At 45.6% G+C, this 71,876-nt stretch overlaps 2 protein-coding genes and 1 pseudogene across 2 annotated transcripts; 1 reads left to right on the top strand and 2 right to left on the bottom strand.

Annotated features, from left to right (window-relative positions):
* Nucleotides 1-4,975: 4,975 nt before the first annotated feature.
* BTG2 (BTG anti-proliferation factor 2) lies at nt 4,976-9,111 on the bottom strand. The gene is made up of 2 exons (XM_065938186.1): nt 8,862-9,111; nt 4,976-7,446 (listed from the first exon to the last, which is right to left on the bottom strand). The coding sequence occupies exons 1-2, from the start codon at nt 8,977-8,979 to the stop codon at nt 7,112-7,114; spliced, it is 453 nt and encodes a 150-aa protein (XP_065794258.1). The 5' UTR covers nt 8,980-9,111; the 3' UTR covers nt 4,976-7,111.
* Nucleotides 9,112-14,595: 5,484 nt separating this feature from the next.
* On the bottom strand, nt 14,596-15,233 carry LOC136169326 (large ribosomal subunit protein uL16-like; annotated as a pseudogene).
* Nucleotides 15,234-23,682: 8,449 nt separating this feature from the next.
* On the top strand, nt 23,683-71,015 carry CHIT1 (chitinase 1). The gene is given in 9 exon segments (XM_065937110.1): nt 23,683-23,921; nt 60,110-60,310; nt 60,889-60,945; nt 62,620-62,782; nt 62,983-63,003; nt 63,006-63,121; nt 63,765-63,860; nt 70,104-70,237; nt 70,738-71,015. Coding segments are annotated over 9 exon segments (1,305 nt in total).
* The last annotated feature ends 861 nt before the right edge of the window (nt 71,016-71,876 follow it).

Here is a 71,876-nt window from a genome sequence, read left to right as displayed (position 1 = left end):
TCACTGAAAGACATGAAGATTTTTCTTCTACTCCTGATCTATTAATAAATCCCTTTCATCTATTAGCCTCTGCTCTTGGCTGCTCTTGGGCTTCCTAGTAAAGCATTCGCCTGCAATGCAGTAGATCCGGGTTCAATCCCTGGGTTGGAAAGATCCCCTGGAGCTAGTCCATTGGGTCACAACGAGTTGGAGACAACTGAGTGACTAACACACATACTCCTTGGCTACTCTGACGTTCATTCAACCAATATTCAGTAACACCTACTAGGCATCAAACAGACACTCCTCAGGTAAGGCCCTGGCCTACACTCTAGCTGTAAACTCAGGTTACAAGGACTAAGACAGTGGAAAAAACCGAGTATCCTGGGAACACAGGTCCCAGGTCTACATCTTGAGAGATAAGAGTTAACCAGATCAAGTGAGGGGTTAGGAGCGGGCAGAGCAGGCTTGAGAAGAGGCCTGGAGACCACAGTCCCAGGCACAGGTTAATGGTCACCAGTTGAGGGAAGGGAGAGCTGCTTCTAGCTGAATCCTTGAAAGGGGAAGAGGCCCCGATGTGCCCTTGTTTCTGTCAGGGGTGTTCTTTTCTGAAGACCATGGTCATTGTGGTAGTTCACACTGGTGCCCTTAGTGCAGAGCCTCACTGGGGGGGCGGGGGTCAGAACCCCCACATCCTAGAGGCATCATAGGTCACAAACTGGCAGCCGGGGCAGATGTAGTCTTCATGATTAGAATTTAGGGAGATGTCAAATAGAAATCTACATTTCAGGTTTCTCTAGAAAAATGACAATAACTGGTATTACTGGTCTTCCAGGATAACTAGAGCTAATAAATGGGGTCCTTTTCAGACAAGAATTGAGCTAGCTCTGCAAGCTCACTGCGTCCTCTGTCCAGCTATCCTCATCCATTGACTGTCTGGTCTTTCCCTCACCTCCCTGCTACCCACCAAACTTTAAAGGGTCCCTCCCTGCTGGTAAATCAAGTAGCTCTTGCTCCAGCCTGCCCAGTCATAACCTCCTGATGGGTGCTCTGAGCAACCCATCAGGTTTACTAGGCTAGGTCTGAATTAAGACCCATCCTTGTTTATGGGAATGAGGGTGGGCAGTGGAATAGCCAGGGTTCTGGTGGGAACAAAATGACCTGGAGCTGATGGGAGGTCAGAGAATTGGGCTTCCCTCAGTGCCAGGGGATGGACTGGCTGCATGTGTGGGGTCCATTTGTTTGTGTAAGATTACTATTATCCAGTGCTCTGGAAATCTTTTAGACTAAGCTCAAACATTTTCTTGCTAGCTCTGCAAACAAATGGTGCAGAAAGAAAGGCAGAACTCTCCAGAACTCATCACCCTTGCCCTTCTCAACTTCCCCATTTCTCTGTCTTCTGGGAAGGGAGAGCAGGTAAGTGTGATTCCATAAGTAGGCAGGTTGGAGGTAAGCAAAGTTGTTATTGGAAAATTTCTTTCTCCACTCACTTGGTGTGTGAATGAGCATATAGCCACTTTGGTATAAATCCACAGCAGAGCCGGAAGCCAACAGGTCAAAACTGTTTAGGGGCCAATGAGATCAGCTGTCTGAAAAGAACACTGTCCATTTCAGCAACAATGACAAAGGTCAGACACCGGTTCATTCCTTCATTCATCAGGTACTTATAGAGACTGCTTGAATGGTGTTCTCTGTAGCTGCTCTTGGAGGCCCTCATAGGAACTATTACTTTTATAATGGTTTCCTTCCAGTTATCAGAATGTCAGAGTCCTTACTCATCTCAGGACCAATTCAGAGCCCTTGAAGAGATGAGGTCAATTTCTATTTAAAACTACAATTCTCATTCATTTAGTAATTAATAGAATAGTGCAAAGCACTATTCAAGAATATGAATAGAATATAGATCACATTTAATCCTCACAACATTTTGAGATGGATTCTATTCCTAATCCTATTTTACAAATGGGGAAATGAAGGCCTGGTGAAGTAATCTGCCCCAGGTTTCACAGCCAGTAGGTAGGTGGTGGTGTTGTTCAGTTGCTAACTTGTGTCCTATTCTTTGTGATCCCATGGACTGTAGCATGACAGTGCTGTCCTTCACCATCTCCTGGAGCTTGCTCAAACTCATGCTATTGAGTTGGTGATGCCATCCAACCGTCTCATCCTTTGTCTCCCCCTTCTCCTCCTGCCCTCAATCTTTCCCAGCATTAGGGTCTTCCAATGAGTTGGCTCTTCACATCAGGTGGGCCAAAGTATTGGAGTTTCAGCTTCAGCATCAGCCTTCCAGTTCAGGACTGATTTCCTTTAGGATGGACTGGTTTGATCTCCTTGAAGTCCAAGGAGATCTTTACAGTCCATCTCTTACATCCATACAAGATTACTGGAAAAACAGTAGCTTTGACTGTATCACTTTGTTGGCAAAGTGATGTCTCTGCTTTCTAATACACTGTCTAGGTAGGTGGTGGAGCTGAGATTAGATTAGATGAGGTTTCTAGGCAGTCTGACACTAGCGTCTGAGCTCCTGACCTCTTGGCAGCACTGCCTCACTAGACCTGGGAATTGAGACCTTATCAGGCAGCAATCTGATCCAAACAAGGGAAGGTTATTACTGATTCCACTTCCTAGCCCAAATGAACTTTCAGTTCAACTAACTGAAAATAATGATAAGAAATGTGCCAATTTGCTTTCCAGCGATTGCCAGGATAAAGAAGATGATTTAGAATCAAAAGCTGAAGAAAGGGACAGAGGTCATTCAATCCACCTTCTAATTTCTGAGATAGGAAAACTTAGGGACTTATCCAAACTCACACAGTTAGTTGGGAAGAAGAACCTGGACCACAACCCAGAGATTCTCCCTCCCAGCCCAGAACCCACTATCCCACCACTCTTTGCTGACCAGGAGCAGTACTCTCCTGGAAGCCAGGCTTTCCCACGATCCTTCCTGACCACAGGCTGGTAAAGGAGCAGACGTCAGCCTCACAGAAGTGGGTTTCTTTCCACCGGGGCTCATTTGCTGCAGCATCAAGGACTCTCCCACCCAAACCTTCTTATCAGGAGCCAGGATGGGCTGTTAATCTGCAGCTCCTAGAGCCCTGTCTACACTCTCTGGGGTGGTGCCTATCATCCAGAAACAGCTGACTGAGCACAGGTCTCTCAGGCTAGCACTGTTTACCAAGTAGAGAAGCTAGGAGCAGAATGGACCAACCAATGCTTGGACCCTGAACACAAAAAATCCACCTTGCAACTCCTCAAGCAATTCCTGTTCATAGCCCCTGTTTCCTCACCTGGCTAAGGGGAGCTCTCCACTCTTATTGACAGTCAGATCTAAAGTAAATAACACACTGCTTGAACACAGAACCCTCTTATGTAAATTGAGGGACTACTAGTCTATCTAGAACCAAGAGCAACCCCAATACCAACAGGCCATTCTACGGTTTCCCTGGCTTGGAAACAGAAGTGGTTGACGGTATCCTCTTAACTTCCAGACAACCCTCACTGAATTTCAGGACTTTGACTAAACAATGAAATATCCTTCATGAGAGGAGTCTGTTGGGAAACAAGAACATAGATGCTGATTTTGTACCTAACAAGAGAACAAAAATTCAACCCTAACCTCATTTGTAAGGACCTACCAAAAAAGTAGGTCCTTGACAAATGAATGCCTAGGACATTTGTGTTAGAAGGTAGCCATGGAAATGGGGCCATTCCTTTTAAACAACTCAACACAAATGGGTCTCTAACCAATTCTATTTGTGATACAGAATAGCTAGCTTCCCTGACTGCCATCTCCTGGCTCACCTACCCTCCCAGTATATCACACATGGCTTCCCAGGCCTACTTCCCATCAAGGACACCTAGGTCAAACTGCATGTTTGTTGATGAAGGTCACGGAGGTATGAAGTGTGCGTATGGTGGGGGTATGCCACTGTTCATGAGTCGACATGTTTAAAATTAAGTTTAAGTACAGTTCACTTATGCTTCCCAGGTGGTAGTGGTCAAGAATCCACCTGCCAATGCAGGAGACGCAAGAGACTCAGGATCAGGAAGATCCACTGGAGCAGGAAACAGCAACCCACTCCAGTATTCTTGCCTAGAAAATTCCATAGACAGAGGAGACTGACAGGCTACAGTCTGTGAGGGTTGCAGAGAGTCACATGACTGAGTGACTAAGCATGCATGCATAGCCCACTTATGGCCAACAAAAAGATAGCCCAGGTCAAAAATTCACTTGTGACCTCAGTGTGAACTGCAGAGCTAGCAAGTGAAGTGGGCATGGAGAAGCCTGTGTCAAAACCTCACGGGTAGAACCCAAAAGTCAGGGACAAGGAAGGCTGCTCATATGTCCTTACACAGATCCCATCCATATAGTCAGAGAGTCATAAATGGGTAACAAACCTTTGCTCTTGGTGTTTGATGTCAGAAGTAGCCACATTTTAATTAACTGGTAACATTAACCTTCTGTCACATGTTCAGCACCAATGCCTGTATCCTGAGGCTCAATTGCTCTCACATAATAAGAATAGTCAGTGTCATGTGGGAGCCTCAAAAGATCACAAGGAAACAGGACAAGAATTTTTAAAATTCTGCCCCAAACTGGAAAGGGGTTCAGTGTCCTCTGTTCACCATCCCAGTCTGTGAACAGACTGTGTCTTAATCATTTTTAATATTTTTAGTACCTAGCACATATAATAAATGCTTGCTGAATGAACTAATGAGTATGGCTGAGCAAGGATGGATAAGATGAGCCCGGGCTAGGAAAGTTCAGACTAGATCATGGGCGCATCTAGCATTTTCACATGGAAGTTAGAATATGCATTAAAGGAAGGAAGTAAGCTATTTCCCAAGAAAGACGAAATACTTGGAAATGTCCCTACCACCCATGCCACAGGACTTCTGAATCCAGCTAAAGAGAAACACTATGAGACACAAAGGATTTGGATTTGAGGGAAATGCAAATTAGCGATGTGGGAATTTAATCTTCTCTACACCACACGACTTCATCTGCTACATTTTTATTAAAGTAACCCAAAAAAGTGTACATGTGTCCATAAAGCTGTACATTCTTCTATATAACAACACTATTATACAATTAGTAACCTTTGTCTTTTCTGTCAGAATAGCTTAAAAATGTATTTATTTTTACTTAATAGGAGAGACAGGCCTGATCAACAGTCCAGCTCTGGGTGTTTATTGTTTTTAAAGTGAATGTCAAAAAGAAGAGAGAAAAGATTAAGTATGAAACCATGAGGATGCTTATAAAAAGGCAGGAACCTGTTTGCAGACAAGATGTAACAACAATCTGCAGGGATTCACAGCTTTGTTTCAACCCATATGCCAGAAAATGAGCACTTGGGTCTACGGGCCTGAAGTCAACTTTAAAGCAATAAGGACTGGAAACAGGGCCTGGGAAGGTAGCTTGGGATTTGGAAAGTTCAAGAGGCAGAACTGGCAGGAATGGGTAGGGATGTTTGGTAAATAGCACCTCTGAGTCAGAATTGAGTAGTTAAGAAATCCAGGACAGGGGACTGGCAGTGGAGAGAAAAACTCCTCATTAAGGGCAACAGCCGGAGAGCAGTCAGGTTCACCAGACGTCCCAGCTGCGGCCTTCTCAAGGTGACTAGGGTTTGGGAAACTCAAGGCCTTGAGGACCCCTCACCAATGTCACTGAGAAACTGAAGCAATGGGATTTCTTCCCTGTGAAATTTTCCATTTTCTTCAGACCCAGAACAGTAAATATTGCACAAGTCTGTAGACAAACTCGGATTGTACGGAGAGAGATGCCAGCCTCTCCCACGGGTGCTCTGAGCACCAAGGAGAAAAAAACAATGCCCAAGGCTTGGCTGTTAGAGTCAGTTCTACAAGAATACCAAGTAGTAACTTGGGGCATTCTCTCATTCAGCCAAGAAACATCTGCAAGGCTAAGCATAAAGCCATAGTCCTGAGGACAAAGGGAGAGATAGTTTCCTAAGCTCACCAGGGCGCCAGGAGGTTGTGACAGCCAGTTCTCCTCCAGCTCCTCCTGGGACCCAGGAGGCTATATTGCACAGTGACTGAGAACTCTTATCCTAGAAAATAGCATAGTTCCATGACCCAACCAGAAGGGGAGGGGGGTGGGGTGCGATTGGTGGTGGTGGGGGTAGTTGGAGAGGGGTGTGTGCTTTTAAAAAGAAGGCAGTAATCAAGGACCTGAAGTTCCCTGTAGCTTTTGAGCTACCTCCCAAAGAGATAATGGTAGCATCATTAGGACTTCCATCTGGTTGCAAAAAGAAGAGTTTTGGCCAAAAAAACATCCCAGTGGATACTCTTTGGATTCTAAAATTCCATTACAAGTCACCCCCAAGTTAATCGCCACACAGAGCAGCACTACACCAAGGCAAGGGTTGGCAGAGAATAACCTTCTGTCCCGACTCCAGTAACCTCCAACCCTGCCTCGCTCCCCTGACCTCCAGAACAAAAGCTTTACATTCTTGGTGGGAAGCAACATCTACAGGTCTCTGAGAATGGAATTAGAAACCAGTCACGATTTCAAGAAAAGCTACTCAGGACAGAAGGAATTAGGAAAGGCCTTTTCATTCTGTGCCTAGGATCTCATAAAAAATAAAAATAAAAGAGAAGATTAGGCAATATAGTATGACTTAAGTCCAGGTTTGCATGCCCTTGAGTAAGAGAGGGGCCAGGGGTGCAGGTGTCCTGGTTGGGAGAGTGAGAAGTTTGAACTCAGCCTCTTTTCTCTCCCAGGACAGATTCTGACCTCCCTTGTTCACAGCCACTAATCTTGTTTGCTCCCTCTCACACCTTCCTGGGTTGTTAGCCAAACTTCTCTCACCTCACTTTGGCCAGAACACCATTCCTCCCTCCCATAGGCAGACACTGGCTCCCAGACTCAAGCACACAATTCTCTCCAAAGGCACCTGCGGAGGCCACTTCCAAGCAGCGTCCATTAAGGATTTTTTTCTTTAAAAAATCTTTTGGTTTTTTCCTCCCCTTTTCTTAAAAAAAAAAAAAATATATATATATATATATATATAAATAGCTCTTCATTTAAAATACAGTTCCCCAGGTTGAGATGCAGTGGCCTGCTGCCACAGCAGAGCTGAGTACAGTAGAGTGCCAGGTGGGGCTGGCGAGGGATCTAACTGGAGACTGCCATGATGTAGTTCTTTGAAGGACTGCTCCTGCCCAGTATCATTTGGTTCTTGCAGGTGAGAAGCCCATAGGATGTGGCCACTGGAGCCTCCTGGTACAGGACGCAGATGGAGCCATCCTCCCCAATGCGGTAGGACACCTCGTAGGGGTCCACCCACAAGGTCAGCTCACTGGGCAGCAACCGGTGCAGCTGAGGCTGGCTGAGTCCAATCTGGCTAGCCACTTTACTGATGATGGGGTCCATCTTGTGGTTGATGCGGATGCAGCGGTAGCCAGAGCCCTTGGATGGTTTTTCAGGAAACCAATGGTGTTTGTAATGCTCTGTGGAGACAGGACAAGGGGGAGATGCACTGGTTAGCTCAGCTGGGCCATGGATGCGACCACAAGGGGTGGGGGGTAATGGGATGTGTGCTAAGTCACTTCAGTTGTGTTCATGCAACCCCATGGACTGTAGCCCACCAGGCTCCTCTGTCCATGGGATTCTCCAGGCAAGAATACTGGAGTGGGTTGCCATTCCCTTCTCCCGGGGATCTTCCTGACCCAGAGATAGAACCCACATCTCTGTTCCCTGCACTGGCAAGTACGCCACTCGGGGTAACGGTGATGACAGGAGGAGAGGAAACGGCCTAGTTATTTTAAGTAAGCAACATGGTTTCTCATGAGTTTTATGACCCTCCTGAAACCCTCCTGACATTGTAGCAAAAGAAAAAAAAAAATTATGGAATCTGGAAAGACCTCTCCTTCTAAGACATGGGTGTATGTGTATTGAGAGGGTGTCCCAGAGCTCTGGAGCAATCCTCTGTGGCCAGTATATTGCCTTTGGCACATTCCCGGTTTAAGGAGGAGGATATGCCTGGGGCTGACATGTCCAGGCAGGGCCTCTGGGAACCTCTGAGCCAAAATTCAAGGCCAAGAAGGCTGCCCTCACTGTCGGACCCACAGCAAGACATCATGTCTCCCACCCAGTGCCTCGGTGGTTCCCTCTGCCTTGAAAAGTCAAAGACCTGTCACAGTGGCTAAAGGAGGCAGAACTGGGATGGTTTAATGAAACATATGTTGTCCTTCAGAAGGCGGGACTGTGTGGACACGCTTAAAGATGGCTATTGCTGCCCAAGCCCGCCAGCCAACAACAGCTAGGAGACAGGTCTCTCCCGGCCAGTGGCTGCTTATCTCTTGCCCACCTCCTCATCTCACGCCGCACCGCCCCCAAGCCCAACACACGCCCGCGGAGCACAGTTACTGCATACAAGCCTCTCTCGGTACCAGAAAGGGTGGCAGATGGCTAAGGGAGGCCGGAAGATAGAAAGGGGGCCTGGGTTCCAACTGGCACCAAAGAGGTGCCAGCCACTGCTCCAGGCGCGGCCTGTGCGGCCGGAAGAGCCTCGGCTGGGAGCTCGAGTTGTTTGGAAGCTTCCACTGCGCCTTCTCGTTCCATAAGGACCCTCGGCTGGTCGGGCTGTCGCCTGCAGGGTGTCGGGTCCAGTGAGGGAAAAAAGCCCGCACGCAGACCCACAGGCACCCCACTTCCGCGGCACCCAGCGGCGACCCGGGGTCACGACCCGGGGACCGCGACAGCGCAGAGCGCAGTACCCAGCCGGAACCACGGCGCACCCGGCCCCAAGACAGGGCCGAGGACCACGACCCGAGGGAGCGAACGGGCCGGGGCCGCTCGGCGGGGAGCCCGCCCTCGTTGGGGACTGAGCCTTAGGGCGCCGGGCCCTCCGCCCCGTGCTCACCCGTCAGCGCCGCCTGGAGAGCCCCGCGGAACACCTGCAGTCGCTGCTCGTTCACGCAGCCCCGAGTCCTCAGAAGGCTGGAGAGGAAGCCCACAGCGGCAGCGATCTCCGGGAGCATGTCTGCTCTCCTCTCGGCCCAGGGCGTCTGGCTTCTGTCGCGGGCCTGAGCGGTCTCCGACTGGACGCGCTGCCCGGGTAGTCTTCTGTCGCTCCGCCGCCGCTCGGCTCTGCCCGGACTCGCCCGGAGACGCGCTTTTCAGACAGCGGCCAGAGGCCGGGGGCCCACCGGCGGAGGCCATTGGCCGGCGGCGCGGGGGGCGGGGCCTGACGTCCGCCCCCCCCCCCCGTCCCCCTCCCGAACTCTCGCCCCCGCCCCACCCCCGCCGCCCCCTTCGCCCTGAGGTCATCGCCCGCTGACGTCAGTGCTGGTAACAAGAGCTGCGCTTTTCAGGCCGCGGCGAGAGGCGGGGGTACTGGCGGCGGAGGCCATTGGCCGGCGGTTCGGGGGGCGGGGTCTGTAGCAGCCCCGCCCCGCGCGTTCGCCCCGCCCCCGCGCGCTCGTCCCCGCCCCGCCCCCTTCGCCCGGAGGTCGTCGTCCGTGACGTCAGTGCTGGTAACTCGAGCTGCGCTAGCCGGTGGGGGAAGCAGGGGAAAGGGAGACCGGGAGCGACTGGGGTCTCTGGGAAGGACAGCAGCGCGTCAGGCTGGGCGTGGTCTGACCTCCCCTCTCCTCCCATCCTTCCACACAGCTTAAGGAACACCTCCAAGAAGAAGCCTTCCTTGATGCCACCTCTCCCAGGCGGTCCCCTTTTCTGACTCCCACATCTTCAGCCGCACCCTGTCATAGCCACTCACCCGTTTTACCACTTTCCCACCAGTCAGAGTGGCTTCTTGACTCTCCGGAAACGGAGACTAAGCCTTCTGTTTACTTCTACGATAATGCCAAGTTCCCCAAGTTCTGCTCTTCCTCTCCAGAAATGCCTGTCCTCTTGCCTAGAACCGTGGCCTAGTCTCACCTATGCTGCTGGGTGGGGGTGGCGGCAGGGATGCAAGACTCACCGGGTCTTGCTCTTCCGCATGGGGACCATCCTCAGAACCTGGCGCCATCACAGGCTTTCCTTGAGGTCTGCTAAATGAGGATAAAGCCTAACCAAAATCCCAGGGTTCAGAATACATAGGTGCCCCGTACATATATATTAATCGAGTCAAACCCGATGGCCTCTGTAAATCCTTATTTTCCTTGACTCTGGGGGCAGTCTCCTCTTTTCTTTCCTGACCCCAGATTCCTCTGCCTCCTTCCTCCCTGGCTGCTCCCCTTCTGGCTGTTCTGGATCCCTTCCTGTTCCCCTTTCCTCATTATATCCATTCATTCCTCTTCCTTTTCTCTCCACTTTTTTTCCTGACAGAGATCTGATTCATGTTGTCCACTTTGATATTTACTTTGTTTTTACCACTGACTTTCCTATGTGCAAGTCTGTTCACATGTCCTTTCATCCCACTCCTATCTGCTCTGTCTCTCCTCTTGGATGTCCAGCCACTACATCAATGTCAGTCTAAAGTCCACTGATTTCTCCAAAGCCAGCCTCCTTCTTGACCTCCATTTCTATCAAATACCACCGGTCCCCCAGTCACTCTACTCAGAAAACTCAGACTCACTTTTGGCTTGTTACTTTTTCATTAGATCCAGTCTCAAGACCTATTGCTTCTTCATGTCTAGATGACTGCAGTAGACACTATCAAATCCAGTCCCCAAACCACACTTCTCACTGTTAGTAGATTTACTTTCCTAAAGTTCTGCACTCACATGCTCTTCTTTTGCTCAGATCACTGAGATATCCTCCATTTGTCGACTGCATTAAGTATGGACCCCTTTGTGTAATAGTTAAGAATTTTCATAACTTGGCTGCATCTACCTTTTTAGGTTTCTGCCACTTCGTGCTCCCAGACGACTCTCCTCACTGTTCTCTAAGCTTCAGAGCAGTTCTGCATCCCAGAGCCCTCAACATTTGCCCATGATCCCTATCCCTACCCTGTAATATGGTCCCCATTCCATGTACGTATGAATGTGCCTGGCCTTGCTACACTGTGACTCATGTCATTATCTCTTGGATACCTTGCTGCCTCCTTGCCATCTTTCCCAATCCCTCACACTCCTGAAGGCACAGCTTAAGCTGGGTCCTCTACTTTGGAAACCTGTGCTGGCCATTATTTCACTATAGAATTAAGATTATCCATACTATTCATTTGGCATTTATAATCTGTTGTTTGATAAGATTAGTGATCTTTTTAGAAGCTGACATCTTGTTTGCAGACTACTGGAAAACAGGTTACTATGCTCATATGTTCTATGTTTCCAGGACAGTTCAGGTTTCAAATATTCTGCTCCATTGCTTTATAGAGCCCATTAAAATGGCCTGGAATTCTAGTGTTTGGGCATTGAACACGTCTCTTAGATGAGCTCTTCACTGACTCCTTCCCAAAGCTGGATCAGACTGGATTAGACTCCTACCTCTGCTCATTGAGGGGGAGACAATGTGTTTTTAGAAACAGGGCTGGAACTGGAAACAAGATAACCTAGAGAACATCAAACAAAAAGACCAGCTGTCAGCAAGGCCAGGGAGACAGGTCAAGGTATAAACGTGTGCAGAGTGATTTAGCACCAACATCTGAAAATAGCATCTTCCTGGGTATGCTGTTGACAGGGGTCTGGTGTTCTGGGCCTTGCTCTAGTCCATAATTGATGGGGGAAAAGTTTTGTGACAGAGCATCACCTGCTTTTTGCCTTAGGAAATAGAATTCTGTCCTTATGTAGGTTTTTTATATCACTCGCCAGGTCACACAGCTAGTTCTCAATAGTGTCGGGACTAGCAGATCTGTTGACTTCAAATATCATGCCCTTTTCATTAGACCGTGGAGCCCTTGTACTACTACAGTGGCCCCTAGTCCCACCACATCCCACAGAGCTGTTATTCTAGATGATGATGAAATGAATTGGAGGGGAACATTCTTCATTTTGAAAAAGGAGCAAGGTCTTATCCCACAGATTCCCCCATTACCCAGGGAGTGTCTTGCTCTCATTTAGTTCCTGAACTTTGTTAGAGGGCATTGATAATAACCAGAAAGCACTTTATGTACTTTCTCATCCTCTCTTCTTTCTATACACAAGCCTGGGGAGAGGAAGTTTAATGTATCTAACATGCAAAGTTTCTAAGTCACTTTACAGAATTTGGATTCTCAATCAATTTCTTTTAAAGGCAAATACATTATAATAATACAAATTACTTTTGGAATTTTCTGAAACTTCCCTTAAACTGCTAGGACCAGGGTCCTGAGAAACTCTGAAGTCCAGATTTCACTTCTGTTGCCTGCTGCCTCCCATTTCTTGGCATAGCCAAGGTATAGTTCTAGCATCTGGATAAGAGCCATGGGTCCCTCCCTCTCTCTTCTCTTCTTCCTGCTCCTCTTCCTCCTTACTCATCTCTTCCCCTCTCCCTAAATGCCTTGAGTTGAATTTTGAACATTAGACGTCCTAACACTCTGCTGAACTGTGACTCTACCTACTGCCATGTTGGGCAGGTAGTGTGGAGGTGGAGGTGATGCCAGTGTATGACTCAACTGGACCAGAAATTTTTCTGTGTATGTGACCCCAACCCACTGTCTCCCTGGATGCCCATTTTACCCACTTGTGCAGCTTACCTGTGTGGCCTCTCTAGAGTGATCCACAGCTTCCCAAACAGCCCTCCTCAGATCAAATCCCTACCCAGAACTGGGTTCCTCTCCTCAGTTCTCAGCTCTGGCTTTGTCTGTGGGGTCATTACGCATGCTCTGCTTTCCACTCCCCAACGCGGCACAATCAGATCATTGTATGTGACCATCTCTCCCAGCATCCTGCTGACCCTGCAGGGCCTTAGCTCAGTTTTCAAGACTACCTCCCAGTTTCCTGACCACATGTTGAAACCTGAGGTTAAGTAAAGTTGATTTGCAGGCTGAGGCTGGGCTGCGATCTTCTAGGAAGATTATATCAGCTCATTCTAACACTGTGCAGTGCATAGTTTTAGTAAGTCAGTGTGTGAGTGTGTGTGTGTATGTGTGTATATATGTGTGTATCAGTGTGGGTAGGTAGGCAGTATATATGAATGTACATACTTAAATGTGTATGATATTTGTGGATAGAAGGGGCTGTGGATATGTTTGTAGATATTAGCATGTACATAGTATATATTGAAGGACATCATTTTGTGAAGTGTTTATGTTTTGGTGGAGTGTATATTTTGGCAGGTGTGTCTGAGTGTGGCTGGTATAGATGTTAATTTGATCTTTCCTCTCTTTAGGCCTCATCGGTGATAACCTTGCTTTGCTGCCCAGAGCTGATAAGAAACATCACTCAGGGAGGACGAATGCCTCTTCTTCTAATCAGAGTGAAAATGTTGCTAAATATATTCATTATTCTTTGCAAACATCACTGGATAATGTTCAGGACATGTTTTTGAGTTCCCTATTACTGTCTCACAAAGTTGTACCCTTCAAGATCAGCTCTAGACCAGTCAGTCTGAGAGTTACTCTTAGAATCAGGAACAGAAATCAAGGACACAAAGAAGATAACAGTGTTCCTATAACTTGTTAAAGAAGACTAAGAAATTGGGGACGTTAGTTATTTTTAAGTATCTGTCTTTAATTCCCTTTCCTTACCCCAAAGTGAACTGAGAACAGGGACAGAAACATGTAATGCAAAGATGATTAGGGTTAAGTGAAAAACTACCCATCTGGACTGAAGGAAGGCTCGGTAAAATATAAATATGAAAAGGACTTCCTAATTCCCTGGTCACAACAATTTTCAAGTCTGTAAGGATCATTTCTGAGAAACTATTGAGGGTTGGAGAAGAGTCAGAAAGCTAAAGAGTAACCCATTTCTCCACTGGCTCTGAAGGAAGATGCAAAAAGAAGATGCCATTGCACAAAAAAACACCTAAATTTGGCAAGAGAACTTCTTTATAGGAAAGTGAGCAAGTAGGATCTGCTAAACAAGATATCTGCTTCAGGACTCAGATGCTCTGAAATACAAAAAATACACAAAATGCTCTGTGGCTGAAGATAGCCACAGAGGGTGCTATGGTGCAGGCTGCTGGCGGAACCTGCAATGAATCACCCTCAGCAGTTTCCCACACAGTTTCCAAGTGATCAGTAGAAACAGCCATGGCAGATGCAGCCTGCCACCCAACCTGGGAGCCCATCGGACACATAGTGGCCAAAATAACAGGCCTGCCTAAGCTTTAGCAGGCTTACCTACAGGTAAACTTGGGAGCTGGGGAGGGTCACGGTTCTCCATGGTACACAGTCTCTGGATTTCCTCTCTCTGCCAATTACTGTCCATATAGCTCAGAAGTCACATGGAAGCCTGTGAAACAGACTCAATCACAATATACATTGTTTGGTCTGTATGGTGCTTAAGCATTTAAAATATTAGCTGTCAATTTTTAACTTTTAGGTAGCATTGTATCAAAATAAAACCCTGGAATTATAATTTCTCTTTAAAAATTAGCATATTTGTTTACACTGATTTCACATTCTTATTTACCAATGACTGGTACCTAAGACAGGGAATGCGTCCTTCAATTTGTCCAGTCCCCACCCACTCGTTATAGCATCTTTGCTGAGACCAAGTCGTGATTATCACTTACCATGGCTGGATGCTGGGGTTTATTATTATTATTATTACTTGATAGGAAAGTAGGATTTATTGGTGGGCATGAGTAAGGAGGGGATAACACCGAGGATCTCGTGAGTACAGGGCCCGCCATTTGTCCAGAGGCCACAACTAGGGATGTATTTGAGCCTACAGCCATCCAGGATGAGCAGCTTTTCTGCTACACTGTCTTCAAATTTATCCACATTAAACTTAATGAAGCCCCACTCCTTGGAGAGGTGAATCTTCTGGCAGCCAGGGAACTTGAACCTGGCCCTGCAGAGTTCAATCATATGCTCCTTGTTCTGCAACTTGGTGTGGATGGACATTATGACTTGGCCAATGTGGACTCTGGCCACTGTGCCCTGGGCCTTTCCAAAGCCACTGCACATACCTGTCCGGAGCCTGTCAGCTCCAACACAGGACAACATCTTGTTGATGCAGGTGACAGGGAAGGGTTGGAGCCACACTCAGATGTGGAAGCCACCTTTGCCATAGCTTTTCACCAGGTATTTGTTGGCACAAATGCAGGCAGCCTCCAGGGCTTTGGAGGAGAGCTGCTCATACTCATCTGACACCATGTGGCCACAGAGTGGGAACTCATCCACTTTTGCCTTCTTCCACTGTGGCTTGTTCGTACAATGTCTGTAACACCGGGCGACGGCGGGGGGCGGAGGGCAGTGGCCCATGGTGACACCAGGATTTGCAGTGGTGAGCCAAAGGGAAAAGGCTGGGATTTATTATGATTTTTATATACTGAATCTTCATTTGCATTATCTACCTTGATCCTGGAAGTGTTAGAATTAGCATCTCCCGATACAGAGCAAATGTCAAACTATCAGCTCTAACCCTAACTTTCATACTGAGCTGCCAACTGCTTTTTATTTCAGTTGAGAACTGGACATTTTGAAATATTTTTTTCTGGTGTTTTAATCTCAGTCTGTAACAAGCCTGTAACAAGAACGTTAATGCTATTTTGAGAGAGAATGAAATCAGAAATTGAGCATAAGGGAAAAAATTACCTTGCTCAGTTCAGTTCAGTCGCTCAATCGTGTCAGACTGAACAAGTCAAGATACATTTTTCCTTTATACACAACTTCTGATTTCATTCTCTCTCAAAATAGCATTACTGTTCTTTGTCTAAACACCAGGCTGAGTTTGGCAGACATCTTTAACCCTACCCCTCCTGATCAGTTTCCAAGGCCTAGAGTTGGACCATAAAGAAGGCTGAACATCGAATAACTGATGCTTTCAAGGTGTGGTGCTGGAGAAGATTCTTGAGAGTCCTGTGGACAGCAAGAAGATAAAACCAGTCAATCCTAAAGAAAAATCAACCCTGAATATTCACTGGAAGGACAGATGCTGAAGCTGAAGTTCCAATACTTTGGTCACCTGATGCAAAGAGCTGACTCACTGGAAAATACCCTGGTGCTGGGAAAGATTGAAGGTAAAAGGAGAAGAGGGTGGCAGAAGATGAGATGGTTAGATAGCATCACCGACTGAATGGACATGAATTTGAGCAAACTCTAGGAGACAGGGAAGGACAGGAAAGGACTGGTGTGCTGCAGTCAATGGGGTCACAAAGAGTTGGACATGACTTTGCGACTGACCAACACAACAACACAACTACATTTGCAACATCGTTCCTGCTTTTGCCTCTTACCGTGGGCAAAATTCTCCCTCCCCAGTCCTTCTGTTCCATCTAGACTATTGCCATAGCCTACTGGTTACTTTATGGCAGAAAGTGAAGAAGAACTAAAGAGCCTCTTGATGAAAGTAAAAGAGGAGAGTGAAGAAACAGGCTTAAAGCTCAAAATTTAGAAAACTAAGATCATGGCATCCGGTCCCATCACTTCATGGCAAATAGATGGGGAAACAGTAGAAACTGGCTGATTTTATTTTGGGGGGCTCCAAAATCACTGCAGATGGTGATTGCAGCCATGAAATTAAAAGACGCTTACTCCTTGGAAGGAAAGTTATGACCAACCTAGACAACATATTAAAAAGTAGAAACATTACTTTGTCAACAAAGGTCCATCTAGTCAAGGCTATGGTTTTTCCAGTGGTCATGTATGGATGTGAGAGTTGAACTATAAAGAAAGCTGGAAAAAGAAAAGAAAGCTGAGCACCGAAGAACTGATGCTTTTGAACTGTGGTGTTGGAGAAGACTCTTGAGAGTCCCTTGGACTGCAAGGAGATTCAATCAGTCCATCCTAAAGGAGATCAGTCCTGGGTGTTCTTTGGAAGGACTGATGTTGAAGCTGAAACTCCAGTACTTTGGTACCTGATGTGAAGAGCTGACTCATTGGAAAAGACCCTGATGCTGGGAAAGATTGAGGGCAGGAGGAGAAGGGGACGACAGAGGATGAGATGGCTGGATGGCATCACTGACTCAATGGACATGAGTTTGGGTAAACTCCGGGAGCTGGTGATGGACAGGGAGGCCTGGCATGCTGCGGTTCATGGGGTTGCAAAGAGTCGGACATGACTGAGTGACTGAACTGACTGACTGTCCTGCCCTCCAGTCTCTCTTCTCTTCAATCCACACTGAAGATTTGCCAGAGTAATTTTCTTTGAACAATACCCTAAACATGTCACTTTTCAACTTTTAAAAGACTTCAAAGGCTTCCCATTGCCTACAGCATTAATCAAGTATCCCTTATCTGGCATTCAAATCCCTGCACCCTAGGATTTCTTAGTAGAGCAACTCAGATCACTAGAAAGTTTGGTAAAAATTCAGATTAAACAGCCTCTTTCTTCCTTGAGGTTCTGATTCTGTAGTTTGAGATGGGATATAGGCCTATTTGTCATAAGAACCCAGGCCATTCTGATGCAATGGTCCATGAACCTCACTCAAAACAGCCTGTCTCAGAGGCGCTCTTAGGCACCGAGACACCTGTCACATCTGCCCAGACAGCGTGATCTGCGTCAGCCCCTCCGTTGCTGCAGCACCGGGCTCATGACTGTTGGCTGAACTGGTGGGGATCAGGCCTATGCAAAAGGTGGTCTGTACCCCCAGACAGCATTCTGAAGGCAGTCCCTAGCTACCTCAGAGACACCTTGTTTATCCTTTCTTTATTTATATTATTTATTATTGCTGTTATTTTGGCTGCATCACTCAGCATACAGGATCTTAGCTTCCCTGACCAGGGATCGAACCTGTGCCCCCTTCAGCGGACTGCCAGGGAAAGCTCCTTCAGAAGCCTAGTTTAGAAGCGCAAATAGCAGTCTCTTTAAACAGAAGGCCTCTTTCATCTCGATACTTGAGACACTTTCAGACAACTTGTCTTTGTTGACCAACCTGGATTCTAATTCTGAATCTGCCACCAACTATCTATGACAAGGCAAATCTTTAATTTCTCTTATCCTTAATTGTTCTCATGTTTATAATGAGGACAATAAGTTCTTCCCAGAGTTACTGGGTGAAGTGAAGTGAAGTCACTCAGTCGTATCCGACTCTTTGCGACCCTGTGGACTTGTAGCCCACCAGGCTCCTCCCTCCATGGGATACTCCAGGCAAGAATACTGGAGTGGATTGCCATTTCCTTCTCCAGGGGATCTTCCCGACCCAGGGATCGAACCCAGGTCTCCCGCATTGCAAGCAGATGCTTTAACCTCTGAGCCACCAGGGAAGCCTCAAGTTATTGGGTAGATGAATAGTAATATATAGAAAGTGCTTAGTGTAATACCTAAATGCCATAGAAAAGTATGTATACTTATTTATGACATAAATATCATAAATCCATAGCCTGGTATTGCTAACAGTCATAGCAGGGTTTTCAGAAATCATCTACACAAAATTTTTAATTTTTCAGATTAAGAAAAGGAGGCCATGAGATGGTAAAAGATGCCCAATGTCACACAGCTATTTAGTGGCAGGATTAGGACTAGAACCTCTGTCTTGCACCTCTAGAAAGCTCTTCCCATTTTTCCACATCCCTTCTTGTGACACATGCTTCATTCATCCCCTCATTCATTTGTTCTCTTACTTACGGAATATTTATTGAGTAGCCTTGGTGCCAGGAACAGTGGTGGGTTTTGGAGTGGCAGCTGTTGGAGGTTGAAAGCAGGATACAGTCAGGTGGAGTGGGAGGTGGAGCCCAAGGGGCAGAAAAATGCAGCTGTGCATACACATGGTGATGTTTCCTCAGGTAGAGGCAGAAATTTGGGATAGAGAGAAAGCCTGGGAGCCTTGCAGGGGCAAGACACGAGGTCAGTGAGAAAGAGTGACTAGGAGGGTCAAAGACGATGGTACAGCAGGACAAAATGACCTTCAGGGAAAGTGATGAGCGATGGTTGGAATAGGGAATGCAGAGCTGGAAGATGCTGCCTCACCAAGTGGGCCTGAAGGGGTGTGGGCTGTGACAGAGCAACAAGCTCCCCTCGAGAGGGTCCCGTTTCAGGTAAGGTCAGGAGTTACAGAAAACGCTTGGATGAGGTTGAGGTTACCAGGGACTTTGCTGGCCGTGAGGGTTTGGGAGGGAGGTGGGGGGAGTCACATTGGTGGAGAGCACTTACACAAGGTGTGGGAGTGACTGTGTTTGCCCTTTGCACAGTGACCACTGTGGGAAGGAGTGAAGGTTCTGTCCTGCCTGTGCCTCAGGAGACAACTGAACCTAGAGGCTCAGCCACAAAGACACGAGACCCAGGGTCAGTCAGGGGACTGCAGGTGACCTCTGTGGCTTGGAAGATTGAGGCCTCCAAGTTCCTGGAACTGGGCTTTCAGGGCCTGCTTTGTGCTTCCCAAAGTCACTTTTCACACCTTCACATCATCCTTTACCACACTGCCTCATACAGACTCTGTCTCCTTCTGCTGGGAGGGAGTAATGGAAAGTGTTATTAACTCATCAGACTTGTGACACAGGCTGACGGTATGAAGGGAATCTGCTCCCCCAAAGACAGCGATGCCCTTGAGGGTCGCTTCTCAGCTGGTGTCCCCTGCTGACCCATGAGGGGAGTGCTCCAGTTCCTGATCTCCTTCACCAGCACGGGCCTGCAGCAGGGGCAGAGCAAAAGCAGGCAGAACCACTGAGTGTGCGTGACAGAGAGTGAAAAAGTGATGGGGTGGGAGCTTGAGCAGGGGAGATGTGGACAGATGGTCAGACCAGGGTTTGGTTGGAAAGATCCCCAAAGATGTTTTTTCGCTTCTGTAATTCCCTAGGTGCATCATAGGAGCAAAAGGATAGAAACTATCTGTTAAAAAGTCTGGTATCCTGGAGGCCCCTCCCCCCAAGAGTGTGACCTCCACACCTTCACCCTCAGGGCCTTCTCCAACAGTCCTAGAAGGTGTGACTGCAAGTGCCGGAAACTAAACAGCTGAACACATGGACTTGGGGACAGCAGTAGATCTGAAGCTGAATTTATTGCCTCTTTCCCAAACTGAGAGGACAGACACATTGTAAATACTCCTCATCCTCACTCCTTGACGCCCAGGACAAACACCCCTCATCTCCAGACAGAAAACAAGAGAAGAGCTGCCGCAGATGTTGTTTTGGCAAAACCTTAATGGGCTGGGCCTCCTGTGGCTGGGTGTCTGGGGTAGGCAGGAAGCTGGCATCACAGTTGTGATGGCCAGAAACTCCCCAGGTAGGGGGCTAATGTGTGGAGAAGAAGACAGACTCAAGAAATGGGGACATGAGGGAGAATCTAAAGAAGAGGTACTGTAGTGTCCAGCTCTGGCTTCAGGGACCCAGGTGTTTCTCAACCCAACCCCAGGGAGGCTGAGCGCTTCATCCGTGTGGTTCACAGAAGGGAGTCTGGTGGGCAGACTGGGAGTCACCTCCCTGAGCTACACTCTGCGCATCTATAATAAGAGAGTGTGGGCCAGGAGACCCAACTTGTCGCTTCCATAACCTGTGTGAATCCCTAATATGGGAACATGGGATCTGAGGAATCTGAAGTTATTCTCAGTAGCATTTAGTGTCATCCTCAATTGAGCTTTGATGAGAGCCCATATGACGAGAGTAGTCAGGTCAGGATAATAGCTGGGAAAATAATAATCAACATCCTTTCCCATGTTTCCTTCTGTGTTCAGCTCAAGGCTTCCTTCATGGCTCAGGAAACTCCCCTGAAGTCAGGGGTTGAGTCCCACTAAGTCAGACAGTCAGGTGGAAATTGGCATTTTCAGCTGCTTTTCAGCATTAGAGATGTGGTCCCATGGTGAAAGCTCCTTAGGAGGTGGAGAGAGGGATATTAAGAGATATGTCTAATAGGGCTTCAAGAAGGTTGAGCCCCCAAAATTGGGCAGAATGAATTATGTTCTTAGTGGGGATGGGTAAGCTCCTAGAAAGAGAACAACACCCTGGCCCTCAGGTTTTGAATTCAAAGAAGAATTTAAGTTGTTCAGTCATGTCCAACTCTTTGCGACCCTATGGACTGCAGCATACCAAGCTTCACTGCCCTTCACTATCTCCCTGAGTTTGCTCAAACTCATGTCCACTGAGTCAATGATGCATCCAACCACCTCATTCTCTGCCCCCCACCTTCTCCTTCTGCCCTCAATCTTTTCCAGCATCGGGGTCTTTTCCAAGCATCCTTATTTAAAAATGCATGTAAGTTCAGGAAGACACCAACCACCCTCTTCTAGCCAGATTCCAGGAGGAGGGAATCTGCCTAAGAACTTAAACAGATAGAAGCTTTGGGCCCATCTCACTGAATTTGTAGAGAGCCACAGAAGTGTGGGTAGGGATTAGAAAGAGCTGAATTACCGTGCAAAAGAAAACAGGAAGAATCTGTAAGGAAAGGGCCTGAAATCCAGCTCATATAGCAAAAACACTCATAGATCAGCAACACAATTCCTAAACTTATTTGACTTAAGAGAACGAGGAACTCAAAACTAGAGCCAACCTTGCTCCCAGAGGAATCTGGAATATTTTGAGGAGGAACAATGGATTTGCTATAGGCCTTAGAATGAAGTTCTGAACCAATCTTAGCTAGCACCTAAGGAGCAGTGGACCTCAGCTGACAATTCACCCATTGGGAATATGGCCTTAGGTGTCACACTCAAGCGCCTGAACTTTAATGAGGACAACCACCTCCAAAAGGAGGGTAACTGCCAGTCCACTGTGCAATCTACTTCTCAGCAACTCAGCACAGTTCTCCCTGGCAGGGAAGGGGTTCTGTGGGGATCACTGAGCCAGGAAGTGGAGAAAGAGGCCGAGGTGAGTACTGCAGAGATTCATCTTGTCTGACCCTCCCATGCCTCGGTTCCATTTATAGATGAGTAATAAATCAATCACTTGACCCCAGGATCTGAACACCTTTTCTCCTCCTTGTTTTAAAGTGATCAGAAGGAAGGGGGCTTGGTCCCCATCCTCAAGAATGGAAGGTGGAAGCTCTTCAGTCCACTTTGAAAGAAATGATTCCTGACCTCAAGAAACTCCAAGCTGGGGACAAGGAGGAGGCATGCATACAGAGGGAATACATGCAACGCTGCCAGCAAACATAGTCTGAAGTTAACGAAGGGGGTTGGAATGGAAGCAGCGGTAGATAGTTGGTGTCCAGTATGAAATAGCTTGCTGGCCCTGGAAGTTCTGAGCCAGATTTGTAGGTCTTATTAGTAGAGGCAGAAGACAATCCAGTACTATACAAGCATTCACACGACTGCTCACCCACTGGCTTTTGACAATTCTGGTTTCCTTCCCGGGTTTAACTGGAAAGGTCATCTCAAGCATGCTCACCACACTTGTTTACTAGTGGGGACCCAAAACAGCCCATCACCACCATGGCAGCACAGACAGCAGACACCAGGTGATTTTGTTTATAAAGCTTAAGCTTTTCCACAGGGTCAAAGAGCATCCCAGAGTGGCTGGGTGAGGCCCCAGAGAGGCAGGTTCTGGAAGCCAAATCAGCATCTGGGCCTCTGTTGCTCCCTTCCTTAGAAGGGGCACCTGAATAGGCTCTTCCAGGGTACATGTCATCCTGCTTATTAAACTTATATGCAGAGTATATCATGAGAAACGCTGGGCTGGATGAAGCACAAACCGGAATCAAGATTGCCGGAAAAAATATCAATAACCTCAGCTATGCAGATGACACAACCCATATGGCAGAAAGCAAAGAAGAACTAAAGAGCCTCTTGAGGAAAGTGAAAGAGGAGAGTGAAAAAGTTGGCTTGAGGCTCAACATTCAGAACACTAAGATTATGGCATCTGGTCCCATCACTTCATGGCAAATAGATGGGGAGACAGTGGAAACAGTGACAGACTTTCTTTTCTTGGGTTCCAAAATCACTGTGGATGGTGACTACAGCCATGGAATTAAAAGACGCTTGCTCCTTGAAAGAAAAGTTATGACCAACCCAGACAGCATATTAAAAAGCAGAGACATTACTTTGCCAACAAAGGCCATTTAGTCAAGGTTATGGTTTTTCCAGTAGTCATGTATGGATGTGAGAGTTGAACTATAAAGAAAGCTGAGCACCAAAGAATGGAATTGTGGTGTTGGCAAAGACACTTGAGGGTCTCTTGGACTGCAAGGAGATCCAATCAGTCCATCTTAAAGGAGATCAGTCTGAATATTCATTGGAAGGACTGATGCTGAAGCTGAAACTCCAATACTTTGGCCACCTGATGCGAAGAACTGACTCCTTGGAAAAGACCCTAATGCTGGGAAAGATTGAAGGTAGGAGTAGGGGACGACAGAGGATTAAGCGGCAGGATGGCATCACCAACTCAATGGACATGAGTTTGAGCAAGCTCTGCGAGTTGGCAACGGACAGGGAGCCCTGGCGTGCTGCACGTCCATGGGGTTGCAAAGAGTCAGACACAACTGAGAGACTGAACTGAACTGAGGGTACAAAGTGGCCACCATAATTTTGCACAGCACTTCACAGTTTTCAAAGCTGTTTTACAAGAACAAGCTGAATGCCTCTTTGATGCTCACAACCACTCCATAAGGCAAGAACCTTCTATACTTCAGGGATAAGGAGAATGAGGCTGGCAGTAACTATGAGGCTTGTTTAAGGTTACCCAGCAGAGGCTAGGCTGTCCTTCCCACCAAGCCACACTGGCCTCTCTACACAGCCTCTGGCTCGGACTTGAGGGCCCCAGAGCGTGAGGGCATCATTTGAGTGTGTCTGTCAAAGGCCAACTGTCATCTGCATTTCAGTCCTGCTCTGAACGTTTCAGGAGAAACACAATGAGGAACATTCTGGAAGACAGTGTCTGGGAAGGCTGCCACCCCCCCGGGCGCTCCAGCTCTCTGGAGGAGGTGGAAACCCGCCTCTTCTCTCCGAAATGGCTCGCCTTAGAGGGACCTGGGACTCGATTGGAAGATGAGAGCCTGGCCAAAGACCGGGGGCCGCTGTGGCCCGGCCTCCTGCCCTGCGGAACCCTCAGGCGTCTGCGCCCTATAAGGGCTGCGCTTCCGGCGGCCGGGTAGTCACGCGCAGCGGCCACGTCAGCGCTGGTAAAAGCGGTGACGCGGCGGGGGAAGTGGGGGGTGCGGGGCGGGGCGGGGGGAGGGGGAGGCCCGCGACTCGGCTGGGAAAGCCTTGACGCGGGCGGGGGCGGGGCAGGGGGGAGGGGTGGGGAGGGCCGGTAAGGTTAACTCGTGCCAGGGCGGCCAATTCTGAACTTTCTCGGTACTCTGTGTGTGTAAATGTGGGTTCACCACGGGGGTCGCGTGCGTGACCAGTTTCCGTCCTTGTGAGCACGCAGGTATTGTCATTCTGCGCGATCTTATCTTGGCACGCCCAAGTGTGCTTGCAGTCTGTTTTGTCTCTAGTTGTCAAGCTCGCGCGTTTCACCTTACAGCCATGGTGTGTATTTTCGCCTTGGAGACAGATGAGCAACTTTGCTGGGTAAGACAATCGCAGGTCTCCATTGTTTCCCTTGTTAAACAATCAAAAAGAGTCTTGGTACTTGTGCATCCAGAGACTCTCAGACCTCGAAAGTCTCACCGGAGGCGCTGCTGTAAAGGACTGGCTTTCCTTTTACTAAGCTGCCTCCTCTCGCTGAGCTGTGCTGTCCTTAGCCCCTCAGTCTCCCTGACTCTTTGAGACCCCATGGACTGTAGCCCACCAGGCTCCCCTGTCCATGGGATTCTCCAGGCACGAGTACTGGAGTGGGTTGCCATGCCCTCTTCCATTCCATCTTCCAAACCCAGGGATCGAACCTAGGTCTCCTGCATTGCAGGTGGATTCTTTACCCTCTGAGCCACCAGCGACCGCCCCCCGGCCCCCGCCGCCGCCACCCTAGCCAAATCAAATAAAAACAGGTCAGCCCTGAAGTTGAAGGGGAGGAAGCAGAAAAAAAGGAAGATTTCAAGATGCCTAGTGCCAGGTGCTAAGTCACTTCAGTCATGTCCGAGTCTTTGTGACCCTATGAACTCACCAGGCTCCTCTGTCCATGGGATTTTCCAGGCAAGAATGCTGGAGTGGGTTGCCATTTCCTTCTCCAGGTCAGTAAACAGAAAAGGAAGAGAAATCACAAGAGAAGCTCAAGGTTCACATTTCAGCCAGGCTTCATGGAGCCTGCAGTGGAGGGGGGGAGGGTGTCAGGAGTGGGGGGACTGCTCATTTCTGAGTTCAGCTTGCCAGGGTGGAACCTGTTGGAGTGCCTCCCTCCCCTAGGCCTGCCTTGTCTCAACTGAAGTTGGGAGGGAGGGATGGGTGAGGGGAACAATGGGTGGTAAAGTGATTCTAAAATGAAGCGAGGGGGTTACACAACAGAGGGCGTGACAGAAACAGGACGTGAAAGAGTCAGAAACCCAGCCAGAGGCTGGGGTGCTGGGGTACTTGGCTGCCCTACCGGAGGAGCTCAGGCACAGGGGAAAGTCCCCAGGGCCTCCCAGGCTGTCTGTTTGCACCCACCCACTCTTCCGCCCCTAAAGACTCACTTCCTCTCGCTAGCTCCCCTGGTAGAGAACTGTCTGGGTGAAACTTTACCCCACACCAAGCTCTGGGCCCAGTCAGAGAGTGGGAGTCACAGGCATGGAGAGAGTGACCTTTCTTGTCAGGGGTCTGCCCAGGATGTGGCCGCTTTGCCCTTTGCCGTGGCTGCAGATATCACCCTACTGCTGAGGCCTAGGCTGGTGGGGTGGGGGCAATGATGGGGCAGTAAAAATGTTTTAAGCCTAGGAATTTAAGACAATGAAGAACAGTTCAGTTCAGTCGTTCAATCTGTCGACTCTGCGACCCCATGGACTGCAGCACATCAGGCTTCCCTGTCTATCACCAACTCCCGGAGCTTACTCAAACTCATGTCCATTGAGTCAGTGATGCCATCCAACCACTTCATTCTCTGTCGTCCCTTCTCTTCCCACCTTCAGTTGTTCCCAGCATCAGGGTCTTTTCCAATGAGTCAGCTCTTCGCGTCAGGTGTCCAAAGTACTGGAGTTTCAGTTTCAGCATCAGTTCTTCCAGTGAATATTCCGGACTGATTTCCTTTAGGATGGGCTGGTTGGATCTCCTTGCTGTCCAAGAGACTCTCAAGAGTCCTCTACAACACCACAGTTCAAAAGCATCAATTCTTTGGCACTAAGATTTCTTTATAGGTCAACTCTCACATCCATACTATTGGAAAAAACCAAAGCTTTGACTAGACAGACTTTAGTTGACAAAGTAATGTCAGTTTTCCCCCAGTCTCTCCTATCAGGAGGGCAGACAGAACAAAAACCACAATCATAGAAAGCTAACCAATCTAATCACATGGACCACAGATTTGTCTAATTCAATGGAACTATGAGCCATGCTGTGCAGGGCCACCCAAGACGCATGGGTCATGGTGGAGAGTTCTGACAAAACATGGCCCACTGGAGAAGGGAATGGCAAACCACTTCAGTATTCTTGCCTTGAGAAGCGCATGAACAGTGTGAAGAATAGAGGCCTTCCTTTCTCAGGCACCTGCATTCTGGGGCTGAATGATGCCAACGGTGTAGAGGAATAAAAGCAATGGGGTGGCATTTTTATCTCACCTGGGCAGTAGTGCACAGTGGTTATGAGAGTGGCCTTTGGAATCCTGTGAGGTCTCAGGAAAGTTCTGAACCTCAAGCTCCTTGTCCGAAAAATAGAAACAAAAATATCTATCTTATTGATTCTTTTGAGTGTTAAAGATGATCGTGTTTCTAAAGCCCTTTGTGCATTAATGCCTCCTGCAGTGTTTATGTATCTGGCACAAGGTAAACAATAAATAGTAACTGTTATTACCAGTAGTAGTAGCGTGATAGAAGTCCTCTCCAGGACCCCCCGTGGAAAGTCAGCCAGCAGCACCAGGTGTTCCAGGCTGCCTTTGTGGGTCCCCCGTCCCTAAGTTTTCTTCCCTCTCTGATACCTCATCACCTCCGCCACTTTCTCCTCTATCCTCATTCCAGCCGGGCCTCAAAGAGATGGCAGTGAGTGCAGAAGCACAAAGTACGTGTTTCCATCCTAGCTATTCCCTTTCTGGGGCCTCAAGCTCCTTGTCACTGAAATGGAGGAGAATCCTTTCTGGTTGGTGTCCATTTTTGTGAAAGTCAAGGGACTAAAAAGTTTGTGAAAAGACTTTAAAAACTGTCGCCCTGAACCAACTCTCCACTTGGTGAACTCTTCCTGAGCCTCAGCTCCTATACCTAACCATCCCCCCCCCCCCACACACACACACACTACGTTTTAGCTGTCATGGCTTTCCTTTGATCTAGTAGTGATGGAACTGGAAGGCAGTGACACAGTAGACTTGGGGAAGCAGTCTGTGTCCTCTGGGAGCTTGTGGAGGAGAGAAGGGCAGAAAGAGGGGAGGAGGGGGGCCAAGTCCTGGCGCTGCTCAGACCCAAGGATTCCTGCTGTTCCCATCACACGAAGCCCAAGATCAGCCCACTTTTTCAGGGTGACATTGTGCTGCTTGGTCTTCCTCTAGCTCCTGGGGCCGGGAGAAAGGTCTGCTGGCCTCTCACCCCTGCCGCTCCATTCTTCCCAGGAGGAGAGCACGTGTTCAACCAGGGAAGCCCCTTGACAACAGGTTCTACTTCCTCATGCAACAGCTCTAGTCCACCCCCGCTCCTCTGCCCCACACCCTCACCCAAGCAGCCCATTTCCTCTCCTGCTGGTTCCTCGAAACAAAGAACTGCCGTCTTTGGTAGTAAAATAGGAGACTAGTTTATTTTATCAGCAAGAGCAGAAAGTTCAGTCCCTTCCTCTGGGTGATGATGGGACAGCTGTCGCTCTGGGCACCAGGAGGCAGAAGGTCTGAGAGTCTTTCCAGTGTAAGAAATCTGCCTGGCAGAGCGTCCCTGACCTGATTATTTTCAGTCCCTCATCTGACAAATATTTTCTGTAATGACGGTGTTTATATTCCAGAACTTTCACATATGTTGTGTCATTTAACCTCCATAGTGGTCCCACAGAATAGCCTGTAAAGATATTATCAGAGGGGCCCTCTGGGACCTCCGCTCCAGCAGGCTACTCAGAGTGAGGAGGGCCCATCCAGCGTGGCCCTGGGCTATTCCACTGCAGAAGCTGCAAGGTGGCTCCATGGGGGCAGAGCTCAGGGTCCCACAAGGACAGGGGGACTTAACAGGTAGCGGGTTATTTGGGAGCAGGCAGTGTGAAGGGAAAGGGGCTAATCCTCTCCCCTCCTCAAATCCTCCCACTTAACCCCTGACCTCGCAGAGTGCAGGAACTACAGGACAGTACTGCTAGAACCAAGATCGCAAAGCTGAGTACCCCTTCAGCCTGTAAACAAGAAACGTCAGGTGCCCCAGGAGTGGCAGTGCTGGCCTGAATGTCCAAAGAGCTGGCCGGGTCCAGGTCCACCCTGGGCGGACGGTGTGGCTGAGAGTCAGTCACACAACCTCTCTGGCCACCTGAGCAGGGGGACAGAGGCTGGTCATCCAGCATGGAGCCTGGACTCAAGAGCCCTGTGAACTTTTAGGCTCTGCCATCAATTTGCTGAGCTTCAGTCCCTTCCACTAAACAGTGAGTGAGTGTGTTGAACCAATTGTTCCTAAGGTCCCTGTGAGCTTCGACAGGCTGTGATGACCTTCTCGTCGCAAAATGACCTCAATTCCTTTCATCTTTTGTAATTTGCCTTTAGTTCATTGATCCAATTTACATCCTTAAAAAAAAATTTTTTTTTCAGTTTAACTCAACATTCTCCAAACAACTATTATATGCCACACGTTGAGCTGGGTACTAGAAAATCAGTGTCAAGATAGCTGTTTTCAAGGTGCTTCCAGACTAGTGGGGTGAGACAGTTCAATTCAGTTCAGTTCAGTCCTTCAGTCATGTCCGACTCTTTGTGACCCCATGAGCTGCAGCATGCCAGGTCTCCCTGTCCAGTACCAGCTCCCAGAGCCTACACAAACTCATGTCCATTGAGTTGGTGATGCCATCCAACCATCTCAAGCACACTAGAATGCGATTGGGGTTTCTGAAAGTCGCAGGAGTCAGGGAAAAGATCCCACCAGGCCAAAGCGGGTGTCCCTGGGAAGAAACTCATCCCCCTCCAGGAGGAAGGGGAAGGAAGATTAACCTTGAGTACTGACCTCTTTTGGCCAAACTCTGTGCTAGATATCTTATAAATGCTACTTCATTTCATCCTTATAACAATCTTTGGAATTAAGTAGTAAGCTCATTTTATACTTGAACAGTGACTTAGCACACATGCACATAATTGGACAGACAAAGATTTAGGGTACTTAAAGCCATACTGAAACTTAAATTCAAGTCAGTCTGACTCTAGAGGCCATGCTTTTTCTGTCCAACTGACAGAATGTGAAGGGCGTGAGTAGTTGAGACTGAACACTGCTCAGCAGGAGCCCTGCTGACCTTTGCTAAATCTTCCTTGTCCCTCCCTCTGGCCACCTCTTTCTTCCATGGGTTGGTTTCCATCCATGTTTAATGGCCCAGCTGCTCTGGTCTCCCTGTTTCCCTGCAGATTAGCCAGGGAGTTTCACTGCAGCTGAGCACCGTGCTCTGACCTGTCAATGTTTAATGGCAACAAGAATCTTATCTCAGTTTCCTAAATTGTTTAGGTTACCCTGGCACAGGGAGCTGGGCGTTGGGGGAGGCAGCAGCTGGCAGATTCTTCAGTCACTTCTTTGCTATGCAGAAGGAAGAGAAATTATTGGAGTGTAAAATGTGAAAGGGCAGGAGGCGTGGAGGGTGGTATGGAGACACACTGTGGTGGGGCCAGAACACCCAACTGCATGTTTGTGTGGTTCTGACCTTACCCTCCTCCACCCTGCTCCTCTCAGTCATTTCCAGCAGCGATTGCACTGGGTCTTTCCACTGCCCATTCACAGAGTCTTCTTGGGAGACCCAAAACATGTTGGGGGAGAGGTGTGAGTGGATGAATTTCTATAGGGCTTAAACACACATTTCTTTTGAGCCCAATCTTGTGACCCCCTGAACGTCTGGATCTGTTTATTTCCAGGGGAAACACAGCAACATTTGTCCCTCTTATGAACTGTTGAAAACAGGGACATAGGCATGTTGCAAAGGTCACACTGACCATATTTCAGCAGAACTCTGCCGTTAGCCTGTGAGTCCTGGATCCTGCCACTAAAGTGCCCTGAGTGGGGAGGACAGGGTCCAGTCCTACCCCTGGTGCCCATGGAATGCCTGGAGCAGATAGTCAAGGTCTATTTGGGGAGTCATGATTCAAAAACAGTAGCAGAGACCACTCAGATGTTATTTACAAGCCCAGTTTCCAAGCTGAGAGTGAGGGAATAGATTTGCTGCCTTCTCCATTTTCTCCTGCTCTCTGACTTCCTCACACCCTGTCACCAGTCCTTGCCTTTCTCTCTTTCTATTATTCAAGAGCACCCAGGAGTATCTGATGTATCACTCCCAGCTGGGAGCCCAGAGAGCATGTTTTCAGGACAGAGAGAGGTGCTTGGGAGAGGGGCCAAGGGTTCACCACTACTGACAAAGGGTCAAGAGAGGTTCCTAGTCATGGGATTGGTGGGGCAAGGAGGTGCAGAGAGATCCCACTGAGTGGATCGACATGGCCCTGCCCCATAGGGCCTCTGTCTGGTAGAAGTTAAAGAAGGCAGGATCCTTTCTTTAGGAAGACTTCTGTGGAACGTAGGTGGGAAACAACTACAGGGAAGGGTGATTTCATTTTTACTTCACTCCCAATTCAGATGGGGAGAAAACCAGTTGAATAAGTCAAAAATAGCCAGCATACAAGTAAATGTTCACAAACATTGGGCCCTTGATTCCTAGGTTGGGTTTTTGAAGGTTAAACCCCTAGAACTGGGGAATTCTGAATGACTTGGTGGTATCAGGACTGAAGGCATGTTAGAGATGGAACTGACTCTGCTGTGAAAATGTTATGCTACCTCCTATACCTAGGATTTACACACTGATGAAATCCCTCTTCCTGATCTGTTCATTGATCTCTCAGCACACAAGTTTGGACTTCCCACCAACACTTCATAGTCTTTATCCCTGAAATAGCCCTGATTCTGAAATGTATGTCATGTGTATAATAATGTTCCCTATCTTGAAATATTATGAGAATTAAATGAGATAATCTTTGTGGAATGCTTCAAACTGCATTTAGCATATAGTAAATATTATATTAATGTGAGCTATTATTCCTGGAGATAATAGTAAGGGGAAATAGGTAGGCAATTTAGTTCCAACATTAAGGCATGTTGCTGTGTAGTCCCCTGTCCATAGTTAATCCCTGTATGATAGAGCTTCACAGTAAAGGAAAGCTCCAGTTTTCAGCCCCTTCTGCACCCTAGCATACACCAAGCCCTGAGTATAACTGCATTCCATGTGCTTTTCTTTCATAAAGCCACAGACTCATGACTCAGTGGGCCTCTACTATAATGTAGGTACTAGCAGTTCAATTCAGTCACTCAGTCATGGCTGACTCTTTGTGACCCCATGAACTGCAGCACGCTAGGCCTCCCTGTCCATCACCAACTCCCAGAGTTTACTCAAACTCATGTCCATTGAGTAAGTGATGCCATCCAACCATCTCATTCTCTGTTGTCCCCTTCTCCTCCCACCCTCAATGTTTTCCAGCATCAGGGTCTTTTCCAATGAGTCACTTCTTCTCCTCATGTGGCCAAAGTATTGGAGTTTCAGCTTCAACATCAGTCCTTCCAATGAATATTCAGGACTGATTTCCTTTAGGGTGGACTGGCTGGATCTCCTTGCTGTCCAAGGGACTCTCAAGAGTCTTCTCCAACACCACAGTTCAAAAGCATCATTTCTTCAGCGCTCAGCTTTCTTTATAGTCCAACTCTCACATCCATATATGACTACTGGAAAAACCATAGCCTTGACTAGGTGGACCTTTGTTGGCAAAGTAATGTCACTGCTTTTTAATATGCTGTCTAGGTTGGTCGTAGCTTTTCTTCCAAGAAGCAAGCGTCTTTTAGTTTCATGGCTGCAGTCACCATCCACAGTGATTTTGGAGCCCAAGAAAATAAAATCTGTCACTGTTTCCATTGTTTTCCTGTCTATTTGCCATGAAGTGATGGGACTGGATGCCATGATCTTAGTTTTCTGAATGTTGAGTTTTAAGCCAACTTTTTCACTCTCCTCTTTCACTTTCATTAAGAGGCTTTTTTGTTCTTCTTCACTTTCTGCCATAATGATGGTGTCATCTGCATATCTGAGATTACTGGCATTTCTCCCAACAATCTTGATTTCAGCTTGTGTTTCATCCAGCCCAGCATTTTGCATGATGTGTTCTGCATATAAGTGACGTAGGTACTGGCAGATGAAGGTAAATTAGACAGAGTCTGTACTGTCAGCTGATGGTGCTAGTGGTAAAGAACCCACTCGTCAATGCAGGAGACATAAGAGACATGGGTTCAATCCCTGGGTTGGGAAGATTCCCTGGAGGAGGGCATGGTAACCCAATCCAGTATTCTTGCCTGGAGAATCCCATGGACAGAGGAGCCTGGCGGGCTACAGTCAATAGGGTCACACACAGTCAGATACAACGGAAGTAACTTAACATGCACGTGCCTACTGTCAGCAAACTCACAGTCTATTTAGGGTGGAAGAAAGAAGGATGTCTGTGAAGGGTTCACTGACAATGCAGCAGCCAACCTGGTCATCGAATGCTCAGATGATGGTACTGCCCCCTGGTGCTCCTTAGAGCTCAGAGAAGGAAAAGGAGGCCTGCTGGGTGAAAAGGGGCCTATAGAATGGATGGTAATTATAAGGCAAGAGAAAGGAAGTCCTAGGAGGGAAGAAAATGTACTACTCATTTTAAGCTACATCACAATGTATCCCTACTCTTTACAAAGTGGTCCAACACTTAGGTCAGCAGGTGAAAGGTGCATAGGTGACTCAGGTGGAATTCTCCAGGATTGCTCTGCCAGTGGCTTCTGGAAGTCCCTTGAGGGCAAGGGTAATCTTACTATAAGAGGATTACTATCTCTCTGCCCTCGCCTCCCTCAGTAATGAGCTGTTAGTATGGAGGGCTTTGGATAAGGATTTACTCATAGGACAACTACTTATAAAGCACTGACTCTGTGTCAGGTGTTTATGCATTGGGAACACAGCAATGAATAAAATAGACAAAAAGTCCTTTCCTGGTGTGTTCAAGGGGGTGGTGGAGGATCAGATAATAAACAGGATAAGTAAGTGGACTATGTACACTCTATGTTAGGTTACATTGTGGTAAGTACTAAGGAGGAAAATAAAGCAGGGGAGGGGGTGAAATTGGAGACCAGGTGGCTGGGTTGTGAGAAGGCCGCAATCCCCACCCCAAGGAGGTCACTATCTGATGGGTGGTTCTCATTTGAGTATAAAGAAGAAGCTCCAGGCTGGCAGAGTCTGATAGTAGGCCTGGAGCCAGGCCCAGAAATGTGATGTCATGGACCCACACTGAGAAGAGTTGCTTTTTTGGGAAAACAAGTCTAAGAAGGGTAGCACTGATTTTTTTCCCGAGAAAGTTACCTGTGGGAACCCCAAGAAAATGGAACAAAAACAGCTTCAGCAGTGTCCCCTACCTTCAAGTCCTAGGGTATCTTCACATGCCACTCCTTCCTGGAGCCTGTACTATGCCCCCATCTCTCTAGAGAATAGGAGGAACTTGGAGTTCCCAGCCAAGCCCTCTACTGGGCAGGGCAGAGCTGGGTTGGGCTGGAAAAAGAGGAAAATCCAGTCTGAGGACAGAAGCATGGTTTGGGGTTCTGCTTCCTGAGTCAGCTCTGACTGCCTAGAGCCAACTAGGAGTGGCCTAAGCTCAGCCCAGACACTGCTGTCCCCGTATTTTATAGCAATCTAAGTTTTCATCTTTTCATTTCAATAAAGGACTTACTGAGCATGTACTTTGTGCCAGATATGGTTCTAGATGCTGGAGGTATAGCAGTGAGCAAAGCAGGCCTCTGCCTTCTTAGAGCTTATATTCTACTAGGGGAACAGATGGTGAACAAAATAATAAAAAATGTATTTCTATTAATGATAAAGGCCAATAATAAAGAGGGAAGTGGGACAGAAAGTGCAGTGAATATTGTTGAAAGCTTAGATGAAATAGCCAGTGGGAGTCTCCTGGAGAACGTGACTTTTGAAAATGAAGACTTTAAGTAAGCAAAGGAGGCATGAGGCTTTCTGTAGAAATAGAATTCCAGGCCAAGGAAATGGCAAGTGCAAAGGTACTGGGGCAAGGTGGTATGCAGCAGTTTTGAATTATAACACACTGGCCCTGTGGCTGAAGCTGGGAAAGCAAGGGGGAAAGTGAGGAGCTGGAATCAAACACAGCGGCAACCTTGTTGTCTGCAGTGGGGAAGGGAAGCCAAAGGGGGATTGTGGCAGAAGAGTGATCTGATTTGATTTATATTTTTAAGGGATTGCCTCTGGCAGCTGTGTTGAAAATAGGTATGGGACAAGGAAGGGGGCAGAGAGACCAGACAGGAGGCCACCGGAACATGTCTGTGGGAAACAACTGCAGTTTGAGTTGGGCTGTTAGCAGTCAAAAGGTAAAAAGTGGCTGGATGTTTTAAAGGAGGATCCTGCAGGATTTGCTGATAGACAAAATGTGGGTTTTGAGAAAAATAGTATGTGCCTATGCCAAGAATACCAGACCATCCTACCTGCCTCTTGAGAAATCTGTACGCAGGTCAAAGCAAGAGTTAGGCCCAGACATGGAACAACAGACTGGTTCCAAATTGGGAAAAGAGTACATCAAGGCTGTATATTGTCACCCTGCTTATTTAACTTCTGTGCAGAGTACATCATGAGAAATGCCAGTCTGGACAAAGCACAAGCTGGAATCCAGATTGACGGGAGAAATATCAATATTCTCAGATATGCAGATGATACCACCCTTCACACCACCCTTCACAGAACGCAAAGAGGAACTGAAGAGCCTAAAATTTGGTTTTAAATTCAACATTCAAAAAAATAAGACCATGCACCTGGTCCCATCACTTCATGCAAATAGATGGGGAAACAATGGAAACAGTGACAGACTTTATTTTCTTGGGCTCCAAAATCACTGCAGATGGTGACTGCAGCCATGAAACTAAAAACTCTTGCTTCTTGGAAGGAAAGCTATGACCAAACCAGACAGCACATTAAAAAGCAGAGACATTACTTTGCCAACAAAGGCTGTCTAGTCAAAGCTATGGTTTTTCCAGTAGTCGTGTATGGATGTGAGATTTGGACCATAAAGAAAAGTTGAGCACTGAAGCACTGATGGTTTCAAACTATGGTGTTGGAGAACTCTTGAGAGTCCCTTGGACTGCAAGGAGATCCAACCAGTCAATTCCAAACAAATCAGTCCTGAATATTCATTGGAGAGACTGATGCTGAAGCTGAAACTCCAGTACTTTGGCCACGTGATGTGACGAAGTGACTCACTGGAAAAGACCCTGATGCTGGGAAAGATTGAAGGCAAGAGGAGAAGGGGACAACAGAGGATGAGATGGCTGGATGGCATCAGTGACTCAATGGACATGAATTTGAGCAAGCTCCAGGAGTTGGTGATGGACAGGGAGGCCTGGAGTGCTGTAGTCCATGGGGTCGCAAAGAGTCGGACATGACTGAGCAATTGAGCTGATGCCAGGAAATCGCTTGTACACACATCATTAAATTTTCACATAAGTGGGGTTCCCAGGTGGCTCAGTGGTAGAGAACCCTCCTGCCAATCCAGGAGACATGGGTTTGGCCCTTGGTCCTGGAGGATTCCCCTGGAGAAGGAAATGGCAACCCACTCCAGTGTTCTTGCCTGGAAAAGAGGAGTCTGCTGGGCTACGGTGAATGGAGTCACAAAAGAGTCAGACACGACCTAACGACTAGATAACAAAAACAACAACCTTACAGATTAGGAAACTGACAGAGAGTCTAGGTGACTGGAAAAATCCTGTGACTAGCAAGTGGTGGAGCTGGTATTTCAATCCAACCTTCCGCCAAAAGCAAGCCCTGAGCTCTTAGCAGCTGTAAGCATCCCATCCATTCACTCAGTAGCTCTCCTGTGCACATCTACTGTTGCAGGCGCTGGCCCAGATGTTGAGAAGGCAGAAATGAGTAAGAGAGTTCTTGACCTTGGAGAGGTCGTATGGTTTGGAGGAAGAGACAGATATGAATACAAATACAACAGTGAGATAAGAGGCCAGAGTCCTAAACCCTCAGGAACTATGTCCCTGGGGACAGTGTGAGCTGGATTTGGAGACTGGGTAGGACTCTGCCAGGAAAACCTTTCCGGGCTGGGGAAGCCGCATGTCAAGGAGAGAGGTATGAGGGGGTCTGCTGCATTCAGAAGACTGGACACACGGGGGCTTGGGAGAGGTTCTGGGAGCCCTGGGAAGCAGGACTGGGGCTGGAGCAGATAGCTGGGCAGTCTGGCCTGCAGGGAAAAGGGGAAATCCCTGCAGTCTTCCAAAGGGAAGAGAGGTGCTTAAGTCTGTTTTCCAAAGATCTCTCTTCGCGTCACAGATGGATGCCAGGGAGAAGACAAAGTTTTCCCTGTTTCAGGATGACATGGCTTGGAGAATCTGGCAAAACAGTGGGAACTGGCAGCTGTTTCCAAGAAACAAACAGTACTTTCCCATGCGCGCATGTCTGTGTGTGCATATCTATAAATATACCCAGCCCTTGACTGGAATTTCATACAGGGTCATGACAGCATCCTGCCACACTCCCTGAGCTGCTCTGCTACTTTCTTCCCTTCTCTTGGTGTGGCTTAGTCCCACAAAGCATCAAATTTCACTACCCATCAGGCAAGGTCAGTTTCTGACCTCTATCTTATCACTATTTCCCTAGGACACTAAAGTGAGTATTCAAATTGCAGTACAAAGGATATGAGTTTGGCCAAAGGAGGGAATATGAAACTGATTCATGCTGAGTGTGGACTGACTCCTAGCGGTGAAAAGTGGGACTTTGTTTGAAAATCTCACCCACATCCAGTGGTTCAAGAACCATCCTGATAGTGAATGTCTGAGAAAACTCTTGTCCCATCCACATCTGTGATTCTTCAAGTTAGATCAGTGTTTAGAGACAGAGACAGAGAAATACACATGTATACACATGTATTTATGTATACATACATATATATATATACACATACATACATACATGTGTATGTAAGTATATATTATATATGTATATTTATATATATGGAAAGAGATGAAGACAGACACAGGAAATGGGCAGAGACAGACAGAGATAGAAAATGGGGCAATCAAATATTTTCAACCATGATAATCCTCAAGGTCCCAGTTAGGGCAGACCTGCTAAAATTGGTTCACAGAATTCATGTTGATATGCAGTGGAGTCCAGCCCAATTCCCCTTCCATATTCCTAGCTCAGAAATTTGTATCAGCTTCTCTCCCTTGTTGCCAGCTCTGGAGCAAAACAAAACAAAGAAAAAAAAAAAAAAAAAAAAAAAAACCAACCAGAATTATAGTGAAACAGGGAAAACTGAGACTCACAGGGATTCTCAGAGTGAAGGTAGGCGCTCAGTTCAGTTCAGTTCAGTCACTCACTCATGTCTGACTCTTTGTGATCACATGGACTGCAGCTTGCCAGGCCTCCCTGTCCATCACCAGCTCCCAGAGCTTGCTCAAATTCATGTCCATCAAGTCAACGATGCCATCCAACCATCTCATCCTCTGTCGTCCCCTTCTTCTCTTGTCTTTTCCACCCATGGACTCTAGCAGCAATTCACTTATAAGATCTCCAGAGATAAACCCACACACCCACGGACACCTTATTTTTGACAAAAGAGGCAAGAATATATAATGGAGAAAAGACAATCTTTTTAAAAAGTGGTGCTGGGAAAACTGGTCAACCACTTGTAAAAGAATGAAACTAGAACACTTTCTAACACCATACACAAAAGTCAACTCAAAATGTATTAAAGATCTAAATGTAAGACCGGAAACTATAAAACTCCTAGACGAAAACATAGGCAAAACACTCTCTGACATAAATCACAGCAGGATCCTATATGACCCACCTCCCAGAGTAATGGAAGTAAAAGCAAAAATAAACAAATGGAACCTAATTTAATTTAAAAGCTTTTGCACAACGAAGGTAACTATAAGCAAGGTGAAAAGACAGCCTTCAGAATGGGAGAAAATAATAGCAAATGAAGCAACTGACAAAGAATTAATCTCAAAAATATACAAGCAGCTCATGCAGCTCAATTCCAGAAAAATAAACGACCCAATCAAAAAATGGGCCAAAGAACTAAACAGACATTTCTCCAAAGAAGACATACAAATGGCTAACAAACACACAAAAAGATGTTCAGCAGCACTCATTATCAGAGAAATGCAAATCAAAACCACAATGAGGTACCATCTCACACCGGTCAGAATGGCTGCTATCCAAAAGTCTACAAACAATAAATACTGGAGAGGGTGCAGAGAAAAGGAACCCTCTTACACTGTTGGTGGGAATGCAAACTAGTACAACTGCTATGGAGAACAGTGTGTAAATTCCTTTAAAAACTGGAAATAAAACTCCCATACAACCTAGCAATCCCACTGCTGCGTGAACACACTGAGGAAACCAGAATTGAAAGAGACACATGTACCCCAATGTTCATCGCAGCACTGTTTACAACAGCCAGGACATGGAGGCAACCTAGATGTCCATCAGCAGATGAATGAATAAGAAAGCTGTGGTACATATACACAATAGAATATTACTCAGCTATTAAAAAGAATGCATTTGAATCAGTTCTAATGAGGTGGATGAAACTGGAGCCTATTACACAGACTGAAGTTAAGTCAGAAAGAAAAACACCAATACAGCATATTAATGCATATATATGGAATTTAGAAAGATGGTAATGATGACCCTATATGCGAGACAGCAAAAGAGACACAGATGTCAAGAACAGACTCTTGGACTCTGTGGGAGAAGGCGAGGGTGGGATGATTTGAGAGAATAGCATTGAAACATGTATCTTATCATATGTGAAACAGATCACCAGTCCAGGTTCGATGCATGAGACAGGGTGCTCAGGGCTGGTGCACTGGGATGACCCTGAGAGATGGGATGGGGAGAGAGGTGGGAGGGGGGTTCAGGGTGGGGAACACATGTACACCCATGGCTGATTCGTGTCAATGTATGACAAAACCACTACAATATTGTAAAGTAATTAGGCTTCAATTAAAATAAATTAATTAAGAAAAAAAAATCTTATCATTAGTGTGCTCCAGTTACACCATGGTTACATAGACAAGGTTTCTGAACTTGAAGCTTGTAAAACCTACACCAATATCATAATGGGAAAGCAGTCATTTATTAAGTTACCCCACATACTGGACAAGGTGTCACATACATTTCAAGTCTAATCCACTTCAGCAATTCTGCATTGTTCTATAACTGTCTCCATCTAGCAGATGAAGAAGCTGAGGATTAAGTAACCCACCAGGGACACACAGTCAGAGGCTGGTAGAACTGAGATTCCAATCCAGGTTGCTCCAGAGTCACCTTTTTTCAAGCTTCTAGAACATCTGACTTCTCTGTCACTTGATCTGATGGATTGATGAGTCCTTCAGAATGGGCTTGCTCTGTTTGCTTGGGCTCTGCATTTCTGGGCATCGCCATGGGGGAACGGGTGGCTTCAGAAAATTCTCAACACTAGCCTTAATGACAAACCTACGCTGCCCGTAAATGAGCATACTGGGCGTCTGTTTGCCCATCCATCTCTTATATGTTTGGTTGGCATGAGCCGGGTCTCCATATGTGAACCAACTTGAAAAAAACAAGTTCTAGACATGTTTTCAACAGGGTTCTGTCTCTGGGAGTAGGCTACTTGGAAAAACTAGTTGAGGCTTTGAATGTGGCATTAGAGCTTCTTGCTGTGTGTCCTGGGGTTGGTTATTTCACTTCTCTGAACTTTATTTTCTGATCTACATCACAGAATAAAGGTAAATGAAATAACTCAGTGAGCTAAAGTGCTTTGTGGTCTTCCGTGGGTTATCACTGACAGTTGTGTGTGTCTGCCTGGCACTGACCCTGGGTCCCTCTGGGGCGGGAGCTGCAGTGGGGCCTTGCTCCTGTCATCTGCCCAGATCATTTTTCTGCCTCCTCAGTGTGAGCGTCACTTCCTTCCAGTTTCCCTCCAGTGTGAGTATCACTTCCTTTTAGGTATTGGGAGGCAGGCCCAATACCTCTCCCCAAGCAGAAGCTTCCTACATGGCTTGTCGCTCCATGGAAATAGTCCAGCACCCACCCTATTCTGCAAGCTCCTTGTTAGTATCCCCAGCTTGGGGAGGACAGGCCCACAGTGGCCCTTCAGTAAGTGTTTGAAAGGGGATAACCTGGACAGTCAGAAGACCAGAGAACCACTGACTGGGCCATGGAAGGGACTCAGCCATTTGTCTGAGTTTAAATGCTTTGTGGTTTAGGTTCATCCCTGCCTTACATGGCCGCAGGCCCCTTTGGAAACACCTTGATTTATCCTTGGTGGAAAATGGTCCTGCAAGCTGTTCCCTCCTGTGGTTTTCTGAGGGGAAGGCAGCATCTCTCCCCTGGGCCAGGAGCTCCAGGGCAGGGGCTCTGCTCCCCCATGAGACCGCCCAGCTAGGCAGGTCTCTCTCTGGGACTCAGCAGGAATAGAGGCCAGGTTGGCTGACTTGACTTGAGCAATGACTTGCCTCTGGGCAGGATAGTGATCTCACTGAGCTTTTTATTTTGTGTTTCGTTTTGCCTCCTTGTCCAAGAACCCAGGGGCTTTATTGCAACCTCTTGGCTCCTTTCCTCTGGCCAGAGAAGAAGGGAGACTTCTTCTATCCTGGGCGCATGATCACCTGGAGAGCAGGAAGGAGAAGGGGTGGAGGCAAGTGGGTGGGAAGCTGCTGCAGAGATCAGGGACTGGACTTCCTTCCAGGACTGTCTCTGTGCCTGGTCCATCCTCCTGCAAGGCCTACAGAATAACTCTTTTTCTGGGCTGGACAAGGAGGTGGGTAGTTCTGTACTCCTCTGCAGCATCAGTAGCAGCCTCTCTGAGGGCAGAAGTGTGCAGCCTGGCCACTGCCTGGGGCCTCGGACATGAGCTGATGGGAGAAGCTGCACCCACAGCTCAGGACAAAGCCTGGAGCCACACTGGGAATCCCCCAGACTGCCGGCCATGGGGTTCTCTACACTCAGTCACTTCCAAACCCACGGCCAGAGGAAGTCAGAAGATGACTTGAAACAGGCTGGTGTCTCTAGCAGGTGGCCAGGCCTAGATCATTGCCTCCTTACCATAATTCCCTATAAACTCTCCTCCAGGCTCGGCATCTCCAGGATCACATGGGGCATTTGTGTATCCTTCTAGTAAGAGAGAGACAGTGCACATGTCTTGCTTTTCTTGGCCACATGGGCCTCAGTTCCCCCAGGAATTCCTGAATTTCAGGCTGAAATCAGCCCTCATGACCGACTCTAGCTCACCGAGGAGCTTGACTTTTTCAGGGTCACTGACGAGCAGCGAGGGCCTCTTCCCAGTCCTATATGGTCCTGGCTCTCTACTCTTCAATTCAGGGCAATATGCGAAAGAGTCCCAAACAAGTCCCAAGCTGGTCCCCTGCTATTAGTTGAAGCATCTCTCTAGCCTCAGGCATCTCGGTAGGTTGATATGGTGGAACTCCTGAGTCAATGGCCCACAATTCCTGAAGCTCAATCTCGTCATCTAGGAGAGGGCTTCCTTCATTGGACACTTTCTTTGCTGACTCTCCTGAATGGCCAAGGTCCCTTAGCAACAGGTTCCATCACCAGGTGGTGGGTAGCCCCTAGTTTCTTACATGATGATTACAGAACAAGGATTTAGAGCCAGAAGGGCCATTTCAGCCAGTTATTCTTTGTATGTCTTTTGGCAGTCTGTGTAACCTCTCAACCTCAGTTTCCAAATCTGTCAGTACATGTAATAGTTCATATGACATGGGATTGTACATGAACTAAAGGGGATGATGCCGGGACTCCAAAGGGTATGAATAGTGGGCTGAGGACAAGTGAAGGTAAAGGACAAACATGGTATACACTGCTGGAGTGTAAATTTAGTTGCAGCATTTGGGGAAATATATTTTGAAGTAATGGGCTTCCCTGGTGGCTCAACAGTAAAGAATTCACCTATAATGCAGGAGCTGCATGAGACCCTGGTTCAACTCCTGAGTCAAGAAGATCCCCTGGAGGAGGACATGGCAGCTCACTCTAGTATTCTTGCCTGGAGAATCCCGTGGACAGGGGAGCCTGGTGGGCTACAGTCCATGGGGCCACAGAGAGTTCCTGAAGATTGAACTGACTTAGCACACACAGACATGCATTTTTCTTTCTTTCTTTCTTTCTTTTCATTTATTTTTATTAGTTGGAGGCTAATTACTTTACAATATTATAGTGGTTTTTGCCTTACATTGACATGAATTAGCCATGGATTTACATGTGTTCCCCATCCTGATTCCCCCTCTCACCTCCCTCCCCATCCCATCCCTCTGGTTTGTCCCAGTGCACCAGCCCCGAGCACTTGTCTCATGCATCCAACCTGGACTGGTGATCTGTTTCACCCTTGATAACATACATATTTCGATACTGTTCTCTCAGATCATCCCACCCTTGCCTTCTCCCATAGAGTCCAAAAGTCTGTTCTATATATCTGTGTCTCTTTTTCTGTCTTGCATATAGGGTTATCGTTACCATCTTTCTAAATTCCATATATAAGAGTTAGTATACTGTATTGGTGTTTATCTTTTTGGCTTACTTCACTCTGTATAATGGGCTCCAGTTTCATCCATCTCATTAGAACTGATTCAAATGTATTCTTTTTAATGACTGAGTAATATTCCATTGTGTATATGTACCACAGCTTTCTTATCCATTCGACAGACATGCATTTTGAAGTAAACTGCAGTAAGTCCCCTATATATGAATGAGTTCCCTTCTGAGAGCACATTCTTAAATTCAACTTGTTTGTAAGTCCAACAAAGTTAGCCTAGGCACCCAACTAACACAATTACCTATATACCACTGTACCATAAAAGGTTTATAATACTGTTCACACAAATAATGCATAAACAAACACAAAAAATAAAAAAATAAATTTTAATCTTACAGTATGGCATCTTGAAAAGTACAGCAGTACAGTATAATAGCTGGCATACTGAGGCTGGCGGTCAAGTGAACTGGCAAGAAGACTTACTGACTGGAGGAGGGAGAGGAGGTGAGGAAGGTCGAGCTTGAAGGGTCTGCAGCGATAGGAGGCTGACAGCAAGCTGCAATTTCACTCACACCTGATGTTTCACATCTTTGAAAGTTCACAGCTTGAAGGTTCCTATGTAGGGAACTTAATGTAAGCACTTTACAGATGTAAAATTTGAACAAATTTTAAAGAAAAAAAGAGAAGACTGAAGGCAGTGTTTTTATTTATTGTCACTTGCTCTGGGTCACACCCTAAACGTGGGGGTCAGGGGTTGTCTGGTTAAGGGTTGCTCTCGCTGCCTTAGAGAGATTTGATGAGTCTGACACTGATTTGTGAGAGGAGTTGGTCCCTGCCCAGCGAGCCCTCTTCATTGGCGCTGCCTCAGCCTTCCCACAGGCTTTTGCACATCTGAGATCTTTCCTTGAGTTAAGTCCCAGCTCTCTTGGGCTTCAGCACCCTCACTGGGGCAAGAATCAGATCTGGGGCTCCCGTGAGGGGCTGGGCAGGTGTTTTCTTACAAAATAGCTAGCAGTGTCAGAAAGGTGAGTGAGAAGACTCTCTTTTCATAGATTTCCCGTGGTGGGTGTGAAGGTAAGGCCGGTCCTTGCTGCTTACTCTAGCAGTTGGTAGCCCTGCCTCTTTGTCCCTCCCTCTATTTTGCTGTTTGGAAGGTGGGAGCCACATTGAACCCCCAGGACAAGGGTCCCCACTGAGAGCAGCAGAGTAATGATCTGGGAGGAGATTGGGGCATTGCACCAGACCTGAACTCCTTCCTCAGGATGGTTATGTGAGAGGAAAATAAACGTGTGCCTTGTTAAAGCCTTTGTTGCTGTGGGTTTTCTGTTACTTTCATTTGTACCTCATCCTCATGAGACACCTAACTTAGTAAGTGATGGAGTGGGGAATTTGAACCTGAGTCAGTGAGATCTTAAGCCCACACTATCCCACCACAATCTGATGTTTCTCGGGTCCTGCGTGTGCTCCAGCTGCACCCCCCACCGTCTCTTAGGTGGAACTGTAAGGGGGTGGGAATTGGAGGAGGGGAGCTTGTCTGATGCGACTCTTCATACTCATTCATTCCAAAGACAGCTCAGGACATTTGACAGATACGGAGGCAACTTGGGGACCAAACCCAGGACCCTGAGAGGGTGGTGGAGATGACAGCTCCCCTAAGATCCAGGAAACTCCAGCTCTCTGCCACAAGACTTGCCACACAGCCACTCCTTGTGGCAGGTGAAAATGGTACTCAGGTAGCCCTGGGTCCCTCCATCTCCTCTGACAGACCCTGGTCTACTGGGTTCCCTTTAATGAAACTTGGCTAAAGAAAACTGCTGAAAGAGTGAGGAATGCCCCAGGCACATTCTCTTGCCACAGGGGTTTTTGCAGGACATTTGTGAGCCCAGCAAAATATCAGGTTGGCAAGCATGGCTCCCTTCCAGTCAGGAAGTATATTTTCTCTTACTTGATCTCATGAGGAGTGGTTATCAGCTTCAGGGCTAAGTAGGAGTTTGAGTTAAAAGGGCTGTAATATCCCACTGCAAACTCTCAGGGCCTGCACATCACCGAGGAGAGTCTGAGCTAGGACTCATAACAGCTGGCTACATGTCTAAGAAAGTGCTATTCCCAAACAGACAGGGCACGTTTAACTGGCTGGTTGATCTTGAGCAAGTCTCTTATCTTGTCTCTCTCCTGGTTTGTATAATGGGAATGATAATCACTATCTCTCGAGATTATTGCAACATTTAATGAGATACCAAATGTGAAAAATCTATAAATACAACAGATTATGATTCTGCATGTGTGGCACAAATGAAAATCTCTGTTATTAGGCACACTGTGCCCAACCAGACCACTTTCCCAAGCATGGTGTACGGCAGGTGCTCAACAAATGCTCAACAGCTAACACATACTGAAGTTTGCTGCAGGGAGCCTTTCCCAAGTGTCTACCTTACAAAGTTTCTATGAGGATAAAATGATATACATAAGGAAATTAATCTCATGTATGGCATATAGCACATATTCAGTAAACGTTAAAGATTGTTATCCAGGGGACTTCAGCATCAGGAACCTCTTAGTGTGTTAGGAAGGGGTAGAAATTTGGTGAGCTGGTCAGTGGATTGAATACTACCTATAAGGGAGTGAGGTGAACAGAGAGGAGAGGCTGAGTTTCTTGGTTTTCTCAGCTTCAGGGAGTGAGGGTCCTTATACAGCTTATGAAAAAATCCAGCCATTATATATATTTACCAACAGAGGATGTCATTTCTATAAAAATAAGTGCATTATTTTCCTCTGCTAATCTGAATCAGGTTTCATCAAGGTAGCCCAGGTTGATCTGGAAGACCAGTTATGTGGCAGAGTAGACTTAGGAAAGTGCCTTAAGATCTGTACAGATATTAGAAAAAGTCAGGATGAGGAGAACCACTGAGCCAAGCTGATGGGGAAGCTTCCTAGGAGGTGAAGTTTGAGCTGGCACTCCTGAACCTATGGAGGGAAAGGAGTGAGCGATTCCAGGGGGAATTCCTAGCTAGGTGACCAGATCTTGGATAGAGCAATGGCAGTAAGAGTAGCCAAGGACACCAACGAGAGAAGCTGGACTAGGATTCCAGCCAAGGGGCCTTAAGAGAACAGTGGGTACAGGGCAGAAGTCAGAAGGGACATGGTTTTTATGGAACACTGACAGCACTTTCTCCAACTGGTTTGAGTGTCTGTTAGGTGTGACTTCAGGATTCTCTCATGGCTCAAATGGTAAAGAATCTGCCTGCAATGCAGGGGACCCAGGTTTGATCCCTGGGTCAGGAAGATCCCCTGGAGAAGGGAGTGCCTATCCACTCTGGTATTCGTGCCTGGAGAATTACTTCCACGAACAGAGGAGCCTGGTGGGATATAGTCCGTGGGGTTGCAAAGAGTTGGACATGACTGAGCGACTAACATTTTCACTTCACTTCACTTTTCACTATGTACAATTTTGTCTGCAGTGGCCTCACCCAACATAGCACCTTTCAAGCAAGCTATAATTCTGCAGGATTCCTTCCCTGTGCAGATTGCAGAAACAAGTGCAATATTTAGAGATGTTAACAGCAGTAAGGTTCCATTGGTTCCTTCCATTCTGAGTAGAGAAGGATAGGAATTTCCCACAGTTTCCCCTTGCCTCTGAACTAGTGGTTGTGTTCCAATCACAGTTGAATTAGGAGAGAGAAATTGCATAGTCATTTGAAAAGGGAAGTTTTGATATACTATTTTCAGGGAATTAACTACAGAGTGGGAATAAAAGGGATTGTTAAAAAATCTCCTGAGGCCGATGAGAGTGTACACAGAAGGAGCACAGAGGGAAGGGGCTCCTCGAGGCTGGAGCTCAGCCCTTGCTGGGGAGGCTGTGGGTGTGGCCCATGGATGGCAGAGAGATGCTCTGAGTTGTCTTTGGACAAAACTGGTCCACAGTCAGAGATCCAAGACGATGGGTGAGAACTACAAATTGATAACCAATACTAGATATTAGTGAGTTCAACTGGGGGTTGGGGACTTCTCCATAAAACAGTTCTGGAGAATATCTTTTTATGAGATATCCCTGCCACCTGAGAAGTGAATCCAAATGAAGAACCCAAAAGATGATAATAACGCAAAAGGCAAAGAATAATTAAATCAATAAAACTAATAAAGCTATGTAAGTTAAATTGTTTTGATTAATATGATATGAAACTCAAGAAAAATGAGTTGAAAATAATCCTTACAATTATATATAATAAAGACTTCATAATTATGAATTCAGATTTTAATATCACAAATTACCTTGACAAAAAGTGGATGGAGTGTGTGGATGGAGTGTGTTCAATTTTTCATCTGTCATAAGTGATGTCAATAGCTATGGTTTTATTCTTGATGTTAATATATTTAAGAGATTTTAAAAATAAGAAGTACCCTAAGTGAGCTTATTCACAAAACAGAAACAAACTCACAGACTTAGAGAACAAACTTATGGTTGCCAAGGGGGAACGAGGAGGGGAAACGATCATTAGGGAGTTTTGGATTGACATGTACACACTGATTTATTTAAAATGGGTAACCAATAAGGTCCCACTGTATACACAGGGAAATCCACTCAATGTTATGTGGCAGCCTGAATGAAAAGGGAGATTGAGGGAGAATGGATACATGTATGTGTATGACTGAGTCCCTTTGCTGTCCATCTGAAACTACTACAGCATTGTTGGTTGGCTATGTTGTTCAGTTGCTCAGCCATGTCCAACTCTTTTTGACCCCATGGACTGTAGCACACAAGGCTTACCTGTCCTTCACTGTTGGGGTCCTTTAATGGACCGGAACCTGGTGGTACGGAGTCGACGATAAGAAAGTAAAAGAGAGAAAGAGGTTGATATTCCCTGGTTTATGCAGAGGACCAATAAAGCCCTTGACACAGGACTTGCATCACTCAAGGGCACCAGGCGCCCTCTCGAGGGGGTGAAGGCGCAAGGGTGCCTTCTCGAGAGGGTCTTAGAAGCCCAGGCAGGAAAGTGAGCATGATGGGTCTCCACGCTCCAGAGAATCAGTCAGAAAGAGAGAGAGAGAGAAACAAAAAAAGACTCAGGGACCTAAGCTCTGATGGAACAAAGGTGCTTTAATGATTTTTCTATGAGTATATATAGGCTGTGGTACAAGAAACTTCTTTTGGGAATGATAGAGATCAGAAAACCAAATGTACAGCAACCATTACCAAGGGAACAAGGGGTGATGTTAGTCACAAGGTCAGGAGACAATCCATATCTCAAGAAAGGGGAGCAAGACTAAGCAGTTTTGTCCTAAAGAGAAGGTTTACTAAAGGAGACTCAAGCCTGCCTCACACAGTGACCTCAGTCCCTGGGAGCAGCGTGCTGTTCCGCTTGAGGAGGGACAAAGGACTCATGAGAGACAGCACGTAGGAATCCTCCCATCAAACATTCCCTGACACTTCACCATCTTTCAGAGTTTTCTCAAACATGGGTTCATTGAGTCAGTGATGCTATCTAACCATCTCATTCTCTGTGACCTCCTTCTCTTCCTGCCCTCAATCTTTCCCAGCATCAGGGACTTTTCCAATGAGCTGGCTCTTCGTATCAGGTGGTCAGAGTATTGGAACTTCAGCAGCAGTCCTTTCAAAGAATATGAGGGATTGATTTCCTTTGGGATTGACTGGTTTGACCTCCTTGCAATCCAAGGGGCTCTCAAGAGTCTTTTCCAGCAGCACAGTTCAAAAGCATCAATTCTTTGGCACTCAGCCTTCTATATGGTCCAACTCTCATATCTGTATATGACTACTAGAAAAACCATAGCTTTGACTATATGGACCTTTGTTGGCAAAATGATGTCTTTGCTTTTTAATATGCTGTCTAGGTTTGTCATAGCTTTTCTTCCAAGGAGAGTCTTTTAATTTCATGGCAGCAGTCACTGTCCATATGATTTGGGGCCCAAGAAAAGAAAATCTGCCACTGTTTCCATTTTCCCCCTATCTATTTGACATGAAGTGATGGGACCAGATGCCATGATCTTAGTTTTCTGAATGTTGAGTTTTAAACCAGCTTTTTCACTCTCCTCTTTCAACTTCATCAAGAGGCTCTTTAGTTCCTCTTCACTTTCTGCCATTAGGGCGGTGTCATCTGCATATCTGAGGTTGTTGATAATTCTCCCAGCAATCATGATTCCAGCTTGTGCTTCATCCAGCCCAGCATTTTGTATGATGTACTCTGCATATACGTTAAATAAGCAGGGTGACAATATACAAGCTTGATGTACTGCCTTCCCAACTTTTAACCTGTCTGTTGTTCCACATCCAGTTCCAACTGTTTCTTCTTGACCTGCATATAGATTTCTCAGGAGGCAGGTAAGGTGGTCAAGTATTCCCATCTCTTGAAAAGTTTTCCACCATTTGGTGTGATCCACAGAGTCAAAAGGTTTAGCAAAATCAATGAAGCAGAAGTATCCCATTGAGAATAACTAGAACAGATCAAAAGAATGAAATACCTGCTTGAGAGCATGGAAACACTAATAAAGTACTGAAGAATCATGGATCAAGATCTGGAAGAAAATTTATCTGCTGAAATTGAGCCTTGCATTTGGGCCCCTTTTGCCCAATCAAGAAAATGCAGATGGCAGGTTAGGTATTGCTTCTTATAGCTTCATGGGGCTGGAGTTGAAGTCTAGAATCCACTAAGGGTGGGAACCTTCATAAAATTACTTCCCCCAACTCCAACCCCAACACATGCACACTCACACACGTGTGCACACACACACACACTTTGAGTTGGAATTCAAAAGTGCTGTATCACAGACATAAGTAATCTAGCTCTTACATATGGCAGCCCAGGTCCAAGTCATCCGGGAGACCAAAAACATGTTAATTTCTGAAACTGGATTATATCAATAGTTATTCCAAACTCTCCTAGGCTTTCTTAGTTTGGAAGAAGCGAATAAGCCAGGGGCAGGAAAGGAGAACTGAAAAAAACTGCTCACAAACAGACTGATCTTTCACTGAATACACTGCCTCAGCACTCCAGGCTAAGTATGGGGAATCAAGATAAAGAAAGATCCTGGGGGGAGAACAAGATGGCAGAGGAGTAGGTGGACATGGAGCACATCTCTCTCCATGGATACATCAGGAATACACTTTTTTTTTTTTTTCAGGAATACACCTTTAGACACAGACGTGCATGCATAACACCAGCTGAGAGTGGACAGGAGTACCTGACCACTGAAAAAGAACATATAGAACCAGGCAAAATTCGCTAGGACAAAGGCGCTAGGGAGAAAAACAGGAATATTAGTAGGACTGGACCTGCCCTTGGTGAGTGGGGGCACTGAAGCAGGGGTCCCATCCCCACAGCAGGGCAATTGTCAGAGTCAGAGTTGAAATATTTAAGGCTGAGAGTGAAATAGCTGATCTGTGACAGCATAAATGGACTGAGAATTAGACGCTTCTGGTCGCAGCCATACACACCCTGGACAGGAATGCTGGTTTCCTAGAAGGGGCAGTGGCTGGGAGCTGGAGTTTAGGGATTGTGGAGCAATCCCAGGGCGAGGGCTGCTGTTGACTGTGGAGAGATGGACTGAAGGGACATGAGGGAGGAGATTGTGATGGGAAATGCCTGTGGAGGAAGGCCAGGCAGCCATGGAAGCAAGGCAATACTGCTGAGTTATGCATAGGGGGTGGAGCCATCACCATAGCCTCTCTCCCTCCACAGGCCAGCAGCAGCAGCTGAACAATAGAGCCTGGCCCATCAAGCGCCTGACACACGCCTACAGAGTAGGGCCCCAGCCAGGAGTGGCCCTTTAAGTGCCTGATGCGCCAAACTACAGAGTAGGACCCCAGCCAGGAGTGCCCCTTTAAGTGACTGATGCTCTGAACTACAGAGTAGGACCCCACTCAAGAGTGCCCTGATATGTGCCTGAAGCGCCCAACTACAGAGTAGGACCCCACTCAGGAGTGCCCCGCTATGTGCCTGATGCGCCAATCTACAGAGTAGGGCCCCACTCAGGAGTGCCCCGCTATGTGCCTGATGCGCCAATCTACAGAGTAGGACCCCATTCAGGAGTGCCCCTCTATGTGCCTAATGTGCCAAACAACAGAGAAGGACCCCAGGAAATGGAGCCTGAATGGGTGGAGCTATGCAGAAAGATTGGCCAAAGAGGCCTTCTAATTACCAGCTACAAGAGACTCAAAAGAAGACTCTGAGAGGGCCATAACTCGTGCAGTGGAGGCAGTCTGCATCCCTGCACACTTGGCACCGCCAGGGTCCCTGCAAGCCAAGCAGCTGCACCACCTTCATCTCTCACTGGGGCAGAGCTGAAAAGGCAAAAAAAAAAAAAAAAAGTTTTGTGTCCATGCATGCAAGGTCGCTTCAGTCCTGTCCAACTCTTTGTGACCCAGTAGACTGTGGCCTGCCAGGCATCTCTGCCAGGGAGGGGGGGTTCTCTAGGCAAAAATACTGAAGCATATTGGCCACTACTGGTTGCCATGTGCTCCTAGAGCACTATATTTCCTGCTGCCCTAACTGCCAACCCCCTTAGTACCTGGTGCTGCCAGAACCCCTGCGGCCCAAGCAGCCGCACCACCTCCACACCTAGCCTTCACAGGGGCAAACCCAAGTCCTCCAGGGAAGCCTCAGGAGCAAACCCCAGTGGACAACCCACATGTAGAGGTGGAAATAAAGCCACAATTCAAACCCAGGGGCAGTGTGACTAAGGAAGAAGACCCAAAACCTTCTCACCAGCTGTACAAGCTGCACATTAAATCCACAGGATCAACTAAGAAGACTCTGTGTCCATGGAATATATAAAAGGCCATTGAGAGCTCCCACAAAAGAAAACGCACTAGCTCTGATAGCTGTGGACATTGGAGGCAAGAACACACAGGAATAGGAGCAGATTAGAATCTGAGCTGCCTCCAGAGCAGGGCCAGAGATCAGTACAGTGTTGGAGGGCATCCTAGGCAGGTAAGGTGGACTGTGATTCTCAGTGCAGGAAAGCACTCTGACATCAGTGACTCAAGAAAAACATTTATTATTCTTATTTTTTGACTTGTTCTGTAGATTCTTTTGGGTTTTTTTCTTTCCCCCACCCCCTCTGTTGTAGTTGTTGATTTTATTGTCACTAAGAAATCCAATTAAGCCTTTGAGCTATTCTTTTTTTTTCTTATTCCTCAGTCACTTGTTATGTTGTTGTCATAAACCTCTGCCTCTACTTTGGGCTTTTGCAATTCTGTGGGGTTTTCCTCTTCTTTTTCTTTTCTCTTTTTTTAATTTTAATTTTTAAACCTGTTATTGTATTTTATACATTTACTCCTTTGTTTGCTTTTCCTACTGTTCTTTTCCCTTTGCAGTTAATCTCTAATGTACATAAATCTTCAAATACCTCTATTTAACTTTGCATATCTATTCTTTTTTCTTTTCTTTCTATTCTTTCGTCTCAACATATTTATTAGTTTTATTTTCATTGCTTTATTCTCCAACTGGCACCTTGCTTTAATTTTGTTTTCCAGTTTGTGCTTTAATTTGTTTTGTTCTGGTAGATATAATTTTTGGTTTCCTTTGTTCACCGAGTCAATCTATTGTACTTAATTTTTGTTGGACTGTTTTGATTTTGCTTATGGGTGTATATGTATATGTGTATATTCAGTCACACTTTCTATTGTTGTGATAAACCTCTGCCTCTATATTGGGCTTTTGCAGTTCCTTTCTCCCCCTTTTTTCTTTCTTCTTCCATCTTTTTCTCCTTTCTCTTTTTTTTTTTTTATAATTTTTAGGTTTTTTTAAACCTATTATAGTTTTTCTACAATTGTTCCTTCTTTTGCCTTTACTACTGCTCTTTTCCCCTTGCAGTTAATCTTTAATGTATATAAAAGCTTCATCTACCTCTATTTAACTTTGCATATCTATTCTTTCTTTTCTTTCTCTCCTTTCCTTTCAATATATTTGTTAGTTTTGTTTTCATTGCTTTATTCCCCACTTGGCACCTTACTTTAATTTTGTTTTCCAGTTTGTGCTTAAGTTAGTTTCATTCTTAACTGGTAAATATAATTTTTTGTTTCCTTTGTTCGCTGGGTCAATCTACTGTATTTTTGTTGGACTGTTTTCACTTTGTGCATGGGTATATATGTATATATGTATATTCCATTATTTTACTTATTATGTGCCTGAGTTTGTAATTGCCATTTGTCTGGGGTTCATTTTTAGTTTCTCATTTTTGAATGTTCATTTTACTCTCCCTTAATGCTAAAACAAACCACTTGTGGAATCTTCGTTCCTGACCAAAGATCAAGCCCTGAGCCTTTGGAGTGGCAACACTGACTCCAGGACCCTAGACTACCAGAAAACTAACCCTAGCAAGTATCAAATAGTGAAAACTCACACATAGGAAACCACTTTAATACAAGACTTGGCATCACCCAACCACCAGTAGCACCCTGTGCAGGATACCTCATCTAAGCAACAAACAAAACAAAAATACAAACCTAATCATCAGCAGACAGGAGTACCACCTCACTCAGCCTTGTTCATCAGAGGAAAAACAAACAAAAACTCAGCACAAATCTCACCCTATACAAAACTCACACAAACCACTGGACCAAACTTAGGAGGGCAGAAATCAAAAGGAAGAAAGAATTCAATCTTCTTCAAGGAAATAATTCAACTTTCCTTGAAGCCTGGGAAAAGAAGACCTCAAACACAGTAAATTTAAAAAAAAAGAAAAAGAAAAGGCAGAGAAATACTACTCAAATAAAAGAACAAACTAGAAATACTGAAGTACAAATAAATGAAGAGGAAATAGGAAAATTACCTGAAAAATAATTCAGAATAATGATAGTAAAGATGATCAAAACCTTTGAAAATAAAATGGAGAAAATGCAAGAATCAATTAACAAAGACCTAGAAGAATTAAAGAATGAGCATACAGAGATAAACAACACAATTACTGAAATTAAAACTCTAGAAGGAATCAATAGCAAAATATCTGAAGCAGAAGAACAAATCAGTGAGGTGGAAGATAAAATGGTGGAAATAACTTCTGAAGAGTAGAATAAAGTAAGAAGAATGAAAAGAGCTCAGGACAGTCTCAGAGGCCTCTGGGACCATATTAAAGGCACCAACAGTCGAATTATAGGGGTCCCAGAAGAAGAAGAGAGAAACAAAGGGTATGAGAAATTTTTGAAGAGATTATAGCTGAAAATTTCCCCAGCATGGAAAGGGAAATAGGCAATCAAGTCCAAGAGGCACAAAGAGTCTCATACAGGATAAACCCAAGGAGAAACACACCAAGACACATACTAATCAAACTAACAAAGACTAAACACAAAGAAAGAATATTAAAAGAGGCAATGGAGAAGCAACAGGTAACATACAAGGGAAACCCCATACACTTAACAGCTGGTCTTTCAGCAGAAATTCTGCATGCTAGAAGGGAATGGCAGAATATATTTAAAGTACTGAAAGGAAAAAATCTACAACTAAGATTACTGTACCCAGCAAGGATCTCATTCAAAATTCATGGAGAAATAAAAAGCTTTTCAGACAAGCAAAAGTTAAGAGAACTCAGCACCACCAAATCAGCTTTAAAACAAATGTTAAATGGACTTATATAGTCAAGAAATACAAGAGAAGGGAAAAAAATCTACAAAACCAACATCAAACAATTAGAAAATGGAAATAGGAACATATATATCAATAATTGCTTTAAATGTAAGTGGATTAAATGCTCCAACCAAAAGACACAGACTGGCTGAATGGATACAAAAGCAAGACCTATATATATGCTGTCTACAAGAAACCAATTTCAGACCTCAAAACACATATAGACTGAAAGTGAGAGGATGGAAAAATATATTCCATGCAAATGGGAAGCAAAAGAAAGCTGGAGTAGCAATCCTCATATCAGACAAAATAGACCTTAAGATAAGGAAGATTACAAGAGATAAGGAAGGACACTTCAAAATGATCAAGGGATCAATCCAAGAGAAAGACTTAACAATTGTAAATAACCATGCACCCAACGTAGGATCACCTCAATACATAAGACAAACAGTAATAGACATAAAAGGAGAAATTGACAGTAACACAATATTAGTAGGAGACTTTAACACCCCACTCACACCAATGGACAGATCATCAAAACAGAAAATTAATAAGGAAACAGAAGTCTTAAGGGATACATTAAATGAGATGGATCTCATAGATATATTCAGGACATTCCTTCCGAATGCAGAAGAATCTGCTTTCTTCTCAAGTGCACATGGAACATTCTCCAGGATAGACCACCTCTTGGGTCACAAACCAAATCTTAGTAAATTTAAGATAATTGAAATTGTATCAAGCATCTTCTATGATCTATGAGACTGGATATCAGTTACAAGAAAAAAAAAACTGTAAGAACACAAACACATGGAGATTAAACAATATGTTTCTAAATAGCCAACAGGTTACTAAAGAAATCAAAAGAGAAATCAAAAATTTCTAGAAACAAATGACAATGAAAACATGACAACTCAAAACCTATGGGATGCAACAAAAGCAGTTCTAAGAGGGAAGTGTATATCAATATAATCCTACCTCAAGAAACAAGAAAAACATTGAATAGACAACCTAAATTTACACCTAAAACAACTGGAAAAAGGAGAACAAAAAGCCCAAAAATTAGTAGAAGGAAAGAAATCATAAAGATCTGAGTAGAAATAAATGAAAAAGAAATGAAAGAGACAATAGTAAAGATTAATAAAACTAAAAGCTGGTTCTTTGAAATTATAAACAAAATTGATAAATCCTTATCTAGACTCATCAAGAAAAAAGAAAGAAGAACCAAATCAGCAAAATTAGCAATGAAAAAGAAGAGGTTACAACAGACAATGCAGAAATACAAAGGATTATAAGAGACTATTATGATCAACCATATGGCAATAAAATGGATAACCTGGAAGAAATGGACAGATTCTTAGAAAAGTTCAATCTTCCAAGACTGAACCAGAAAGAAATAGAAATTATGAGAAACCCAATTATAAGCACTGAAACTGAAGCTGTGATCCAAAAATCTCCCAAAAAAACAAAACCCAGGACCAGATGGCTTCACAGGAGAATTCTGTCAAACATTTAGAGAAGAACTAATGCCTATCCTTTTAAAATTCTTTCAAAAAATCTCAGAGGAAGGAACACTTCCAAATTCATTCTATGAGGCCACCATCACTCATACCAAAACCAGACAAAGACAACACAAACAAAGAAAACTACAGGCCAATATCACTGATGAACATAGATGCAAAAATCCTCAACAAAATTTTAGCAAACAGAAGTCAGCAACACAATGAAAAGCTCATACACCATGACCAAGTTGGGTTTATTCCAGGGATGCAAGGATTCTTCACTATATGCAAATCAATCAATGTGATACACCAAATTAACAAATTGAAAGATAAAAACCATATGATCATCTCAATAGATAGAGCAAAAGCCTTTGGCAAAATTCAGCACCCATTTATGATTAAAACTCTTCAGAAAATGGGCATAGAAGGAAACTACCTCAACATTGTAAAGGCCATATAGGATAAGCCCACAGTAAACATTTTTCTCAATGGTGAGAAACTGAAAGCAAGACAAGGGTGTCCACTTCTGCCACTGTTATTCAACATAGTTCTGGAAGTCCTGGCTACAGCAATCAGAGAAGAAAAAGACATAAAAGGGATCCAGATCAGAAAAGAAGAAGCAAAGCTCTTACTGTTTGCAGATGACATGATACTGTACATAGAAAACCCTAAAGATAGTATCAGAAAATTACTAGAGCTAATCAGTGAATTTAGCAAAGTTGCAGGATAAAATGGAGAAGGCAATGGCACCCCACTCCAGCACTATTGCCTGGAAAATCCCATGGACAGAGGAGCATGGTAGGCAGCAGTCCATGGGGTCGCTAAGAGTCGGGCATGACTGAGCTACTTCACTTTCACGTTTCACTTTCACTTTCACGTTTCACTTTCATGCATTGGATAAGGAAACGGCAACCCACTCCAGTGTTCTTGCCTGGAGAATCCCAGGGACGGGGGAGCCTGGTGGGCTGCCGTCTATGGGATCGCACAGTGTTGGACACGACTGAAGCGATGCAGCAGCAGCAGCAGGATACAAAATTAGTACACAGAAATCACTTGCATTTCTATATACTAACAATGAAAAATCAGAAAGAGAAATTAAGGAATCAATCCCATTCACCATTGCAACAAGAAGAATTAAATATCTAGAAATAAACTTACCTAAGGAGATGAAAGAACTGTACACAGAAAATTATAAGACACTAATGAAAGAAATAAAGATGACATAAACAGATGGAGAGATATTCCACGTTCCTGGGTAGGAAGAATCAATATTGTGAAATGACTATACTATCAAATGCAATCTACAGATTCAATGTGATCCCTATCAAATTGCCATTGGCATTTTTCACAGAACTAGAACAAAAGCTTTCACAGTTCACATGGAAACACAGCAGACCCCAAATAGCCAAAGCAGTCTTGAGAAAGAAGAATGGAGCTGGAGGAATCAAGCTTCCTGACTTCAGATTATACCACAAAGCTACAGTCATCAAGACAGTATGGTACTGGCACAGAAACAGAAATATAGACCAATGGAACAAGATAGAAAGCCCATAAATAAACCCATGCCCCTATGGGTACCTTATTTTTGACAAAGGAGGCAAGAATATACAATGAGGCAAAGACAGCTTTTCAATAAATGGTGCTGGGAAAACTGGACAGCTACCTGTAAAAGAATGAAATTAGAACACTTCCTAACACCATACACAAAGGTAAACTAAAAGTTTATTAAAGAGCTAAATGTAAGACCAGAAACTATAAAACTTTCAGAGGAACACATAGGCAGAACACTTGATGACATAAAGCAAGATCCTCTATGAAGCACCTCTTAGAGTAAGTGAAATAAAAACAAAAGTAAACAAGTGGGACCTAATTAAACTTAAAAGCTTTTGCACAGCAAAGGAAACTATAAGCAAGGTGAAAAGACAGCCCTTAGAATGGAAGAAAATAATAGCAAATTAAACAACTGACAAAGGATTAATTTCCAAAATATACAAGCATCTCACACAATGCAATACCAGAAAAACAAACAACCCAATCAAAAAGTGGGAAAACAACCTAAACAGACATTTCTCCAAAGAAGACATACAGATGGTTAACAAACACATGAAAAGATGCTCAACATCGCTCATTATTAGAGAAACGCAAATCAAAACTGCAATATCACCTCACACCGGTCAGAATGGCCATCATCCAAAAGTGTACTAACAATAAATGCTGGAGAGGATGTGGAGAAAAGGGAACACTCTTGCACTGTTGTTCAGATGTAAATTGATACAGCCACTATAGAAGATGGTATGGAGATTCCTTAAAAAACTAGGAATAAAACCACCATATGACCCAGCAATCCCACTCCTAGGCATATACCATGAGGAAACCAAAACTGAAAAAGACACATGTTCATTGTTCATTGCAGTGCTATTTACAATAGCCAGAACATGGAAGCAACCTAGATATTCATCGACAGATGACTGGATAAAGAAGCTGTGGTATATATATACAATGGAATATTACTCAGCCATAAAAGAAATGCATTTGAGTCAGTTCTAATGAGGTGGATGAACCTAGAGCCTAAAGTCAGAGAAAAACAAATATGGTATATTAATGCATATATAGGGAATCTAGACAGATGATACTGATGAACCTATTTGCAGGGCAGCATTGGAGATGCAGACATAGAGAAAAGACTTGTGGACATGCTTGGAAGGAAGGAAAGGGTGGGAGGTATGGAGAGAGTAGCACGGAAACCTATATAGTGCCATATGTAAAATAGACAGCCAGTGGGAATTTGCCATATGACTCTTACTTATGATAGCAGAATCTTGTGTGGATGAAGGGTTAATGTTAATATATGTAAAGCACTTAGAACAGAGCTTACTATGCCAGCATTCCTCTGTGTGTTTCACATGCATTATCTACATTCACACAATAGTCCTGGAGATAAGAAAAATCATCATTCCCATTTTATGAAGGAGAGAGTTGAATTATTTGGCTAAAAAGTTGCAGAGTTGGGATTTCAACCTAGGCATGAAATTCCAAGTTTCCTGTTGTTAACTAGACTTTATTGCCTCTATAGTATAAAAATACATGCACAATATTCCATATGCTATGGCAAGCTGATACAAAATTAAAAAAAAAACCTCCTGGTTCCTTTCTAGATGGTCCCAGGTATGTGTTCTATGGGTTAATCCCTTCCTTCCTTCTTTTGCCTTGGAGAAGTAATTAATCCTCCTTCTATATCACTCAGGCAACACCTCCAGTCCCTATCAGCGAACTTCACCCCCAGGTACCACTGGTTAGGGCCAGTAACAACCTGAGGGTTCTGACTCCCCCTCCTGGGAGTGCTCCATGGCCTTGGGGGAGTCTCAGCCAGCTTTCCATGCTCTGAGTTCCCACACACCCTCCTACTGCCACTCATCACTGCTCCCCCCACTCATCCTCTCTTTGCTCATCTGGGGGCTGGAGTGGGTGCTGAGAGAACCTGTCTGTGCAAAAGGAACTCCGAGGGTCTAGACCATGGCCACAGATATGCTCCAGTCCAAACTCACTCTACCAAGTCTCTGGCATAAAATGTTGGCCTGTACAACACACACAATCATAGTCTCGAGGCTAAACGAGCACTCAGAGACCAAACCGTCATTTTCAGATTGGGATCTCTAAGCCAAGGCTAAAGAGATTAGCCCAATATGTATTTTTGGCAGCTCCAGGGATCCTTGTTTCCTGATATTCTGACCAGATTAACACAGTGCTGCCTTTGGTGGGAGCCATCACTGCTAGACCACCTCCAACCCGGGAGGAGAAGCCCTACCCACAGAGTTCTTCCACAGGCTGTGAGGATGCCAGAAACAAGCTGCCATTTCTTAGGGAAAATATTCTTTTCCTTAGAACCTTGGGCTTCCCTAGTAGCTCAGACAATAAAGGATCTGCCTGCAATGCAGGAGACCCAGGTTCAATCCCTGGGTCAAGAAGATCCCCTGAAAAAGGGAACAGCAACCCACTCCAGTATTCTTGCCTAGAGAATCCCATGGACAGAGGAACCTGGAGGGCTACAGTTCATGGGGTTGCAAAGAGTTGGACACGACCGAGTGACTAACACTTTCACTTTCTGTCAGTAATATTAATAAACAGGTGGTCTGCAAGTGAAAGTGAAAGGTGCTCGGTCATGTTCTACTCCTTGCGACCCCATGGGGATAATAGTAAATGCAAACCTCTTTAAGGCAAGGCTAAAGAAACATAAACTCAGCCTGCACCTGGGGCCTCCTCTCTGCTACCTTATGTATTTGTGTTTTAATTAACATTCCAAGCTGTGTTTTAAAAGTCCTGCCTCTGCCTTCAGCTGACAAAGGGCCATGTTTATACACTCTGGCATGACACAGGTTCTGCCTCCAGGCAGAAGGTCCCAGTCCACAGCAGGCCTTTCTGATTGCTATTTCTTTTCTTTGCCCCAACTGGCCAGGCTCTGCTCCAAACTGGTCTGCTACTTCAGTAACTGCCTCCAGTACAGAGAGGGGGCTGCTTGCTTCTTACCCGAGGATGTGGACCCCAGTCCGTGCACCCACCTCATCCGTGCCTTTGCTGGCATGGACAGTCACCAACTTAGCTCCATAGAGTGGAATGAGGAGACACTCTACAAAGAATTCCATGGCTTGCCGAAGATGTGAGCTGCAGTGGAGGGAGTGGGGATGGGAGGTAGAGAAAGCAGGTGCCTCCTCTCAAAGTCAGAAACCTTCCCTAGCACTGCAATCTAGCTACAGACCTGCTATGTGGATTTGGGCAAATCTCATCACCTGTCTGAGCTTCTTGTTCTTATATGGAAGAGATGAGTGTAGATAAGGACTTCTTAAGGGCCCTTCCAGTTTAGGTCTAAGTGGAATCTGGATTGTGAAACTTTTCCTTTGCTGGGAATGAGTGCCCTATTTCTCCTAAGATCTATCTATCCTTCAGCTCAAGTGTTATTACTACCTTAATAAAGCCTCTCTGAAGATCTGCCCTGATCTCTTGCTTTCTGAGTTCCTTGAGTGTACAGCTCCGCAGCCAGAGAAAAGATCCTTAAAGGCTGGGATATGTCTTTTCTTTCCCAATCTAGAGCTTCCCTGGTACTGATTCTGAGCATAGGGATTTAGATGTCCCCAACCTCACGCCATCAGCCCTGAAAGTCTCCTTGCTTCTTTGTTAGTGATATGAGTCCCAGGACCCTGGCTGGATCAATCCTGGCACTTCTCTTGTCTTTCCCAGGAATCCCAAGCTGAAGACCCTGCTGGCCTTTGGGGGCTGGAGCTTTGGCACTCAGAAGTGAGTTGTTGTGCACACCTATATGGCAGGGCCCTGGTGGGGAACTGGGAAACTGGCTAGAGAGACCTCCGTCAGGGAATCAGCCATGTCGAGGTGTGGCCAGGGTGAGGGGTAATGAGAGGGAAGAGTGGACTCTGAGAGCTGAGCTTCCTTCTGAGTTCTTGCTACCTCATTGGGAGGCAGTGGAGTGGGCTTAGCTCCAGGCCGTTATATACTGTCTTGCTTTAAATGCAGCCCAGAGATTCTGACCTCTTCTCAGGCCTCAGCCTTTTCCTCCATGAAATGGGTAGAGGGAGAGTCTCAACTAATCCCAGACAACATATAATATCTATACTTTCTGAGCTCTGAAACAGGATATCTGGGGATTTTTGTTCCCTTTCTGGGTGTAAAAGGCAGCCTGTGAGATCCAGCTGGGATAGCAGAATATTGACATTTCCAAGATATTTTTGACTATTTATGGAGATAGTGGAATGGTATATTTGGAATCAGAATTTTCCTAGAAAATCATGAATGCATGGTCCCCTAAATTCTAAGCCAGTCTTTCTAATATTTTGTGGATCATGAACCCTTTTAAAAACCTGATGAACTTTATGACTCCCCTTCCCAAAACACTAGTTATATAGATTTTTCATTGAAATTCAGAGTTCTTAGCCTGGAGTTCCCGGACACACAAACCCCAGTTAAAAACTGATGCTATTAAATAAATCAAATTAATAAATTAAAAAAATAAAAATAGAAATAGTCTTTAAAAACTCAAGACCTCCAAGAAGTCCAGGGACTTCTTGAGGAAATAGGATATGGTGGGGTAGTTCCTGGGGCACCTTAGGACTTTTAAAGAGCTCTTAATTAGCCATAGTAATACCAATAGCCACGAAGCACTCTACAAATGTGAGTTAGAAGAAAAGTTTGTTGGCATGCTACCCTGCCAAGGAACTAGAACAGTGGGCTCTCAAGATTACCCAGATCCTCACTAACCTGCTGGACTTCTCTTCCTCTTCATCTTAGAAACTGATTCCTTTCCTTTTTCCCAACCTCCATGCTAGGTTGACACCCAGCTTTGATTCAGAGTAGCGCAAGTCTCTGGGCAGGGATGTGGCAGTAGGTTTCTGGAGGAAATTTTGGGAAGCAGAGCTCCTAGTGAGTCCATGTGCCCCTGTTGATATCAATATTTGGAGGCAGAGCACTCCTCTACATTGGCCCTTTCCCTTAGCCGGGCCTTAACCCACCCAGCAAGAACCCAGTAGCTTCTGAAGCACGCCTCCAGCACTGTCCTGGCCTAGATAGCCAAGTGCCAATATCCTGAGAGGTTTCTCTCATGCCTCTGAAGGAGCATGACGCACTGTCCCATATAACACACTGCCCTTCATCACCCCACAGGTTCACGGACTTGGTTCAGTTCAGTTCAGTTCAGCTGTTCAGTCGTGTGTGACTCTGTGACCCCGTGAACTGCAGCATGCCAGGCCTCTCTGTCCATCACCAACTCCCAGAGTTTACTCAAACTCATGTCTATTGAGTCAGTGATGCCATCCAACCATCTCATCCTCTGTCGTCCCCTTCTCCCACCTTCAATCTTTCCCAGCATCAGGGTCTATTCAAATGAGTCAGTTGTTCACATCAGGTAGCCAAAGTATTGGAATTTCAGCTTCAGCATCAGTCCTTGCAATGAATATTCAGGACAGACATGGTAGATACAGTCAACAACTGATAGACCTTTGTCGACTCAGCCATCAGGTTTCTGCACAAATATGATTTCGATGGCCTTGACCTTGACTGGGAGTACCCAGGAAGCTGAGGGAGCCCCTCCTCAGATAAGCAGCACTTCACAGCCCTGGTGCAGGTATGATTGGGTGAGGTAGGAGAGATCTAGTCAGTCAGGGGGACACATAGGTACTGCTCTGCCCCAGGCTCAGCTGCTTCATTTATCTATGAAGTATCGACCTGTGGTCAGTTTTCAGGCTCCTGCATGGGAAAATTTGCTTGGGGCTCACTGTGCTACATGGTCCTTGCCTGTGTGTTCACTCTGAGATGCTCTTGCAGGACCTGGTCTGTGCCTTTCAGCACAGCAGGAAGCCCAGACCTCAAGGAAAGCATGCCTCCTGCTGAGCTCAGTGACTCCAGCAGGACGACACGACGAAGAAGCTGGACATGAGGTGGACAAAATTGCTCTGAGTCTCAGGCAGATGGCAAGGACTATGTGTTCTCTGCAGGGGAGAGAGACCAAGGGCAAGCTAAGGCTCCCTCAGATGGAGCGGGGACTCCCTGTAACACCAGCAGACCCAGAGAGGATTTGCTTACCATATCTGCTATTTCACCCCTCTGGAGTCCCTCTCTTTGGAGCCTTGGACTTTCCCTTAAGAATTCAGTCTTGAAAAAAAAGAAGGAAATCTTTAGCATCTCTAGGAGAATGAGTTGTCTAGCTCCTTCCCACCCCAGGCCTATAGAATCAGAACCTGTACCTTAATGAGATTCTCAGGTAATTTATTTGTACAACTAAAGTTTGAGAAATGTTGAACTAGATTTCCCTTCAAAATAGCACAAGGCATCCTGAGTGGACTCTGTCCTGAGGGTGCTGAGGGGACAGAGTGGGGAGCAGGCTAAAGACGTGCGCTGCCAAGAAAGATAATGGCCTGGATAATGGGGTGATGGGAGTGCCGCCTGTGTCGTGTCTCCCAGAGCCAGAGACAGCTGCCCCCACTACCCAGCGTGTGGCTGGTCTTTCCCCAGGCCACACACTGTGCGGGGAAGGAAGGAGCAAGCAAGGGGGGAGAGCTCCATCCTGCTCACCAGCCCCTCACCCGCTCTTCCCTTGCTTCATGCAGGAACCTGGATTCCCACAGACTGATGGCCCATGACCTCCATGGCTCTTGGGAGAAGGCTCCAGGGCACGACAGCTCTCTCCGTAAGAGGCGGGGAGAGTGCAGGGTCATGGACAGACTCAAGGTGTTAAGTGATAGAAGACCCCTTGCACAGGCCTTTCCAGTGGCCCCTTTTCAGCCTTAAGAAACCTAATGGAAGGCAAAAGCAGGACACTAAGCAAAACGCGGAGAAGACAGGATTTGTCTGTTTCCTGCTTGTTGGTTTACTTTATTTTCCTTTCGCATGTGACTGCCGAGGAGAAACTTCCACAGGGCTGGGGAAACAAGACTCTTGGAGGGGCACAAACAAAACCTTGTGTGCACCAGGACATAGGATAAAGGAGCAGTAACCCCAAAAGAGACTGAGCCAGACTTGCCTGCAAGTGTTTTGGAGTCTCTAGTGGAGGTGTGGGTCGACAGTGGGCTGCTGCAGGGTCAGGGACACAGAGAGCAGCTGTCTTGGGAGGCATGGTGAACTGGCAAAAGTCCTCTTGGAAAAGGTTGCCATGACCCTTACCTTAGTTTGGCCTTAGGCCGAATTACAGCAAGGGAACATAACCTCACTCATCAGCAGAAAATAGGATTAAAGATTTACTGGGCATGGCCTTGCCTACCAGAGCAAGACCCAGTTTTCCCCACAGCTAGCCCCTTCCATCAGGAAGCTTGCACAAGCCTCTTATCCTCATCCATCAGAGGGGAGACAAAATGAAAATCAAAATCACAGAAAACTAACCAAAATGATCACATGGATCATAGCTTTGTGTAACTTTATGAAACCATGAGGCATGCCGTGTAGGTCACCCAAGACAGATGAGTCATGGTGGAGAGTTCTGACAAGTTGTGGTCTACAGGAGAAGGGAATGGCAAACCACTTCAGAATTCTTGCCTTGAGAACCCCATGAACTGTATAAAAAGGCAAAAAGATATGACACTAAAAGATGAACTGCCCTGGTCAGTACGTGTCAAACATACTACTGGAGGAGAGCAGAGAAATAGCTCCAGAAGCAATGAAGAGGATGAACCAAAGAGGAAATGACTCCCAGTTATGGATATGTACAGTGGTGAAAGCAAAGTCAAATGCTGTAAATATCAATATTGCATACAAACCTGGAATGTTAGGTCCATGAATCAAGGTAAATTGGATGTGGTCAAGCAGGAACAAGAGTGAACATCAATATTTTAGGAATCAGTGAACTAAAATGAATGGGAATGGGCAAATTTGATTCAGATAATGAATATATCTACTACTGCAGGCAAGAATCCCTTAGAAGAAATGGAGTAGCGCTCATGGTCAACAGAAGAGTCAGAAATGCAGTACTTGGGTGCAATCTCAAAAATGACAGAATGACCACAGTTCATTTCCAAGGCAAACCATTCAATATCACAATCAGTTCAGTTCAGTTCAGTCACTCGGTCATGTCTGACTCTTTGTGACCCCATGGACTGCAGCACGCTATGCATCCCTGTCTAACACCAACTCCCGGAGCTTACTCAAACTCATGTCCATTGAGTTGGTGATGCCATCCAATCATCTCATCCTCAGTTGTCCCCTTCTCCTCCTGCCTTCAATCTTTCCCAGCAGCAGGGTCTTTTCAAATGAGTCAGTTCTTCGCATCAGGTGGCCAGATTATTGAAGCGTCAGCATCAGTTCTTCCAATGAATATTCAGGATTGATTTCCTTATGGATTGACTGGTTTGATCTCCTTACAGTCCAAGGGACTCTCAAGAGTCTTCTCCAATACCACAGTTCAAAAGTTCTTCAATGCTCAGCTTTCTTTATAGTCCAACGCTCACATCCATACATGACTACGGGAAAAACCATAGCTTGGATTAGACAGACCTTCACTGGCAAAGTAACATCTCTGCTTTTTAATATGCTGTCTAGGTTGGTCATTAACTTTTCTTCCAAGGAGCAAGTGACTTTTAATTTCATGGCTGTAGTCACCATCTGCAGTGATTTAGGAGCCCCCCCCCAAAAAAAAAAGTCTGTCACTGTTTCTATTGTTTCCCTATCTATTTGCCATGAAGTGGTGGGACTGGATGCCATGATCTTAGTTTTTGAATGTTGAGCCTTAAGCCAACTTTTTCACTCTCCTCTTTCACTTTCATCACGAGGTTCTTTAGTTCTCCTTCACTTTCTGCCATAAGGGTGGTGTCATCTGCATATCTGAGGTTATTGATCTTTCTCCTGGCAATCTTTATTCCAGCTTGTGCTTCATCCAGCCTGACATTTCACATGATGTACTCTGCATATAAGTTAAATAAACAGGGTGACAATATACAGCCTTGGCTTACTCCTTTCCCAATTTGGGACAGTCTGTTGTTGCATATTCAGTTCTAACTGTTGCTTCTTGACTTTCATACAGATTTCTCAAGAGACAGGTCAGGTGATCTGGTATTCCCATCTCTTTAAGAGTTTTCCATACTTTGTTGTGATCCATACAGTCAAAGGCTTTGGCATAGTCAATAAAGCAGAAGTAGATGTTTTTCTGGAACTCTCTTGATTTTTTGATGATCCAATGGATGTTGGCAATTTGCTCTCTGGTTCCTCTGCCTTTTCTAAATCCAGGTTGAATATCTGGAATTGAACATTTGTAATTCAATCCTATACCCCAACACTAATGCCAAAGAAGCTGAAGTCGAACAGTTCTATGAAGACCTACAAGGCCTTCTAGAACCAACACCCAAAAAAGATGTCCTTTTCATAATAGGGGACTGGAATGCAAAAATAGGAAGTCAAGAGATACCCGGAGTAACAGTTAAGTTTGGCCTTGGAGTACATAATGAAGCAAGACAAAGGCTAACAGAGTTTTGCCAAGAGAACATACTGGTCATAGCAAACACCCTCTTCCAACAACACAAGAGACAACTCTACACATGGACATCACCAGATGATCAATACCAAAATTAGATGATTATATTCTTTGCAGCCAAAGGTAGAGAAGCTCTATGCAGTCAGTAAAAACAAGACTTGAAGCTGACTGTGGTTCAGATCATCAGCTCCTTATTGCAAAATTCAGAGTCAAGTTGAAGAAAGTAGGGAAAACCACTGAACCATTCAGGTATGACCTCAATCAAATCTCTTATGCTTATACAGTGGAAGTGACAAATAGAGTCAAGGGGTTAGATACGACAGATTGCCTGAAGAACTGTTGACAGGAGGTGGTGACCAAAACCATCCCCAAGAAAAAGAAATGCAAAAAGGAAAACGGCTGTCTAAGGAGACCTTACAAATAGCTGAGAAAATGAGAGAAGCTAAAGGCAAAGGAGAAAAGGGAAGATGCACATCTGAATGCAGAGTTCCAAATAATAGCAAGGAGAGATAAGAAGGCTTTAAGTGAAGAGTGCAAAGAAATAGAGGAAAACAATAGAATGGTAAAGGCTAGAGAGCTCTTCAAGAAAAATTAGAGATACTAAGGAAGTATTTCATGCAAAGAAGGGCACAATAAAGGACAGAAACAGTATGGACCTAACAGAAGTGGAAGATATTAAGAAGAGATGGCAAGAATACACAGAGGAACTATACAAAAAAGGTTTAATGACTGGGATAACCACAATGGTATCATTACTCACCTAGATTCAGACATCCTGGAGTGTGAAGTCAAGTGGACCTTAGGAAGCATTACTACATACAAAGCTAGTGGAGGTGATGGAGTTCCAGCTAAGCTATTTCAAATCTTAAAAGATGATGCTGTTAAAGTGCTGCACTCAATACGCCATTGGAAATTTGGAAAACTCAGCAGTGGTCAGAAGACTGAAAAAGGTCAGTTTTCATTCCAACCACAAAGAAGGGTAATGCCAAAGAATGTTCAAACTACCACACAATTGCACTCATTTCACATGCTAGCAAAGTGATGCTCAAAATCCTTCAAGCTAAGCTTCAAAAGTTTGTGAACAAAGAACTTTCAGATATACATGCTGGGTTTAGAAAAGGCAGAGGAATCAGGGATCAAATTGCCAACATTCACTGGATCATAGAGAAAGCAAGGGAATTCCAGAAAAATACCTATTTCTGCTTCATTGCTAAAGCTTTTGACTGTGTGGATCACACCAAACTATGGAAAATTCTCAAAGAAATGGGAATACCAGACCTCCTTACCTGCCTCTTGAGAAATATATATGCAGATCAAGAAGAAACAACTAGAACCAGACATAGAACAATGAACTGGTTCAAAACTTGGAAAGGAGTATCAAGGCTGTTTGTTGTCACCCTCCTTATTTAACTCATATGTAGAGTACATCATGTGAAATGCTGGGCTGGATGAAGCTCAAGATGGAATAAAGATTGCCAGGAGAAATATTAATAACCTCTGATATGCAAATATTACCATTCAAACAGCAGAAAATGAAGAGGAACTAAGGGGCTTCTTGATAAAGGTGAAAGAGGAGAGTGAAAAAGCAGGCTTAAAACTCAACATTCAAAAAATAAGGTCATGGCATCCAGTCCCATCACTTCATGGCAAATAGATGGGGAAAGAATGGAAACAGTAACAGACTTTATTTTTTTGGACTCCAAAATCACTGCAGCCATGAAATTAAAAGATGGTTGCTCCTTGGAAGGAAAGCTATGACAAATCTAGACTGAGTATTAAAAAGCAGGACATCACTTCACCAACAAAGGTTCATATAGCCAAAGCTATGATTTTTATAGTAGTCATGTACAGATGTGAGTTGGATCATAAAAACGGCTGAGTGCCAAAGAATTAATGCTTTCTACCTGTGGTGCTGAAAAAGACACTTGAGAGTCCCTTCTAATGCAAGGAGATTAAACCAGTCAATCCTAAAGGAAATCAACCCTGAACATTCACTGGAAGGACTGACGCTGAAGCTGAAACTCCAACACTTTGACAACCTGATGCAAAGAGCTGACTCATTGGAAAAGACCCTGATGCTGGGAAAGATTGAAGGCAGGAGGAGAAGGGGATGATAGAAGATGAGATGGTTGGATGGCATCACCAATTCAATGGACATGAGATTGAGCTAACTTCCAGAAATAGTAAAGAACAGGGAAGTCTGTTGTGCTGCAGCTCATTGGGGTGTAAAGAGTCGGACATGACTGAGTGACTGAGCAGCAGTAGCTGATGGACAATACTGTGATAGTTCCAGGCGACCAGTACAGGGACGCAGCCACAACATACACGTGTATCCATCCGTTCTCCCCCAAACCTCCCTTCCTATCCAGTGCTGCATAACAGTGAGCAGGGTACCATGTGTTATGTGGTAAGTCCGTGCTGGTTATCCATTTTAAACATGACAGTGTGCACATGTTCATCCCAAACTCCCTAACCAGCCTTTCCCTCAGCAGCCATGCCTCATTTTCTAACTGAGTCCCTTTCTGTTTTGTAAGTAGGTTTGTTTGTATCACTTCTTTTTAGATTCTACATATAAGGGATGTCATATGATATTTCCTCTTCTCTGTCTGACTTACTACACTGAATATGAACTTTCTATGTCTATCCATGTGACTGCCAATGACATTATTGCCTTCTTTTTTAATGGCTGAGTAGTATTACACACACACACACACATACACATACCATATCTTCTTTATCCATTCATCTCTTGATAGACATTTATATTGCTTCCACATCTTGGCTTTTGTAAACAGTGTTGCAATGAACATTGGGATGCATGTATCTTTTCAAATCATGTTCTTTTCAAATCATGTTCTTCTCTGGATATATGCCCAGGGGTGGGATTGCAGGTCATATGGTAGCTCTCTGGAGAAGTGAATAGCTACCCCCTCCAGTATTCTTGCCTGGAGAATTTCATAGACTGGTAGGCTACAATCCTTGGGGCTTCAAAGAGTTGGGCATAACACCTTATCTAATGGTAGCTCTATTTTTAGTTATTCAAAGACCACCATATTGTTCTCTATAGTATCTGTACCAATTTGCATTCCCACCAACAGTGTAGGAGGGTTCCATTCTCTCCACATCCTCTCCAGAACTTTTTGTGGATTTTTTTGAAGATAACCATTCTGGCTGATGTGAGGTGATATCTCATTGTAATTTTTATTTTCATATGCCTATTGACCATCTGCTGTTTTTTTTTTTTAAGAAATATCTATTTAGATCTTCTACACATTTGTTGAGGGGATTGTTTGCTTTGATGCTGTCCTTCTAAGCTGTTTGTAAATTTTGGAAACTAATCCCTTACCAGTCAAATCATTTGCAAATGTTTTCTCCCAATCAGTGGGTTGTCTTTTCATTTTGTTTATTGTTTCCTTTGCTGTGCAAGAAAAATTTTTGAGTTTAAGTAGGTCCCGTTTGTTTATTTTTCTTTTTATTTCCATTGACCTAGGAGATGGATACATATCCCTGGTGGCTCAGACTGTAAAGCATCTGCAGTTTGGACACTGGACACAGATGATTTGGCTGGTTTCTTCTGTAATCAGAGCTGGTATCCCCTCATCAAGACATTGCGGTTGGACTTGAGTGAGTAAGGGGCTAGGGACCAGAGACAAAATTCTGGGTAAAGTATGAACCCCCCCCCCCACCTCCCTGAACCTCAGGTACTGTCTTCTTCTGAGGAAATAACTGCCCCAGTACTGTGATTTCCCAAATTCTTCCCCCATTAGCTGAGGAAACTGTTGAAACCATTCTCTTTTCACACTTTCTTCTTCCTCCTTATGATTGTACCAGTGCTGGCCTGCAGAGGGCCCTCGGTCTCTCTTCTCAAAGAGGAAGCCTGCGCTCAGCCTTCAGTGTGGCCCCCACTGGCCCTCACCGTTGCTTGGTTGGGTTTGCATATGATGGCCATTGACTGCTTGTGAGTGGCTGTTCTCTGCCTGGGGTGTCTGACTTTCCTTGCCCCTAGGGTGTGGTGTGTTTAGCTGCTGCCTGACTATGGTCTTCTGACTATGCTGCCTATGTGTTAGCCTATGGGTTTGAGGTCTTTTGGAGGAGTCGTGTTTGAATCATTGCTGTTTCCCCAGGTCTTCCATATACACATTTAGACCCCCCAGAGCCTGATGTTCCTGCACTAAGTCAGCCCTCTGAACCTGAGCACGGTTCCAGCCTTGGACAAGATGCTTCATGCCAGGGCAAAGCTGATGGGCTTCACCCTAACCTTCTGGACTGGTCCAGTTACTGCAGTTGTATAGGGGGTGGTTGTTCCAGCAAAGCAACCCGAGGAGCCTGTGTTCAGCTCCTCTTGCAAACTCTGCACCTGGAGTTGAGTCTCCAAGGCCCCTTCAGCCCCAGCGCCTGGTAAGGGCCCAGGACCGTTCCACAGCCCACCTCCCTAGCGCTCCCTGGCGGCCACGGTCGGGCTTCTTGCGTCTTTCCTCATCCAAGCGTTCTGTTCTCAGCCTTGGGCAGCCTCTGTCAGCAGTCCCGTTCTGCTCTTCCTGGGCTGCCTTAGTTTACTTGAAAAATAAATCTTTGGTTTGAACCTCACTGTCCTCAGATGTGACAATTTACAGAGGCTATCTGAGCACTCTGTTAGTTCAACACTTACCCTGAGGAAGGCAGAGAACCAAGGGTGGGAAGTGACAAAAGGTTATGCCTAGGTCAGAGCCCGGTGACAAGGTGGTCCATTCAGGGTATGTCAGGTTCTGCTCTAAGTCTCTCCTTGAAGACTCCACTTTCCAGTGGGCAGCTTCCAGGGTACAGATGACTGCATGTGGGGCATGGCCCTGGATCTGACCGGTTATTCACTGGCTCAGAAGCCTTTGGAGAGAGAACTTTTCCTGGTAACCTCCACTTAAGTGTTATTCCCAAGACGCACACAAGATGGCAGCAGAAAAGAGCTTTTCTCTGCCTTAAAAGCTCTGCTCACGGAGAAGACAATGGCAACCCACTCCAGTACTGAGCCGGAAACGACTGAAGCGACTGAAGCGACTTAGCCGCAGCAGCAGCCAGTACTCTTGCCTGGAAAATCCCATGGACGGAGGAGCCTGGTAGGCAGCAGCCCATGAGGTCGCTAAGAGTCGGACACGACTGAGCGACTTCACTTTAACGTTTCACTTTCATGCATTGGAGAAGGAAATGGCAACCCACTCCAATGTTCTTGCCTGGAGACTCCCAGGGACAGGGGAGCCTGGTGGACTGCCGTCTGTGGGGTCGCACAGAG

Source organism: Muntiacus reevesi, chromosome 5 (genome assembly GCF_963930625.1).
Source record: "Muntiacus reevesi chromosome 5, mMunRee1.1, whole genome shotgun sequence".
Taxonomy (NCBI): domain Eukaryota; kingdom Metazoa; phylum Chordata; class Mammalia; order Artiodactyla; family Cervidae; genus Muntiacus; species Muntiacus reevesi.
The sequence above is the reverse complement of the archived record's forward strand: the minus strand, read 5'-3'. Positions and strand labels throughout refer to the sequence as shown.

What these genes read in the sequence shown, in the direction of transcription:
- BTG2 (XM_065938186.1), bottom strand. Translation starts at nt 8,979, where the DNA reads ATGCTCCCGGAGATCGCTGCCGCTGTGGGCTTCCTCTCCAGCCTTCTG. An exon ending in TCTCCAGGCGGCGCTGACGG is followed by an intron (nt 7,447 to 8,861) that starts GTGAGCACGGGG and finishes CTGTCTCCACAG; the next exon opens with AGCATTACAAACACCATTGG.